A 72089-nucleotide genomic window follows, 5' to 3' on the forward strand; every position below is an offset into this window, starting at 1 on the left:
TTATAAAGGCCTTTTTTTTTACTTTTGAAATGTATGCATTACCTTTGAAATTTATTTTATGAATTTATCAATAAATTCTAAATGGCTGTTAGCAGTGAGATTACATAATTTACACTGCAAAATTAAAAGTGAGATTAATGTTTTAAATACATTTATTGATTTATAAATATGTACATTAGAAATGTTGGGTGTGGAGGCATACTTTTAAACACACTAACCTACCAGCAGGTGGCAGTAAGTCACTTCATGAGCGAGTTATTTCAGCTGATTCGATCAAAACGCTGAATTATAGCAAAACGTTGCTAGGAGAATGCTTCTGCTAATGTTGCATATTGTCTAATATGTAAGTAACTACTTGACTAACTACTTTTTTATTGAGCTAAAATTAATGTAACATTTGTAATTGTGAGAATTTTCAGCAAAAAGCTCACTTGGTAACGTTATATTACTGAACTATATCATGTTATAAATAAACTATACATTTTAAATTTTTACCTCAGTGTGTTTCTTTAGAGTGCTGTTACATTCATTTGTTTTAAAGTATGTCACAAATAGACCAGAAATACACACATATCCATTATCAATTTCTGTTTACGTTGAATGTATTAAAATATGAATCTTTCTTGCCTTTCGATGCTTCGCTAGTTGTCTTGTTCACTTCAGTTTTAATCAGGCGGTTTGTTCGGTCTGGCAAGTAAAAAAAAAAAACATTTTAAAAGTATTTCGAAGGCTGGCGGTCAGCTAGCTCGACCTATATTTCTTATTATTATTGATAACATTATATACAGAAAAAGGTCGTTTGACCTGTATTCTGCTACTGCGATTCTGAAGACGCAGTAACTTCCACAGAGGGAGAAAAAAATCTAGTTGTTAGCAACTGGCCTTAGCCAAGCCCTATATTCAGTTTTTTTCAAGCTAAGTATCGCTAAACTTGCACTTCCTCATAGCTAAAAAGTTAAATCCATTTTACTTCTGCGGTACAATCCGAGAGAGACTCGCGCCAATAACAGAAAGCTGATTGGCTATTGCATGCTGGTCTCATTTGTAGTTTAAATACAGCAAATTATATTTGGAATTGTGAAATAAAGAACTACAACACCACGGAAACAACAAAAAGAATTTAAATGAGCTTTAGAGGTAGCCTTACATGGACATCGGAAAAATAAGACCTGTGTAAAATTATTTAAGACCTAGAACAGCGAATTTAAGACTTTTTAAGGCCTAAAATTTTGATTTTTAAATTTTAGACTTTTTAAGACTTTTTAAGACCCCGCGGAAACCCTGCATATAGTCCACAAGAGAAAATAATAGTTGAATTTAAAAAAAATTACCCTGTACAGAAGTTTACACACCTTTGATTCTTAATACTGTGTTGTTACCTGAATGATCCACAGCGTTTTTTTTTTGTTTAGTGATAGTTGTTCATGAGTCCCTTGTTTGTCCTGAACAGTTAAACTGCCTGCTGTTCTTCAGAAAAGCCCTTCAGGTCCCACAAATGCTTTGTTTTTTCAGAATTTGTGTATTTGAACCCTTTCTAACAATGACTGTATGATTTTGAGATCCATCTTTTCACACTGAGGACAACTGAGGGACACATATGCAACTATTACAGAAGGTTCAAACACTCACTGATGCTTCAGAAGGAAACACGATGCAGTAAGAGCCGAGGGTGAAAACTTTTGAACAGAATGAAGATGTATACATTTTTCTTATTTCCCCTAAATATCTTCCCCAGGGTAAATTACATTTACCCTGATCTTCAAATTCAAAAAGTTTTCACCCCCGGCTCTTAATGCATTGTATTTTCTTCTGAAGAATCCGTAAGCATTTGACCCTTCTGTAATAGTTGAGTCCCTCAGTTCAAATACACAAAAATGCTGTGGGACCTAAAGGACTTTTCTGAAGATCAGCAGGTAGTTTTAACTGTCCAGGACAAACAAGGGACTCATGAACAACTACACAAAAAAAAAAAAAAAAAAAAAAACAACTGTGGATCATTCAGGTAACAACACAATATTTAGAATCAAGAACAGGGTAATTTTTTATAAATTCAACTATTATTTTTTCTTGTGGACTGTGATGTAAACATCTTTTATGTGTTAATAATATCTAATTTCTTATTGAAGTCAGTACTAACTAAAAAATAACATGCATTTTGTATGATCCCTCTTATTTTGGTAAAATAATTAACATTTTGCAGATTCTGCAAAGTGTATGTAAACTTTTGTCTTCAACGGTACATGATATTTATTAATTAATGTAGATGTTTAAAGGCATAGTTGTCTGGCATGAACACATGTACGACAGTTAGTGTAAGCTAGAGATTTCGATGATTTATAACATTTTACATATGGATATTTTTCTTACACAAATGCACTGAATCACTGCATTGGCCTTGATTAACCCGCAGAGGTGTGTGGAGTACTTTTTATGATTCATGGATGCACTTTATTGGAGCTCAAAATCTCAACAGCCATTCACTGCCATTATAAAGCTTGGAAGAGCCACATTTGTTAATATAACTCTGACTGTATTCGTCTCAAAGAATAAAGTCATATACATCTTGGATTGCTTGAGGGCGAGTAAATCATGGGGTAATTTTAGGTGAACTATGCCTTTAAGTAGGAAAAATTAAAAAGACAAGAAACACCACATAAATGCCGCAAAACTCTGTAGCAGTAACTATTGTTGATAATAGGATCTCTTACTGTGTGAGTGCCGCATGAGCGTCTATGAAGATCTGCTGAGCTAAAGCTGGGAACCCTTTAGTGGAGAACTCAGGGTCATGGTCCTTTATTTTACGAAACCTGGACAAACAGAAAATAGCAATATCACATCAGCATAAGCATAGTCCAGCTAGATTGGATGTATGAAGTGAGGCTGCGGTAGTTCTTACGCCAGTTGAGATGCTGCGCTCTGACGCAGCTGTTCTGTGCGCTGTTTCAGACCTTCTTTAGACAGTGTGGAGAGGCGCGCATCTCCTTCAGGAGGAACGTACGCATCAAAGATGCCAGCTAAAATAAAAGATCACTTATGAAATGAACCATAATGTGAAAAACCAACATCACTTGATTAACCATTTATCATCTGAACATCTAAAGAGCAATGGTTAAGACTCAAGAGGTTATAAAATAACTTTTTGATTTTAATATATTTCAAAATGTAATTTATTCCTGTGATGGAAAAGCTACATTTTCAGCATCATTACTCCAGTCTTCAGTAGGCGCGTTTCCATTACAGATTTGTGCAAAACTTTGGTGCTATTTTATAAATGTCGATTAAAAAGTATTGCGAAATGATAGCGTTTCCATTAACCCATGTTATATGACTGAAACGTAATTTTTTCCTCTCGCGATAAGTCATAGCAACGGATTTTTGTGGTATTTTGGCTATATTTAATCAAATGTGACCTGTAAATGCGGAAAAACGTTCCCATTGCTGTTTTGCGAAATATTCCTTTTTCAAATAGCCTGAAAAACCACTTCATGCGAGCGTTAAAACTTTTTTGCGATATATGGGAGTTTTTGCGCAACTGGCGCGTTTTCATTAGGGGTATTTTCAGTTCGCAATTTCAATTTGCAATTTAAAGGGTAATGGAAACGCTGCAACTAGGCACGCTTCTATTACAGATTTGCGCAAAACTTTGGCACTATTTTATAAATGTTGATTAAAAAGTGTTGCGAAATGATGGCATTTCCGATGTTATGCGACTGAAATGTAATTTTTTCCTCTCTCGATAAGTGATGGCAATGGATTTTGGCTATATATAACTGAATGTGACCTGTAATTGCAAAAAAACGTTTCCATTGCTGTTTTGTGAAATATTTATTTTTCAAATTGCCTGAAAAACCACCTCATGCAAGTGTAAAAACTTTTTTGCCATATATGGGAGTTTTTGCGCAATTAGCTGCGTTTCCATTACAGATTTGCGCAAAAGTTTGGCGCTATTTTATAAATTTTGATTAAAAAGTATTGTGAAAATGACGGTGTTTCCATTAACCGATGTTATGCGACTGAAACGTCATTTTTTCCTTTCGCAATAAGTCATGGCAATGGATTTAATCAAATGTGACCTGTAAGCGAAAAAAAAAAAAAAACTTTTCCATTGCTGTTTTGCAATATATTTTCCCTTATTTTCCAGATAAGTGATGGCAACGGATTTTGGCTATATTTAACCTGTAAATGCGAAAAAAACGTTTCCATTGCTGTTTTGCGAAATATTCCTTTTTCGAATAGCCTGAAAATATATGGGATTATGGGAGTTTTTACTCAATTAGCTGCGTTTCCATTACAGATTTGCGCAAAACTATAGCGTTATTTTATTAATGTTATTAAAAAATATTGCGAACTCACGGTGTTTCCATTAACCGATGTTATGCGACTGAAACTTATTTTTTTCCTCTTGCAATAAGTGATGGCAACAGATTTTGGCTATATTTAACATGTAAATGCGGAAAAAAACGTTGCAAGCCTAAAAACTTTTTTGCGATATATGGGAGTTTTTACTCAATTAGCTGCGTTTCCATTACAGATTTGCGCAAAACTATAGCGTTATTTTATTAATGTTATTAAAAAGTATTGCGAAATCATGGTGTTTCCATTAACCGATGTTATGCGACTGAAACTTATTTTTTTCCTCTCGCAATAAGTGATGGCAACAGATTTTGGCTATATTTAACATGTAAATGCGGAAAAAAACGTTTCCATTGCTGTTTTGCGAAATATTCCTTTTTCGAATAGCCTGAAAAATCACCTCATGTGAGCATAAAAACTTTTTTGCGATATATGGGAGTTTTTACGCAATTAGCTGCGTTTCCATTACAGATTTGCGCAAAAGTTTGGCGCCATTTTATAAATTTTGATTAAAAAGTATTGTGAAAATGACGGTGTTTCCATTAACCGATGTTATGCGACTGAAACTTATTTTTTTCCTCTTGCGATAAGTGATGGCAACGGATTTTGGCTATATTTATCCTGTAAATGCAGGGAAAAAAAACGTTGCAAGCCTAAAAACTTTTTTGCGATATATGGGAGTTTTTACGCAATTAGCTGCATTTCCATTACAGATTTGCGCAAAACTATAGCGTTATTTTATTAATGTTATTAAAAAGTATTGCGAACTCACGGTGTTTCCATTAACCGATGTTATGCGACTGAAACTTATTTTTTTCCTCTCGCGATAAGTGATGGCAACGGAATTTGGCTATATTTAACATGTAAATGCGGAAAAAAACGTTTCCATTGCTGTTTTGCGAAATATTCCTTTTTCGATTTGCCTATAAAAACACCTCATGCGAGCCTAAAAACTTTTTTGCGATATATGAGAGTTTTTACGCAATTAGCTGCGTTTCCATTACAGATTTGTGCAAAACTTTGGTGCTATTTTATAAATGTCGATTAAAAAGTATTGCGAAATGATGGCGTTTCCATTAACCCATGTTATATGACCGAAACGTAATTTTTTCCTCTCGCGATAAGTCATAGCAACGGATTTTTGTGGTATTTTGGCTATATTTAATCAAATGTGACCTGTAAATGCGGAAAAACGTTCCCATTGCTGTTTTGCGAAATATTCCTTTTTCAAATAGCCTGAAAAACCACCTCATGCGAGCGTAAAAACTTTTTTGCGATATATGGGAGTTTTTGCGCAACTGGCGCGTTTTCATTAGGGGTATTTTCAGTTCGCAATTTCAATTTGCAATTTAAAGGGTAATGGAAACGCTGCAACTAGGCACGCTTCTATTACAGATTTGCGCAAAACTTTGGCACTATTTTATAAATGTTGATTAAAAAGTGTTGCGAAATGATGGCATTTCCGATGTTATGCGACTGAAATGTAATTTTTTCCTCTCTCGATAAGTGATGGCAATGGATTTTGGCTATATATAACTGAATGTGACCTGTAATTGCAAAAAAACGTTTCCATTGCTGTTTTGTGAAATATTTATTTTTCAAATTGCCTGAAAAACCACCTCATGCAAGTGTAAAAACTTTGCCATATATGGGAGTTTTTGCGCAATTAGCTGCGTTTCCATTACAGATTTGCGCAAAAGTTTGGCGCCATTTTATAAATTTTGATTAAAAAGTATTGTGAAAATGACGGTGTTTCCATTAACCGATGTTATGCGACTGAAACGTCATTTTTTCCTTTCGCAATAAGTCATGGCAATGGATTTAATCAAATGTGACCTGTAAATGCGAAAAAAAAAAAAAAAAAAACTTTTCCATTGCTGTTTTGCAATATATTTTCCCTTATTTTCCAGATAAGTGATGGCATCGGATTTTGGCTATATTTAACCTGTAAATGCGAAAAAAACGTTTCCATTGCTGTTTTGCGAAATATTCCTTTTTCGAATAGCCTGAAAATATATGGGATTATGGGAGTTTTTACTCAATTAGCTGCGTTTCCATTACAGATTTGCGCAAAACTATAGCGTTATTTTATTAATGTTATTAAAAAGTATTGCGAACTCACGGTGTTTCCATTAACCGATGTTATGCGACTGAAACTTATTTTTTTCCTCTCGCGATAAGTGATGGCAACGGATTTTGGCTATATTTAACATGTAAATGCGGAAAAAAACGTTTCCATTGCTGTTTTGCGAAATATTCCTTTTTCGATTTGCCTATAAAAACACCTCATGCGAGCCTAAAAACTTTTTTGCGATATATGGGAGTTTTTACGCAATTAGCTGCGTTTCCATTACAGATTTGTGCAAAACTTTGGTGCTATTTTATAAATGTTGATTAAAAAGTATTGAGAAATGACGGCGTTTCCATTAACCGATGTTATGTGACTGAAAAGTAATTTTTTCCTCTCGCAATAAGTCATGGCAATGGATTTTGGCTATATTTAATCAAATGTGACGTGTAAATGCGAAAAAAAAAAACGTTTCCATTGCTGTTTTGCGAAATATTCCTTTCTCGAATAGCCTGAAAAATCACCTCATGCGAGCGTAAAAACTTTTTTGCGATATATGGGAGTTTTTAGGCAATTAGCTGCGTTTCCATTACAGATTTGCGCAAAACTATAGCGTTATTTTATTAATGTTATTAAAAAGTATTGCGAAATCACAGTGTTTCCATTAACCGATGTTATGCGACTGAAACTTATTTTTTTCCTCTCGCGATAAGTGATGGCAACGGATTTTGGCTATATTTATCCTGTAAATGTGAAAAAAAAAACGTTTCCACTGCTGTTTTGCGAAATATTCCTTTTTCGAATAGCCTGAAAAACCACCTCATGCGAGCCTAAAAACTTTTTTGCGCAATTGACGCAGCTACTGTCACATGATTCTTCAGAAAACATTCTAATATGCTGATTTGCTACTTTATATTTATGTGGAAACCGTGATACATGTTTTTCAGAATTGTTCGATGAATAGAAAAGTCAGACAGAATGAGACTTTAAGTTTGCTTATAAATGTGCGGCAATGACAGTAGTTTGCCATTGTGTACCTGTGCATGCGATGTTGATGGCTCTCTCCATGTACTGCTGCCGGACCACCACACCCGCAGCCCGGGCTTTATCCTCCTGCTCGCTTTGGCTTTTCTGTTTCACATTCACCGCTGGAGGAATAAAGTAGCGCTTCTTTGTGCGGATCGGAACCAACACCGGCTTCGGCAGCCGCACATCCAGCAACGACGCGGCACACTGCATTATACCAGAGAGAGATTTTAACAAAAAACTAGTGTAAATTAAATATATATTTGAACTTTTACAAAGAAAAAGCAGTTGCTTTTACATAGAAAACAGGCAATGAATCACTATGTAAATTATACTGAAATGCAGTTGACACTCAGTGAATCATTTTAACGTTCACAAGCATATTCACTAAAGTTATGAGAGCAGCACTGCACATTCGCATTGTATCACTGTCAAAAGACACTGTGTTAAAGCAAATGTTTTATTTCATACCTTTATATTCTGACATGTTGTCGGTTGAAGGTATTTCAACGTCCTACATATGGAGGCCGCCATGTTCTTGCCACACAGACTCCTTCGTGTAACTGAAAAATAGCGAACATGTGTGAATCTGTCTTTAGCGTCCTCCGGTGGAAAGGAGAGGTAACGTTACTACAGCATCCAACCTTGCACAATGTATGGTAGCTTATGGGTCATTCGGTGCCTTTTGTGTCCCCAGAAAAGATCATGATATTATTGCCTTAGAATTTTCAACAACATCAATTTTGAACATTTACCACATTTTGAACTTTATCCAATCGGTGTGGTGAGAAATTGACACAGGAATCGGGTCCCCATTAGGATCCCGGCGTTAATGCCTGATCAATTTTTTTTTAAATATATTTTTATAAAAAGCTACATACATATAATACATATAATAAAAATGATGTAATTATACTATAAATGTAATTCAATAACTTATGTGTAATTATCCGCAATAATTTCTTTATGGAAAAAACGTAGGCTATTTTTTATCACGTCTGATAAATAATGCACGAGTAAATCCATTTCTAAGTGGTTTTGCTGTAATATCTTGCCTCAGTATTTTCAGTTAGGAGACATGATATGAAAGATTAATAAATTCTCACTTATTTTATAATATATCCATTTTATTTATGTTAAATGTATCTTCAGAAAACGAGAGTAATTCACTTGTGTTGAGTACAAACGTTTACCCCACAGAATTAGAATGTGGACTGATAGGTAACAAAATAATTGCATTTTTAAATTTAAAATTTGCATGAAAAGTGACCGACACATAACAAAACCTTTAATGTTGAAATTTGGTTGAAATAAGGTGAAACAACATTGATATAATGTTGAATGCTAAACGGTTGAAGCCCAGTCAACACATGACTGAAATTCAACGTTGAAATATGGTTGAAGTAACGTCAGTTGAAGTTTCAGTGAAACAATACATTAAATGTAAAAAGGTTTAAACAGATTAGGAAAATCACTTATAAATCAACGCTGAAATGAGCTTGTATACCTTCAAAAACAAGTGTTTAACTTAAAGAACAATAATACTAATAATATAATAATGTATATAAAATTTTAAAAAAGTGTCGATTTAGGTAGAAAAGTTTGTTGCTACGTCGAAATTTAAGAAAATAGAATGCTCAGCATGTTATCTGTAAATTTCTAAACATTTTACAGCATTTTAAACCAAATATCACCATTTTTCCCACGTCCTCAAGCCTGTGACTGCCGTTTTGATGATGAATACAATACCTAATGTGAGTGTTTTTGTATGTTGTTTGGTATAATAGTAATAGTTTTAAGTTTTAGTCAAGTATTAAATTAATTTTTAAACAAACGAATAAAGGTTTTTAGCTTGTCCTACAAAATATTGTCCACCCTGTTAAATTCGGCTACTGGTCCTTTAAATTAAAGTCGGAAAAAGCAAATTACACCATTTCACTGAAGGGAAATCAACCAGGGAAGGTGAGTGAGAGCCTCTGATTTGTTAATTGTCTGTTTTTACTTCTGGAGGGAGCTGTAAACCATGTGAAAAATAATTCTGGTCAACTAAGGGTATATGATTTTAAGTACCCATTTACTAAATATGTCCACCCTGTTAGGTTTTCTGACTTAACAGGGTGGAAATTTTGATCTAAAATCAGCCATTACACTAAGTCTGAGCAAAACAATGCTAACACAGAAGGTCTGTCAGATAAAGAATTTTTCAAAATGCTACTTTTTGGATTTTCTATTTACGTTTTTCATATTCCCTTTAACAGGGTGGACATGTTGAAGTTGACCACATCAGATTGGAAAGATAATATAAGTAAAACAGACAATTAACAAATCACAGGCTCTCACTCATCTTCCCTATTGTTTTCCCTCCGATGAAATATTGTCAGTCACTTGATATAATATAATTTTCATTTAAAGAGCCAATAGTCAAACATAACAGGGTGGACAATATTTTGAAGAACAGGCTAAAAACGTATAATTTTTTTTAGGGTTTAATACTTGAAAAATTCTGATCTTAAGTGCTATATTCATCATCAGAATGGCAGACACAGGCCTAGGGACATAGGAAAAATGGTTTGAAATGCTGTAAAATGTATAGATTTTTTTTTATTAAAAAAGCCCTTAATATGCTTACAGTTCAAAAGGTGTTATTTATGTCAAAGACAACTTTAAAATTGATTTTGCTGAAAATTTATGACAATAATATCATGTTTGGGGACACAAAAGACACTTGATATTGAAATATGGACAGGAAAAAATATACATAATGTCAAAAGGTCTTACTTTTTCCGTGAGAGCGGGTGGGCGCCTCCATTTGTAAATTTAATGCACCTGGCTTCTGTCTCATTCACTTCCAGCTATTTTTAGCTGTACAAAACAGCTTGTTTTGCTGCTTGATATCACAAACTGGTGTGTCTTACCATTTTATTTGAATGTATTATCTTAATTATGAACACACTGGTTTGTAGTGCAAACAGCTTTACCGTTTACTGCACTTCGTTATTCTTCTCGTTATTTCCCTACAGCGGCCAATGAACCAGAAGCTTCACACATTCCCAGAATATGGATTACTTCCACACTGAAAAATAAAGTGGATAGCGGCATTGTGGTACAGTTGTCCCAAGTTCGAATCCCAGCTGGAGGACTTTTCCCAATCCCACTTTGCTTCCTGTCATCTAAAAAATGACCGTGAATTTAACGGTAAAAAACTGTAAAAATGCTACGGTAAAAACCTGTGATATGGTTAACGGTAAGTTCCCCTTCTATATACGGTGAAAAACTGTGTTGGACATTGCATGTAATTTTACGGCAGTATACCGTTTTTTGAAGTGAAAAAGAAGGTAAAATTTACAGTGAATAACCGTAAACTGACATTCCCAGAATTCCCTGTGTTTCATTTTTTTTATTCTATGTTTTTTGTGGAAATAACTTTTTCTTCTTGAATTTTTCTTGGCAGTTTTGTACATTAGGGTTATATGTTACATATAATGCTGTTAAATTAATGTTTTTTGCATTAAATCAGTTTTATGTGTGTTACCTAGGGCTGTCAATCGATTAAAATTTTTAATCGCGATTAATCGCATGGTTGTCTTGAGTTAACTCGCGATTAATCGCACATTTTTATCTGTTCTAAATGTACCTTAAATTAACACTTTTTAAAGTTTTCAATACTCTAATCAACATTGGCATGGATGCTTTAAGCAAATATGTGTTTATTATCAGTGAAACCATACTTGACTAGACTAACTTGTTTCAAATGTCATAGATGTTTTTCAAATAACTTGTTCATGTCTATTAGACACATAAAAAAAAAAAACATAGAAACACCAGGTTCCCATTACTTCTCTTTCTTTGCACTGAGCAATTTACTTACACAAGCCTGTTTACATTATTTGCAGGACAGGGCAGCTCATGCAAAATCTACATTTATTATTACATTTGTTTGCCTCTGGGTGCCCACATACTGTCATTTGATGCAGCCAAGTTCTCAACAAAACTGTTTCCATTGTTTTGATGTAATATTTCTGTTATCAGACAACCAAAGTAATATGAAATAATAACTGAAAAAAAAATCCTGAATTATGATCATGATTCAATCACTGAAAATAATCATTTACCGGCATCTGGACATAAGTCACTATTCCCTGCATTATTATCGTTGTTTTTAACTTCCTGTTTGAATGCCTTCAGGATCCTTTGACTTTTTAGGAGTTTAGCCATTTAAAGTTATGTGCTCACAAAAACCTGCTTCTTTTATGTTTTAATGTATTGTTTTGGTTATAATGTACTGATTGGAGAGCCTGGTCTCATGCAAATGCGCACTAGCACGACTTTCTGTTTCTATTTGGCGTGCTATTAACAAGCTGAAATTAACTTTGGCGTGCATATGATATGCAATTATGCATGTGTTTGACGTGCATTTAATACGCCGTTTTCGCATGCATACTCGTATGTGGCTTTACGCATCAACCCCACAGCAACAATCCTAACGTAGCCCGACTCCGCTTGGATTCATTAAATATGGCAGAAGTGCCGGTGTACGCAAGGATAAAATACAGAAGTACCTGCGTACCGGCCCACTTCAAGCACTGGAATGAACATAACCAGGGTGCGAATTACGGGGGGGTTTGGGGGTGTCTGACCCCCCTAATTAATGCTTTATCCCCCCTGAAGGACATAAACACAAGATGTAAGGGGGGTCTTCCTTGTAAATAGTGGTAAATTGTTCGCACTGATCTGTATCTTAAATATTACTCATAGTAAAAATAGTAAATTCATATAAATATAAAATTAACCTGTGACCACCCCTATAAGGGTTCATACCAATCGTCCCAGCAGCCTAAGCGGGAAAATTCAGTCTGCTGAATAGGAAGCCTACCGATAGACACGGTGAGTTTTCAAGACGCCTTTTCTTGTTATACGAACTTATATACTATATATTATAAACTTTTTAAACATTGCCTAAAAGTAAAGTAAAATTAGACCACCCATCACTCAGGTTTTATATTTAGAACCCGATCTTTCATAATCATCAATTTATCAGTCAAATAGGGATGTGACCTTCTTACCCAGCGTTTCCCATACATAGACTTTACTTTATATATTTTACTTTACATAGATTTGCGCTATTTCGTCGTCAAAAGTGGTCTGAAACAAGTGACAACTGAGCCGCTGCGCATCTCTATTCAAACACAGCGGTGCTTCGTTTATGAATGAACGTGCGTTTTTAAACGAATCTAGTGAAATGATTCAATTTCCAATTCAAGAGTCACTTGCTTTATTCCCGTATGAACCATCCGTTCGAACGAATCAAAAAGAATAATATGATTCAGTAATTAAATCAGTCTCTTGCCTCCACCTGCTGGCAGATATCTGTATTCAAAATTGTATAACATGAATTTATGTATTTGATTTTTGATTGCACTCATGGCACCTCTGAGCCTAATTAAACATACGAAAAGGTAAAAACAAAGGTAAAAAAATCTTGGACGACCAACGTAAAAACAAAACTTTTAACAAAAATTCTGCTTAATAACACTCTATTTACTAATATTGTTTAATCTTCTTTGCAACAACATTCCTTTAATAGGAGTATTCCATTTATGTAGGCTATAGTTAACTGCTGATCTGGGACCATCAACCTGGACATACTGTTGTGCATAAATTTAGTTACATCACAATTATAATTTTTTTAAATTATCAACTGTATTTAAGGAAATATACATTTATATTTGGCTTTTGACACATTATTTAAAATGTGGCTAAAAAATAACTATTAACTTTTTTTTTTTTTTTTTGGTTGGTTGAGCCAGTGAAAATTTTGGCAGGGCAAGTAAAAATCTGAACCACTGGCCCGATTGGGCCAGTAGAAAACCCTGGATAATGCTCGCTGGAAAAGCAAACTGCATGTCTAGTATTTAACATATCGCATATATATTAGTTTTGCACACAATATCTATTTTGTACACGCTTGTACAAAAACAACTATAAAAAGCTGACCCCCCCGATTGTCAAGGTATAATTCGCACACTGAACATAACATCTGTTTTAACCGAAAGCGCTGCTCCACTGCCGCTCGCTGAACAGAGCAGACGCAGATGTGAAGAGAGGGAGGTGCGCGCGCATTCATTGGGAGACCTCACGCACGTTCAGCAAAACCGAAGAGCCTCAGAAACTATATTGGGTTTGTCCAATTATGTGTTTATCAGGCCCGTAGCCAGGGGGGGTTCGGGTGGTTCGAACGAACCACCCCATATTGCCAAAGGTCCATAATTTAAATACATTTTTTTTTTAATAAACAAGTGTTCTTTTAAATAACGACATTGAATTAGTGTAAAAGCTTTAATTATTAAAGATGTCATAAATTTGGGCAAGGAAAGACAAGAATCGCATTATGGATTAAATGCGATAGTCATTTAAAGCATGCCACACGGACCGTTTATACTGTATCCGCTCAGATCACAGCAGCGGAGCGCAAATTCACTAAAGCAGACGCGTTTACTAGCGAGCACTAAACAGTGCTGTAAGATCCACAATGAAGCGCTTGAATTTAATAAAAGAACACAAATGACTTTGCGACTTAAACAGGCGAAACAGCGCTGACAAACAGGAGAAACACTGTGCGCGACGATACAGTCAGAATCATTTACCATGTTGTAGCCTTTTTATTTTACACTAACTGCACCATGGTATTGCGGTAGAAATGCGGAATATTATATTAATGTAGACATGTATTAACTGTAAAGAAGTAATGTAATATAAGTATAGTATAACATTTGTACTAAATTTATTTAGACCACTGTTCTTTATACAAATACATAGAAAATATGTGGGCTAGTTAATTTTTATACCATGGTGTTAAGGTGCTATAGGCCTATGTGTGTGTTTTTACTGGTTATCATGTATGCTACTAGCAAGGGTTCATTTTAATAACTCAAACAGTCAGAATAATTACATTTCACCATAAAAAATGAGCTTTGTTACAATTTTTACAGATGTTATTGTTTTTTATGAACATTATCTGAGCTGTAAATCATGATAGAGGTTTAATATTTTACTAGACATTGCTTTATCCCGCTCATTCAATATTAATTCTGCAGGTCTTAAAAAAGGAAACAAAAAGCCTTAATTTTGATTTAAAAAATCCTGCAGATACCATGTAGGCCTATATAGTTAAACAAAATTTCTTTCTTGATATTTGTGTTTTGAAAAGGAGGACACTGCATAGGGCCCAGAGGTTGAAAGGGGCCCAGAAAACTCAGTGCAGGGGTGTAGCATGGGTCAAGGAAGAACACGGTACTTTCTGACTAGAGGCAGTTCTGGACCCTTTTTAGATTTGTCATCAACTTTTTTATTTTTCTTGTTCAATTTGCACAGTGAACATAGTTGTAGCTCTTATTTTTGAACTCTCAAAATGCACCAAATTAATGGATTTACCTTTAAAATGTATAAAATTTTCTCCAGGGGGGCATGCCCCCGGACCCCCCTAGAGGGATGCACATTCACCCACCATTGTCTCTCAAAATCTTACATGACCATGCTGTGGGCCCTCAACCAACACCATTACCCCCTGATGTTTTGGCTTGGCTCAAGCCAAGTTTTTTATTTAAATCCTACAAACACAAACTCAATTAGAAGTGTGTCAGTATAAAGGATCTGTGCATTTATTGCATTAACAATGTCAGTTGTGGCTCTTTATTAATTGCTTTAGGTATTTGTGTATATTTACTGAATAAGGTAGTACATGATCTTGGTAAGTTTGACCTCATTGTAGTAAATATGTTTGGTGCATCAAAAATCATGCTTATTAACTAAGATACCAACAGACATGCTAATCCAGCACAAACGTGCATGAGAAGTCACCAAAATGAAGTACGCGATTTGAACCTCATAATTAAATACAAAATGGGTGGGAACTGAAAAAGGTCCACTTTTTGAAAAAAAGAACCCCCCCTTCTGCTAGGCTGGCTACGGGCCTGTTTATGTATTGTTGCTAGACACTTTTCGCTAGGTTGGCAGCACTGCATCCATTTCTTTAACTATGGGCTAGGTAGTGGGTCAAACAGAAATGCGCGTTAATCGCGCGTTAATAAAATTAGTGCCGTTAAAATGAATTTGCGTTAACGCGCGATTAACGCGTTAATTTTGACAGCCCTAGTGTTACCATGATGGTGTTTAGTGTTTGTGTGAATGACACTGTGCACCTTCTATATACGCTATTATTTAAAATCTCCTTGTAATGGGCTTTGGTTGATCATGTGATGTTGTCATCACCACCTGCTTTTGGTGGTTATCAGTGTATTGCAAAGGTACAAACAGATTTCAGTACTTCAAAAGGTTGGTACATCACCATTATATCAATAAAAAAAAAAAAATCAGAAATTACAGTATTTACCTGTATATTTAAGTGAAAACCGTACTACCGTACTTTTTACAGTAAAACTCTGGTAACCACAGCTGCCAGGGTTTTCCCGTAAATTTTACGGCTTTTTTTTTTTTACAGTGTGTCCTATCATAACAAATGCAGAAATAATTGGAAAAAAGATTTAATTCTGAAACCGAGCCTTTAAATACATTTAATATTCTCAAACTACAATTTATAGAGTTTTTACGACGCATCATCAATTTTGCCATATTAGCAGCACTGAGTGTAAACAATGCCACTGAAATTAACGAAACATATTTAGCTAATTATTGCTGTTGAAAATGGTAATTTATTGTCATTTATTGGCCCGTGCTAATCGGTCGGACTGGGAAAAACACTCGGAGTACTACAGACCGCCAAAAGGTATAACAAATCAAAGAGAAGAGTGCGAAAGACTGTCTGAGGAACAAAGCGTTTGTGGTTGGCCAAACTGAACCAGGATTTCAAGGGCAAGAGTCTTTACAACATTCGTGTTTGTTATTATAATTTCTGGTCAGGTTAGTGAAATATTAGGCTAACGTTTTAATATTAATATGGCCGCGCATGCGAGTAACTGACCAGACCGCGACGTAAGTGCAGGAATTTACCATTTTACACAATTTTATTTTCCATGACAATTTAAAAATATCCCATTTTTAAAGTAATTTTCCACAAGACCGCGTTTGATAACCTACCAGCGATCGTATTTAAAGCTGGAATACAGACGAACCACGTGTCTTTTTAATAGGTTTATAAACGCAAGCAATCCATCGCACATAATTTCTCTCCTGCATCAGATGTGAAATCAGACTCGGTGACACTATCGTTGATGTTTAAAGTCTGCTGTTCAGATCAGATTCAGGCATAGTATGCAAACCAAAGGCAGGACGCACGTTACATCATAGCATAACATCTGTGCGCACACACACAGGTAAACCTTCATTATATCTGTGCTTCAGTGTCCCAAAACTGAGCTAAGAAAGTCCTCGTCTTTCCTCCCGTTGTACCTGCTGCACATGATTTAAATCATTATTTACAGATATATGCATAAGTGATATGTTTCTGAAACACTCTGTGTGAACCTCTACAGCGTAGTCTGCATTTAAGGGATACATGTTCATCTGTATATACTGTAGTTTACAAAATGCACACAAATATAAATATGGCAAGCATTTTTAGCCTAAAATATACTAAGTGTCACTCGTTGTAATTGCATTTTTACTAGTAACAATTCAATTAGAGAGCTCTATAATTCAATTCCTACTAGTAACAATTCCAATTAGAAAGCTCTACAAATGAATTTTTACTAGTCATGTCTCCACTGACTTTCATTCATTTTTAATTATAGAGCTCTACAACAGAATTTGTACTAGTAAGAATTTCAATTAGAGAGCTTTACAATTGAATTATTACTAGTGACAATTCCAATTAGAGCACTCTCTAATTCAATTGTTACTAGTAAGAACTGAATTAGAGAGCTCTTTAATTCAATTACAGAGCTCTGCAATTAACATATCTTTAATGTGTTTTTTTTATTAGTAAAAATTGGATTGTAGAGCTCTGTAACTGCATTTTTACTAGTAATTAAATGAGAGACCTCTCTTATCAGAATCGTTACTAGTAAAAATTGATTTAGAGAGCTCTCTAATTGGAATTGTTACTATAGTAATGATTGAATTGTAGAGCTCTGTAATTAAAAATGAATGGAAGTCAATGGAGACATATGACTAGTAATAATTGAATTATAGAGCTCTCTAATTGAATTGTTACTAGTAAAAATGCAATAACAATGAGTAACGCTTAGTATATTTTAGGCTAAAACAGCTTGCCATATATAAGAGCATAGAGACAGAGCCCATTTAGGCCATGCCCACACCGGGGGAAAAACAATCCAACGCTCTCCATTGACTTTGTATTGCGGGAAGCTGCCTCCCTGCCATTTCTGACCGATAACAAAAACAGAACAATGTCTAAAAGCTGCTATGAGACAAGGTATACAGTAAACAAGCTAAAAAGAAAAAAAATAACTACATTTTTATAAGCTGTTGACCCAAAAAGAGGAGTGTTTAAGGACACAAATAGCTGTAGATGTCAGGTTATTTCACGTTGGGCCATTCAATTGGATCAACGAAAGTTAGGTAAGGAAAAGGAACACTGACATAGACAAATAAAATTTAGTTTCTCAATATATCCCCTCCGTTCAGGGTGGTGAAATAATCCTTTGACATGGTTAAAGGAACACTCCACTTTTTTTGGAAATAGGCTCAATCCCCCCCACATTAGACCAATAGCATAACGTTCAAAGATGACCAACGAGTTTCGATATTTGTCCTATATCTGTTGCGTGATATTCCTGCGCCTGCTTCGGCCATATTACGGCAGCAAACTTCCTTGACTATTACGCCGGAATGGAAGTGTAGTTCCTAATCTTATCAGCCTAGAAAATCGCAGCTTTACATTTTCCGCCGGTCTTAGTACACAATAAAACTACAGAAGAGTCAAGTTTTAATTAGGACAAATATCGAAACTCGTTGGTCATTTTTGAACAGGATGCTATTGGTCTAATAGGATTCAATGATCTATGCTAAGCTATGCTAAAAGTGATATCTCCAGAACAGGAGAACTTATTAACTCGAGGGGAGTTGGAGAATGAGCCTATTTCCAAAAAATTTCCCTCCAGCGGGCGTAGTTCTCAGAGTAATAAGACGTTGCGCTCTACTTTTGTGTCCTTAAACGCTTGTTTTTTTGTTTAGCTCGACAGCTTATAAAAACGTAGTTCTGTATTTTTTAGTTTGTTTACTGTACACTTTGTCACATAGCAGCTTTTAGACATGGTTCTGATTTTTGTTATAAGTCAGAAATGACAAGGAGTCCGCTTCCCGCAATACAAAGTCAATAGAGAGTGTTGGATTGTTTTCTCCGCGGAGGGCGTGGTTTTCAGATTATGATGCGTGTCTCTATGAAGAGTTCAAAACAGCATTCCCACAATACAGTTGTGCCCATCGTTTATAATTTTTCTCATCTTCTTTAATGAACATCAATCGTATTTTTAAACAAAAGCACATTTCAGGGAAAGATTTTGACAGAATTTGATGACCACGAACCCTGTGTTGGGCGCCACATCTGTGATTAAATTCTCTGTTGGTTTGCTGTTCAACAATGCTAACATCATTTATAGTTTGAAACCAATTTGAATCTTGATTTACGCTATTTCTGATTCCAACGACAGTAAAATAATCATTAAATACATCTTATAAAATGTTTCGTTAACAGCTGATGCCATTCTGTGTACTTCATCATCCATTGTGTTCATTTCTTTCGCAGTTTCTGGAGGTATAAACCACTGGAAGTGTTACAGAAAAGGTGATAGTGACGTACAGGAGATCAGAGATCATATGTATGTATATATAATCACATTTCAGATTAATTGAAGGTCTCGCAGTTTACAATATACACACAGTACCATGCTTATGCGTCTTCAGTCCTAACCATTACTTACGATGGGATTCAGAGCCGTTACCATAGAGTCTATTCAGTCGCCAGTGCGTCCCAACCTTTAAACCCCCATTCTGCCCAGTCACGCCTCCGAGGATTATGGGTAAAATGCATATATAGCCATTACTAATAAAACAGGAGATTTGTACAGAACAAAAGAGAACACAAATTTAAAATTGAGCATATCAACATCATGCTTGTTTTTTTGTTTTGTTTAATCTATCTGTGAATGTAGGAAAGAGAGATGATTGCGTAATAATAATAATAATAATACCACTGTAAGAGAGGAGCGCCATACTGAGGGAACCACGTGTGTTACATGCATTACCAGCTGGTAAAATAACATGGAGAAGAATCTCTTGCGTTTCAGTCACAGCTCTGCTCGAGTGCACTTGCGCCTCCCGCTGGCAGAATGGGGAACTACGTCGCACTCAAGAGTGAATAACGGTCTGGTTTCCTAGCGTCGCTTTCTCTTTATTGACTCTTGGGTAATTCTTAAGATGGAGTTGCAGTTTGTAATCGTTTCTGTTTTTCGCTGAAGATAGCCAGATGACGCTCATTTTGGAGTGAGTGAGCAGGTTAGGGAGGGGTCAGAGTTCAGAGGTCAGACGGGGGGTGCTTTCCGCTGCAGCAGGTACTGGTGGATGTCTTCCGCGTCTCTCTTGAGCCAGGAGGCGTTCAGGAGAATGTTCTCGCAGCACTGCTGTACCGTGCGCTCGGCCGCCGGCGCGTGATGACTTTCAAAGAAACTCTGGGAACAGAGAAACCAAAACGTTTCTGTTAAGAACCGCAACCTGTGGTCGCTTACATTTGTATCACAATACATTTGTTTCTTGAATTTGAAACGGTGTATTTTGTGTTTCATCATTTAAGGCGAGACACTGCAGGTGAATAGTGTAAAAAAAATTAACTACTAGTTATCACCTTACCCAGTATGGCAAGCCGTTTTAGCCTAAAATATACTAGGCGTTACTCGTCGTAAATGCATTTTTACTACAAATTATTCAATTAGAGAGCTCTATAATCCAATTCCTACTAGTAACAATGCCAATCAGAGAGCTCTTTAAATACATTTTTACTAGTTACAATAACAATTACAGAGCTCTCTAATTGGAATTGTTACTAGTAAGAATTGAATTAGAGAGCTCTACAATTGAATTTTTACTAGTCATATGTCTATGGCAAGCCGTTTTAGCCTAAAATCTAAGCGTTACTCAACGTAATTGCATTTTTACTAGTAACAATTCAATTAGAGAGCTCTACAAATTTATTTTTATTAGTCATATGTCTTCATTGACTTACATTCATTTTTAATTACAGAGCTCTCTAATTGGAATTGTTACTAGTAAGAATTGAATTAGAGAGCTCTACAATTGAATTTTTACTAGTCATATGTCTATGGCAAGCCGTTTTAGCCTAAAATCTAAGCGTTACTCAACGTAATTGCATTTTTACTAGTAACAATTCAATTAGAGAGCTCTACAAATTTATTTTTATTAGTCATATGTCTTCATTGAGTTACATTCATTTTTAATTACAGAGCTCTACAATTGAATTCTTACTAGTAACAATTACAATTAGAGAGCTCTCTAAATCAATTTTTACTGGTAATAATAACATAATTACAGAACTGTCTTATTCAGTTTTTACTAGTAACAATTCCGACTGAGAGCAGTCTAAATTTAATTATTACTAGGAAAAATGCAGTTACAGAGCGCTACAATTCAATTTTTACTAGTAAAAAACCACATTAAAGATATTTTTAATTGATTTAAAGGGCACTCTAATTCAGTTCTTACTAGTAAGAATTGAATTAGAGAGCTCTTTAATTTGAATTATTACTAGTAAAAAATTCTGTTGTAGAGCTCTGTAATTAATTGGAATTATTACTAGTAAGATTTCCATTTAGAGAGCTCTCTAATTCAATTGTTACTAGTAAGAACTGAATTAGAGAGCTCTTTAATTCAATTACATAGCTCTGCAATTAAACATCTTTAATGTGTTTTTTTACTAGTAAAAATTAAAAGTTGAATTGTAGAGCTCTGTAATTGCATTTTTACTAGTAATAATTAAATTAGAAAGTTCTCTAATCGGAATTATTACTAGTAAAAATTGATTTAGAGAGGTCTCTAATTGTAATTCTTACTAGTAATTCAATTGCAGAGCTCTGAAATTAAAAATAAATGGAAGTCAATGGAGACATATGACTAGTAAAAATTAATTTGTAAAGCTCTGTAATCGGCATTGTTACTAGTAAAAAATTAAATTATAGAGCTCTCTAATTGAATTGTTACTAGTAAGAATGCAATTGCGAAGCTCAGTATATTTTAGGCTAAAAAGGCTTGCCGTAACCCAGTTGATCAATTACTTTGATAACTACAAACATTTTTTTTTGACATATTAGAGTCAAAAATGTTTACGGAGGGAATTTTGGGGATCTCATTTCGTCACGACATATATATATATATATTTTTTTTTTTACCATTTTTTGGGGGATAAAATGTATAAAATCAAGCAAATTATATATGAACAAATCCCTCTGTAAAAACCTTCAGGATATAGACAAATAAAAATGTAAAGTTTGGTGTGTGTAAGTGCTACTGAAGTGGAGATTTATGGCTCAGTGTAGGAGAAAAAAATCATTTTGAGAAAACGGCCTTTAAAAATATGTATAGTAATTGAAATCTATTGACGCAAATAGATAAACTGCTATAAAAGAAACATATAGTATATATATATGCAATATATAGTATTTTAGAGCAGAACATAACTAGAAAATGTACATTATATTCACTCTAGACCAGTGTTGGGGAAAGTGACTTTTAAAAGTAATGCATTACAATATTGCGCTACTCTTTAAGAAGTAACTAAATGCATTATTTCGTTACTTTTTCTGGAAACTAATGCATTATGTTACTTTGTTTCATATTTTCGGCAAATGTAAAAGCCCTTTCACACTAAAAAGTGACAACACGGGGGAAAGGAGAGCTGTCAGTCAATAAATGGGGAAAAAGTAACTAAGATATTTTCTTTTAAATTAAAAAGTAATGAGTTACTGTACTAGTTACAAAAAGTAATCTGGTTTTGTAACTTGTGTTACTTGTAATGATGCTCACCTTAACTTCAGCAGCCATTTTATCTATTGCAAACCCATCCACTGTCAGCTGCAGTGAAGAAACAAAATGAACAACACATCAAAACCGCATACATATATTCATGATACATAATCAATAAATAAGGACTGCTACTGCATTTCCCATCTTAATTTACTTAGTGTTGCATATTCTGCGTCTCTATTCGTGTATTGCACTTGTTTCACCTTGATGAGTCTTGATATGAGGAAGCCGCCCTGGTAACGGTTATGGAGTTCTTCCCAGTTGTCCTTTACGAATTTCCATGCAGCTTTGCGCCCCTGTTTGCTGCTTCCAGCTACGCCCCCGATTACAGACACGGTGTCCTGGGGACGAACCTCATCCTAAAAATACCACAGCCACACTCAGCGTCACTGTTCACACTTGTGGAGATTTTTAATTCCCACAGACTCAGATTAGAGCTCAGAGAATGAGCGTGACAGATCAGATTGGATTTCTTCTGAGAATGGCAATTCAAAGATGAGAGAGATGAAAACGCTGCTTTATTGATCTCCTGAGGAAAATTAATGCAGTGCAGCTTTAAACATTAATCACAGGGACAGAAATAATACTGCTCCTTTAATACATGAAATATCAAGAACCCAAAATATATATAAAATTATCTTGCAAAAAAAAAAAGACTTCATTGTGTCCTGCTGTTTTCTTTTTCGCTTCAAACATTTCACACTTTTAGAAAGCGTGCTTTAAAATTTTCCAGTCTGACCTATTTTCTACGGTAAGTGTGTGTGTGTGTATTTGCGTACCGACAGGGCAAAGTTAAGCACTCTCTGGATGAGGTCAGGGGCGGGAATGGCTCCCAGCACTCTCTCGATGCGGTTCTTCTCCTCCTGCATGTCTGCCTGCTTGTGAAGCTGAACACAGAACATGAGAGATGCATATTATCTGTCTGCAGCTTTAAGGCTGTCGCTGTGTAATGTTCAGACACGTGCTAATTGTCACCTTGAGCATGGTGTCAAGCGTTGTGCTGTCTCCGTGCTTCAGAACTGTTAGGTACACCTAAAGGGAATGCAAAAACACCTACGTTTACAGGGATGTGTTGATCTAGTACTGATAAAAACAATGCAGGAACACCATTTACAAAATCAGCTCATAGCCTTGTCTCAATAAAACCACTAAGGTATACAGTTGAAGTCAAAAGTTTACATACACCTTGCAGAATCTGCAAAATGTTAATTATTTTACCAAAATAAAAGGGATCATACAAAATGCATGTTATTTTTTGATTTAGTACTGACCCGAATAAGGTATTTCACATACATGCACTCAATTCTTAATACTGTGTTGTTACCTGAATGACTCATAGCTGTGATAGTTGTTTATGAGTCCCTTGTTTGTCCTGAACAGTTAAACTGCCCACTGTTCTTTACAAATGTCCTTCAGGTCCCACAGATTCTTTGGTTTTTGGCATTTTTGTGTATTTGAACCCTTTCCAACAATGACTGTATGATTTTGGAGATTCATCTTTTCACACTGAGGATAAATGAGAGACTCATATGCAACTACTACAAAAGGTTCAGACAGTCGCTGATGCTCCAGAAGGAAACTATGCATTAAACAGCAGACAATTTAAGGCCCCGATCACACTGAACGTGTTTTTCAGGTCTGAAAACGCCTGTCCTGTCAGTCAAATCAAAGGATTATAGCGCAAGCGCTCTAAAATCTTTTGTTTTTGTTGTTAGATAAACTGTCATATTTGCAGAAACCTTAAAAAATACAGCTCCAGGTTACCCGCGACGGACACCAAATGTTTCTCCTCCGTTATTGCAGTCTCCAGACTTTCTAAGCAATGGTAAACTTTCGTCACCACAACGGAAGGCCCGCCTCTCCATTCATTCGATTGGACAATGGAAAAACATGAATGACGTCGGGCATTTTTCCACTCAGAGTTACTTTAGGTGCTCAAGGCGCAGCAGGCAGTTGAAACGCGAAGCGCACGCTCACTGCCAACAGAAAACTATTTAAAAAAAGGCGCCTCTCACTGCAAAAAACGCGTTCTGTCTAATCAGGGCCTAACTGTTCAGGACGAACAAGGGACTCATGAACAACTATCACTAAACAAAAATAAAAAATAAAAAAAATAAAACACAGCTGTGGATCATTCAGGTAACAACACAGTATTAAAGGGGTCATCCAATGCCCATTTTCCACAAGTTAATATGATGCTTTAGGGTCCTAATGAAACGTTTGTAATATACTTTGATTAAAAATTCTCTATGGTAGTGTAAAAAAAAAACACTCATTTGACCTGGTAAAAATGCCTCTGTTCTCAGCAAGCGATATCAGTACCTGGCCCTTTAAATTTTATGAACCTCTGCTCACCCCGCCCCTCAATTCTGTGGCGCATTGTCATTACATAGCACACGGAGTGTTGCCTAGACAACAGTTAGGGGTATAGTTGTATAGTTTGGGGGAAAATGGCACTTGGGGGCTTTGAAGACACTGTACAACCCCATCCATTTGGAACCGAAACAAGATGACACCCGCAAAGAAGTTCGGCAATTACGGCTTATACTGGACGTGTCTGAATGGTTAGTAAACTTAATGTCACTTTGATTTATCTTTATATGTACTGGCAGGGTAGAGTACTGAGAGAGATCCGAATGCGGTGTGTTTACTGTGATAAATAGACGAACGCGGTGTGTTTACTGTGGTAAATAGACGAACGCGGTGTGTTTACTGTGGTAAATAGACGAACGCGGTGTGTTTACTGTGATAAATAGACGAACGCGGTGTGTTTACTGTGATAAATAGACGAACGCGGTGTGTTTACTGTGGTAAATAGACGAACGCGGTGTGTTTACTGTGATAAATAGACGGACGCGGTGTGTTTACTGTGGTAAATAGACGAACGCGGTGTGTTTACTGTGATAAATAGACGAACGCGGTGTGTTTACTGTGGTAAATAGACGAACGCGGTGTGTTTACTGTGATAAATAGACGGACGCGGTGTGTTTACTGTGGTAAATAGACGAACGCGGTGTGTTTACTGTGATAAATAGACGGACGCGGTGTGTTTACTGTGGTAAATAGACGAACGCGGTGTGTTTACTGTGATAAATAGACGGACGCGGTGTGTTTACTGTGGTAAATAGACGAACGCGGTGTGTTTACTGTGGTAAATAGACGAACGCGGTGTGTTTACTGTGATAAATAGACGAACGCGGTGTGTTTACTGTGATAAATAGACGAACGCGGTGTGTTTACTGTGATAAATAGACGGACGCGGTGTGTTTACTGTGGTAAATAGACGGACGCGGTGTGTTTACTGTGGTAAATAGACGAACGCGGTGTGTTTACTGTGATAAATAGACGAACGCGGTGTGTTTACTGTGATAAATAGACGGACGCGGTGTGTTTACTGTGGTAAATAGACGGACGCGGTGTGTTTACTGTGGTAAATAGACGGACGCGGTGTGTTTACTGTGGTAAATAGACGGACGCGGTGTGTTTACTGTGGTAAATAGACGGACGCGGTGTGTTTACTGTGGTAAATAGACGGACGCGGTGTGTTTACTGTGGTAAATAGACGGACGCGGTGTGTTTACTGTGGTAAATAGACGGACGCGGTGTGTTTACTGTGGTAAATAGACGGACGCGGTGTGTTTACTGTGGTAAATAGACGAACGCGGTGTGTTTACTGTGATAAATAGACGAACGCGGTGTGTTTACTGTGATAAATAGACGAACGCGGTGTGTTTACTGTGATAAATAGACGGACGCGGTGTGTTTACTGTGATAAATAGACGGACGCGGTGTGTTTACTGTGGTAAATAGACGGACGCGGTGTGTTTACTGTGGTAAATAGACGGACGCGGTGTGTTTACTGTGGTAAATAGACGGACGCGGTGTGTTTACTGTGGTAAATAGACGGACGCGGTGTGTTTACTGTGGTAAATAGACGAACGCGGTGTGTTTACTGTGATAAATAGACGAACGCGGTGTGTTTACTGTGATAAATAGACGAACGCGGTGTGTTTACTGTGGTAAATAGACGAACGCGGTGTGTTTACTGTGGTAAATAGACGAACGCGGTGTGTTTACTGTGGTAAATAGACGAACGCGGTGTGTTTACTGTGGTAAATAGACGAACGCGGTGTGTTTACTGTGGTAAATAGACGAACGCGGTGTGTTTACTGTGGTAAATAGACGAACGCGGTGTGTTTACTGTGGTAAATAGACGGACGCGGTGTGTCTACTGTGGTAAATAGACGGACGCGGTGTGTTTACTGTGGTAAATAGACGGACGCGGTGTGTTTACTGTGGTAAATAGACGGACGCGGTGTGTTTACTGTGGTAAATAGACGAACGCGGTGTGTTTACTGTGGTAAATAGACGAACGCGGTGTGTTTACTGTGGTAAATAGACGAACGCGGTGTGTTTACTGTGATAAATAGACGAACGCGGTGTGTTTACTGTGATAAATAGACGAACGCGGTGTGTTTACTGTGATAAATAGACGAACGCGGTGTGTTTACTGTGATAAATAGACGAACGCGGTGTGTTTACCGTGGTAAATAGACGAACGCGGTGTGTTTACTGTGGTAAATAGACGAACACTGCTGTCTATCAACTATCGCAGGAGCGGCCTCTGTCAGTGTTACAGCACACCGACAGGCATGTGAGAACGGCTCGATATGAGAAGGGGCAAATTATTTTACTAAATTAAAAGAAAACTACTGGGCGGATCTTTGTCATTCTAGGGTGGTTGTGTACACACACTCCTAACACACATTTCAGTTCAAACAGCTTGTAAAAGTGCATGTGGCACCAGATGACCCCTTTAATGCCTCGTTTCCACTGAGCGGTACGGTACGGTACGGAACGGAACGGTACGCATTTATTTGCGTTTCCACTATCAAAAGTTGTGAATGGTACCAAAATGCCGAACTGTACCGTACCACTTTTTGGGTACCCTTCCGTTGTGGTACCTAGCACAGTGGAACGGTACTAAAGGGTGGAGCTAGACTCACTGCAGAGCGTTGATTGGTTGACAGAGAATCGTCACTTGCGCGTGCTACAGAACGACAACGCAACACAAGAGGCGCCATTTTTAAAACACACACAACACCTTGCAAAACAATGCCACCGCGAAACATAACTCGCGAATGTCCTCCATTGATGTTTGCGGTCTTAGCTTTCTTCTTTGCGCGAGAATGACGTCAAACTACTTTCCGTCATACACCACGCCTATCAAGTGACGTTATCACTACTTTCCGGCATACACCACGCCTATCAAGTGACGTTATCACTACTTTCCGGCATACACCACGCCTATCAAGTAAGGGTACTGTCGGCAGTGGAAACGCTAGCCAATTCATGGTTTTCCGACCCGACCCGTACCGTACTGTACCGTACCACTCAGTGGAAACGAGGCATAAGAATCAAGTCTATGTCAACTTTTGAACAGGGTCGTTTTTATAAAGTCCGCTATTATTTTATGAGAAATATCTTATTCAGGTCAGTACCAAATAAAAAATAAAAAATAATTCACATTTTGCAGATTTCCTACAACTGTAGGTAATAGTGATTAGGGCTGGGCGATATGGCAAAAATGTAATCTCGATAATTTTTTTCCCATATTGAACGATGACGATATATATTTCGATGTAAGCTGTTGATGTTGCCAGCTTTAAAAAAGTATCCCAACAATGACTAAAGCCACAAAAATCAAAGGATTCATTAAATGACACTTTTAAGTATAGTTTATTAACACAAGCAGATTACAGATTTGGCCTTAAAAATTAAAATAACTTACTAAAATAAATGAAAAAAAAAAAAAAAAGTTGTGACAGAGTATGGTAAATGAGAGTAAATGTAAAAAATGTAAACATAAAATTACTGTAAAAACATAATTTGTAACATATTTTTTTATTTATTATTTATTATTATAAACACAATTGTTTATTTTCTCTATTATAGGTTGAGCTATTTAAATTAGAGGCAACCACTGCATTTTGAAACAATCTACAGTATAAATATCAAAAAATTACGACACAGCTCTTTCTTAATCGTATTAAGTGCTGACAATTCAGCCATAATCAAAGTAGGCTACTCTCTCATTATTCAAAGTGCAAATAGAGACGGAATATTTCAAGCATGATACAGAGCTATAGACATAGTCTACATTCTGATAACAGCCTAGATATGTCATTTAGCCTAATTTGCGCGCATTGCGGAGTCACTCTCTAAACAAGGGGGATTAAAATTTCTTTTGAATGCACGTGTGTTTTTTGCTTTCGGTTTCAGTTTTAACAATCGCGCCAAACTCTCAGCTGAGCTGAGAGTCACTTTTCAGATAGTCAAACCACTAACGGAATTCGTGCTACCTTTTTTGTCGACAACTTCAACATCTTTGGATAATAACTCGAGGTTAGTTTCTCTTTCGTCGCTGCTTTCACTCTCTTTTTTTGTCGTCCTGGTGTAAGGTTGCTTCGCAAAGTGCTGTAGGAAATGAACTTTGTACTTTGACGTGCACACGCACGCTGCACGCTGATTGGCTGTTGTCGCATAGTTTTTGCTGTGTGATTGGCTCTTAGAATAATCCATATCGAGCAAAAAATGTCTAGAGCTTATCATCGTTATTAACATAAATTTTATCGCGATTCGATATGATATCGTTTATCGGCCCAGCCCTAATAGTGATGCACCAAAATGAATTTTCAATTGACAAAATTTTGGTTCATCAACAGTACACTGATACAAATATGTCTGTACTACAAGCAGAAATGTGAGGCGACTCACTGGACTCCTGAGGTCTGCAGGCAGGATCTGTTTACCCTCCACATGCTCTTTGAATCTCCGTCGGGCCTCCTCCAGAGTGGCCTTATGCCCCGCTTTACCCAGCTTCCCCAGCACCAGACCCCGCAGGAGGGCATCCAAATGCCCTGAATAAGAGACAGGGGAGAAGGGGAACCAACAAAAGAGCACTTCATTTAGTGGCTCGTGACAAACAAATGACATCTAATTAAGCACAATCCATAGTTTGTGTAAGAAACAGTCTAGGTTTTAAGCTATTTGGGTGAACTATTTCCTTAAGAGCCAAAGTGTAAATGCAGCTTAATAGACCTGTCATAGTCTATTATGCTTTAACAATGAAACAACTACACAGACAAAAAAGCCAAAAAAAAAAACCTTTATTGCTGTTGACTCAAATGTTGCGTCAAATTAGGGATGCCATGGTGAGGAAATTTTCCTACTGATTAATACTTGTGACAACATCGTTATTACTGATTACAAAACACATTTTGCAAGATAAGATATTTGTCAATTATGCTCAGGATCTCTAGTGCTTACTTTGATGAAAATGATTTTGCTAGAAAATGATGGATTCACTATCATTCTTAATGAAATACCCTCATTTTGATCAAAAGAGTTAGTTCACCCAAAAATGGAAATTCTGTCATTAATTACTCACTCTCATGTCGTTCCAAACCTGTAAGACCTTTGTTCATCTTCAGATGAACACAAGATATTTTTGATGAAATCCAAGTGCTTTCTGGCCCTCCACAGACATGTTAAACATGTTCAAGGCTCAGAAAAGTAATAAGGACATTGATAAAATAGTCCATGGGACATCAGTGGTTCAACCGTAATGTTATAGAGCTGTGAGAGTACTGTTTGTGTGCAAAGAAAACAAAATAACGGCTTTATTCAACAATTTCTTCTCTTCCATGTCAGTTTTAAACATCTCACATGGACTACTTTAAAGTCCTTTCTGGGCCTTGAACGTGTCAGTTGCATTGCTGTCTATGAAGGTTAGAAAGCTCTCAGATTTCATCAAAAATATCTTCATTTGTGTTCCGAAGATGAATGAAGGTCTTACGGGTTTGAAACAACATGAGGGTAGAGGTGTGTGATAACAAAAAAAAACCAAACATATTCTGTGTTATCAGTTCACAGCAGTGATAGAAATTAATCTTTTCAAATAAGTTTAAATTGACTTTTAGATTTTATGGGCATTTTTACCTTTATAAAGCCATTTTTTCTAAAAGTGTGCATCATTTTTTGAGTCAAATTCTTACATTTGGGCTGCTACCAAGCAAATGAAATCAGTATAAAAAAAATACATCTTTGCAATGCAGTGGAAAGACAGAAGCTGCATCTGAAGTGGCAGTTTGATGTATTGACACTGTTTAATGAAGGTCAGAGGGACATGAAATGCTTTAACCTGCAGTTACAAATATTTATATATTTGAAAACGTTAAATACTGATATTTGAAATGATTTAAAATGAAAAGATACTTTAAATGTGAAATTAAAACCGCCAGTGGGTGGCAGTAAGTCACTGTTTATAAGTGAGTCATTGTAATTGAACCGAATCATTTAAACTGTTGATTTATTCAGGAACGAAACACAGTCATGTTGCTTAGAGACACAAAACAGTGCTGTGGCTGTGTTTGGAATGATTTTTGTTGGCGAAATTGTTGGGGAGAGTTACTTTTAAAAGTAATGCATTACAATATTGAGTTACTCCCTAAAAAAGTAACTAATTACGTTACTTAGTTACTTTTTTTCGGTTAATAAAATGGAATTAAAATACATAAAGAATATTTGTATCATTTAACATTTAATTATTGCAGGTTTGTGTTGAATTTCACAGTTTTTATTCATTTTGAGCAATACTGTATCTGTTTCTTAAGTGAATGAGATGAATTAATGCATGTTCACATTTATTCTAGAACTAAAGTAACATCTTCCTGACAATTTCTCTTTGGGAGAGCTTTTAATCAATAAAGGGGGAAAAAGTAACTGGTGTTACTTATTTGAAGAAGTAACTCAGATATTTTCTTGTCAATTAATAAGTAATGCATTACTTTACTAGTTACTTGGAAAAAGTAATATTATTACGTAACTTGCGTTACTTGTAATGCGTTACCCCCAACACTGAATATTAATTTTTCTTAATATTAATTTCTTGTTTATTGAACTGTTGTCTAAAATCAATATCACATTTGTAATCACGCTGACTTTTGGAGAAAAAAAAAATTGCACTCTTCATGTGATATCAAGTATATAAAAATGATATGTGACCCTGAACCACAAAACCAATCATAAGGGTCATCTGAAAGTGAAATAAATAAGCTTTCCATTGGTTTATGGTTTGCTAGAATATGAGAATATTTGGGTAAGATACAACTATTTGAATGAAGATGTGATGGTGCAAAAAAAAAAAAAAAAAAAGTTGCCCAAATCAAGTTCTTAGCAATGCATATTACTAATCAAAAAATAAGTTGATATATTTACAGTATGAAATTTACAAAATATCTTCCTGGAACACGATCTTTACTTAATATTCTAATGATTTTTGGCACAAAAGAAAAATCTATAATTTTGACCCATTCAATGCATTGTTGGCTATTGCTACAAATATTTCCATGCTACTTAAGATTGGTTTTGTTGTCCAGGGTCACATATAAATATACATATACATTTTAAATATAAACTACATGAAATGATATAAATATTTCTGTCCCCATATCTTGAATAGTGTGATCATTCTAAATGCATTTAAAAGACTGAATTTTTGTTTTTGGGTGAACTATCACTTTAACCAAAATTAGGGAATAAATTCTTTCATATAAATGAAAGCTCATTAAATTTTCTTTTTACTTTAAAACAAATGCTTAGTTTGTGGTTCATTATTATTTTTAATGAAAAACACAACAACAAAACAAAAACAAACCCACTTCTATTAAACATGGAAACGATGCCAAAAAAGCACTTGCTTTTCACTTTAACACCAACTCCTCCATTTTCTTGTTAGTCATCTCTACTTACTCTATTCACACAAGTGAAATCTGACTCCTGGAGCAAATGGAACAGATGCTTTCCATTTATAATTGTAGTATCAGTTGTCCAACTAAACTAAATGGTTTTGATTTCTATTAAAAAAAAAAGCAAAACGACAGCGAGTGAGCAAGTAATGTGATCTGTGATTATATCAACTAAAGAGGCAATCTTACTTCAAATTTGTAGTATTATCCACAAAACCAGTCATAACAGTTAATTGTTTGAAATTGAGATTTATACATCATATGAAAGTTGAATAAATAAGCTTTCCATTGATGTATGGTTTAAAAAACACTTGAATCTGAGGGTGCAAAAAAAGTAAATACTATGACAATTGACTTTAAAGTTGTGCAATTGAAGTTCTTAGCAATGCATGTTACTAAAAAAACACCAAAAATGAAGTTGTGATGGTAGAAAATTTACAAAATATCTTCATGAAACATGATCTTTACTTAATGGCATAAAAGAAAAATCATTCATTTTGACCCAATGTATTTTTGGCCATTGCTACAAATATATCCATGCTACTTAAGACTGGTTTTGTGGTCCAGAGTCACTTTTATACATTTTATATTTAAATAAGAAATACTTGCAGGCTACATGCCATTTTTATGCTTATTTCAAGAAAATAACATTTGCTTTTGACTCATCTAAATTGGTTATGAAAATGCAAAGTATCACTGTTCCTGTTACCTACTACAGAAACATTTGTATTGTGGAAATTGCGAAATCACCACGGTTATGACATCTCTTTTACATATCAACTCACTTTCAGATTTTAACAAATTGACAGGAGAAAACTAAAACTAAGATGAAAACGATTGATCAGAAAACATTTTGGTAAACTGAAATAAAAATGTCAAAATAAATGAAAAACTAACATTTTATTGAAAAACTAACTAAAATAATAATTATCAAAAATAAATAATAGTTTTCGTAATCATTACGTGCTCACCCCAATGGCGGAAAAATAATAAAGACTGCGACCTGAACAGCACAATCAATTTCTGTAGTATTGTTAGACTACTTTAGACTTGTATAAAAGTATTCAGTATTTTTTAAACAGTTTTTTTGATTTGTATCTTTTTTTTTTTTTTTTTGCTGTATTGCTATCTTTAAATTAATTACTAATATAAAGTTTTGGACCCAATCATAATCGTGTTAAATAATCCTGATTACAATATTGACCAAAATAATCATGATTATGATTTTTGCCAAAATCGAGCAGCTCTAATTCAAACCACTTTTTCATTAATTTAATATAAAAAATTAGTGTATTAAATATGTTGTATTTTAAAAACATATATTATGTATTAAATATTTAATAATTCATTCAAATGAATGAAATACCTTTAAATAGACTGCAGCAATTTATATTTTGTCTCGCATTATTTAGCTTAGTTTAGAATTGCGGGAAAATAGTGATCTCTATTTGATCTCTAAAAAACTGAAACTATATAAAACTAAATAGAAATGTGTTCACAAAATAAAAACGAAACTAAAACTAACCAAGTTGTTCATGATAACTAATAAAAGTGAAACCAAATTTTATTGCAAATTTGAAAATTATATTAAAATAAAACTAATTTAAAAAAAAACTATAAAAACCTTGCTCAGCCAATCATAACCACAGTCATTTACATAGTTTCAAATTGAAGAGAGTGAGAAATTGGTACTATTTTAGTGAAGTGAAGTGCAGAGAAAAGTGCAGAATATGACACCTTTAAAGTGATAGTTCACCCAAAAATCATTTTCTCACCCCTGTGATATATATATCTATGCTTTTCTTTCTTCAGTGGAACATGAAAGTCTCAGTGTGTTTTTTCATACAATACAACCTTTTATGTTCCACAGATGAAGTTAAAACAAGTTTGGAATGACATGAGGGTGAATATTTATGACAGAATGTTCATATGTTTTGAATTGTGAGTTCTGGCACTCACCCTCTCCGGTTTTGCTGTCCCAGCCCAGCTTCATGCCGATCGGGGTGAAGAGATCTCGGATGAACTCCTGGATGTCCTCGTGGAAGTCAGTGTGTGAGAGCAGAGAGGACAGAACACCCAGATTACAGCTCAGGTCACTCCACACCGTGTAGTTTGGCTCATTCACAAATGCTTCCATCACCTTCAACACCTCCACAGTACTGATCATACCTGCTCGAGCCTGAGGGCATGACAGACAGAGAGACACAGCACAGCGCTATTAAAAACAGACGGAGAGGAGGAACAGAAGCGGATAATGATTTTGTTGAAATCGCTTTTCTCAAGTAACATTTCAGCAACACTGAACACAAAGATAGTAAAACACCAATAGTGAACCACTAATACACTCTAAAAGATAAGCACAAAATAAAAAAAAGGATACATTTCCAGTCAAAAGTTTGAACAGTAAGATTTGTATGTTCTTTAAAGAAGTCTCTTCTGCTCACCAAGCCTGCATTTATTTGATTTAAAGTACAGCAAAAATAATAACATTCTGAAATAGTTTTACTATTTAAAATAACTGCTTTCTATTTAAAAAAATTTTTAAATGTAATTTATTCCTGTGATTTCAACGCTGAATTTTTAGCACTCACATGATCCTTTACAAAACATTCTAATATTCTGATTTGACGCTCAAAAACATTATTTTGAAAACAGCCGAGTAGAAATTTTCAGGTTTCTTGATGAATAGAAAGTTCAGAAGAAGAGCATTTATCTGAAACAGAAATCTTCTGTAACATTATAAAGGTATTAATCACCACTTTAGATCAATTTAAAGCACCCTTGCTAAAAAGTATTCATTTTTATAATTTCTTTCCCAACAAAAAAATTAAAAAATATACTGACTCCAAGCTTTTGAATGGTATCCTGTATGTTACAAAAGCTTTTTATTTCAGATAAATGCTGATCTTTGGATCTTTCTATTCATCAAAGAATCCTGAAAAAACGTACTCAACTGTTAGAAATATTTATAATAATAATAAATGTTTCCTGAACAGCAAATGAGCATATTAGAATGATTTCTGAAGGATCATGTGACACTAAAGATATGTGGGTAACCAAAAAGTATAGAAAAAAATACTATGGAACTCCATCTATCAATCAACAAATGTGACCCAATCGATATTAAAAATAACAACATCCTCCATACATTTATTGTTTCAGCAAAATGGCAACTTAACATTTCTCAGTATCCATACAGGTTTGCAAACAAAGATTTTTTTTTTGTTGGAGCTGACTTTCAAAACCCACATGATTTGATTCACAGTTTATTATGTATTTGTCAGGCCTGGAAGCTTAAAAGAACCCGACTTCGATGAAACTCTGTAACTTGACACTTCACTCAAGTCTCAAGGTGGAGATTTGAGCCTCTACTCTGACTTGCAAAACACTGATTCTGACTCACCAGAGAGAAGAGGTCGTTTTGCAGGCCCAGGCGGTCCACAGGCAACAGTGTGAGGTCTCGGATACCAGGAAGCAAACTTTCCAGCATGACTGAGCTGTACTGGATCCTGTAGAATCCCACGGTACCTGGATTAATCTGCACATTTGAAGAAGACAAAGATCATGACGTCATTCATCTTAAAAATTCATTGATGTTTTATTGATATTTAAATTATAAATAGCCTTTTCTGACCTTGATCCAATGGTCAGGTGCAACGTTGGTGACGTTAACTGTGGTTTCAGGCTGGTCCAACAGAACCTTCATCTTGGTGCAGCTCGGGTCCTCACTGGTGCAGATGCTGATGGGAACCATCCAATTGGGGCAGTTCTCATCTAGCACATAAAAAAACATTAGGGTATAACAGAGGCAGAAAAAGACAAATACAGTTGAGGTCAAAAGTTTCCATACACCTTGCAATCTGTAAAAATCTGTTAAATGTTAAATATTTGACCAAAATAAGAGGGATCGTACAGAATGCATGTTATTTTTTATTTTGTACAGACCTGAATAAGATATTTCAGATAAAAGATGCTTACATATAGTCCACAAGAGAAAATAATAGTTGAATTTATAAAAATGACCCTGTTTACATACACTTGATTCTTAATACTGTGTTGTTACCTGAATGATCCACAGCTGCTTTTTTGTTTAGTGATAGTTGTTCATGAGTCCCTTGTTTGTCCTGAACAGTTAAACTGCCTGCTGTTTCTCAGAAAAATCATTCAGGTCCTACAAATTCTTTGGTTTTTCAGCATTTTGTGTATTTCAACCCTTTCCAACTACTTTCACACTGAGGACTCATATTCAACTATTACAGAAGGTTCAAACACTCACTGATGCTCCAGAAGGAAAGGAGATGCATTAAGAGCATTGAGATGCATTGGAGATCAGGGTAAATTTCACTTATTTTATCTTCTGGGAAACATGCAAGTATCTTCTGTAGCTTCTAAACGGCAGTACTAACTGAACAAATAAATATAATCAGGCAAAATAAGAAAAATATACACATCTTCATTCTGTTCAAAAGTTTTCACCCCTCTTAACGCATTGTTTTTCCTTCTGGAGCATCAGTGAGTGTTTGAACCTCAACTGAGGGACCTTGAGTCCCTCAATTGTCCTCAGTGTGAAAAGATGGATCTCAAAATCATACAATCATTGTTGGAAAGGATTCAAATATACAAAAATGCTGAAAAACCAAAGGATTTTTCTGAAAAATAGACAGCAGTTTACCTGTTCAGGACAAACAAGGGACTTATGAGCAACAATCAAGTGTATGTAAACTTTTGAACAGGGTAATTTTTATAAATTTAACTATCATTTCTCTTGTGGACTATGTGTAAACATCTTTTATGTGAAATATCTTATTCAGGTCAGTACTAAATAAAAAATAACGTTCATTTTGTATGATCCCTCTTATTTTGGTAAAATAATTAACATCTTGCAGTTAACTTTTGACCTCAACTAGAGGGTTCAGTAGTTCAAAGAGACAGTTCACCCAAAAATGAGAATTCTGTAATCAATTACTCACCCTCATGTCGTTCCAAATACGTAAGACCTTTGTACATCTTCAACATTCAACAATTAAGATATTTCTGATGAAATCCAAGAGCTTTCTGACCCTGCATACACAGCAACACAACAAACACATTCAAGGCCCAGAAAGGTATTAAGTACATCATGTGACATCAGTGGTTTAACCTTAATTTTATGAAGCTACGAGAATACCTTTGGTGAGCAAAGAAAACAAAAATAGGAAATTCATTTAACAATTTCGTCTGACGTAGAACATCCATTTCTTTTAGTTCATTATCTGTATATCCTTAGAATAAAGTTGTTATTTTTGTTTTCTTCATGTACAAAAAGTATTCTCATAGCTTCATTAAATTAAGGTTGAAACACTGATGTCACATGGACTATTTTATCTATGTCCTTACTACCTTTCTAGGCCTTGAACGTGACAGTTGCGTTGCTGTAAATGCAGGGTCAGAAAGCTCTCAGATTTCATCAAAAATATCCTAATTTGTCTTTCAAAGATGAACGAAGGTCTTACAGGCTTGGAACGACATAAGAGTAAGCAATTAATGACCTTTAACTGCTTTTGTTTGCATGTACCATTACGTGGTCCGCTAGCACAGAACTTCTTCTGAGAGATTTTCAGCACACGGTCACTGCCATGCTGGAGAAAAAACAAACAAAAAAACATAACCCAAACCAATTATTTCAGCTCTTGTATTGCCAAGACAACAGTTGTTATTACCAGATGCTCCCTGAGAAGCTCATAGACCATCTCAGCAAGACTTTTCAATACCCCGAGGGGCATTTAAATTGTATTTGAAACTTTATGGAAAAAATAAAAACAAGGCCAAAGCGCTGGATTGGATCAAAAACCTTTATGAGAATGGGTTTGTAAATGTTACCTGCTCTTGATCCACTACTATAATAGGGAAGCCCATTTGTTTGGTCCAGGAATTCATCACTGCGGCAATCGGCTTCCCACTCGCTTGCTCCAAACACTCCCATAGGTCCTCTGGGACAGAGAATGCGAGAACGTCACACCCTTTATTTCCGACTACACAACAATTAACAAAGCATAATAACAACACTGGTGCCTGATCACACACACGCCCACAATACTCCTGCCAAATACTATGTTGTGTCAGAATTACAATGTAACACACTATGTAATTACTACAGCTGTAATCCCTGTTGTTTGGACCAGATCGCAGGCCACAAGCAATGCTGAATCATTTCCTTATGGAGGCACTTTCCCACATACACAGAGCACAAGTGAAAATGAATGTTTTGTTGTTGAATGTTTTATAAACTCTTGAGTGTGTAGATTCATAAAAATTAGAATAAAATTGTCCAGCCTGCTTTTCTTTTATTCTCTCTTTTTTATTTTTACATCATGCAACAGAGCACATACAAAACAGACACTTCAGCTTTTTGCCCTCTAAAATTATTAACTGGAGATGTCTGTTCTGCATGTGATAAAAAAGCAAAAAAATAATAATTTTGGAGCAGTTTTAGACTGAATGTTATAATTTATAAAGTATGCTTTCTAATGCTGTATTACATTTTAAGTATGAAAATAACAAAACGCAGATGAAAAATCAAGCTAAACGCTAAATATTAGAAACATCATCCTACATTTATCCAGAGAAATTGATACATAGGTAACTCTGTCTAAAACACGCTGCAAACTTTCCACAGTTCAAGGTAACTGCTAGGACTGGTAGAATTATCAATTTAGACTGATGAGTAACTGTCATAAAAATAATTGTGATTTATGACCTAATTGAGTTTCAAAAACAGTCTACGCCTATAATGCGCAGACTTCAAGAACTCTTTCATTCATATTTAATGTCATGATGTAATGGAAGTCGTGACAGATGTTTTCTTCCGTAATGTAATGTACATCCGAGTGTAACAGATTAATGAAATATCAAATGATTGAAAAACAAAAATGTAGGATGGTGAATGTAGGTGTGTTACATCAAACAACTTAGATTTGTAAATGCCGCCTTTGGCTATTTTCATCCTGAAAACCCTATTAAATTTTAAAACAGAAAATATAAAAGCTTAAAATAACTGTGAAGAGACGGAGTCTTAACAAGCCTAAACGGTGCAATAAAGAATCTTGGGTTTACAAGGTCATTAGGCTGTTTAGTCATCAAGATAAAAAATTATTAAAGGGGTCAAAGCTTAATCTACGCAAAGATTGGGGCGGGTCGACTTACCAGTAGATGCATTTTTGTGCTGAAACTTCAAAAGGTAAGCATTCATTCCCTTTCTAAAATCCTAGAAAAGAGATCATTCAATCAGAAATAGTTCAAAACCAAAACTGTAAAGAAATGTAAATGAATCTCCAGTGGAGATCAAAATTAGAGAACAACCTAGAATTTCCTAAATTTCAAGGTCAGCGCTTAATCCTATTTGAAGTTATCCTAACATAATAAGAAAGGCAGGTTAAGCGTATTTCATAAGTTATTTGTATTCTGAAGCACAGTATAAAAAAAGAACTATTAGAGAACACTTTCAGATGCCTCAAAGTTGTAGGTGTTAATCTGACCCCTGTGCTAATTTAAAAGGCAGCATTCTTCCAATTTTCACTGAGATTGCATGATTGCAACTGGTCTAGATGAAGGCCAAAGGGATTACACTTTCAGCTACTGCAAAAGAAGTTTGTCATTTCAAATCTGTGATTTCTTGAATACTGCAGGTTTACAATGACATTAATTCATTCAAGTTCCCAAAAAAGCGTCCCATAATGCAGACACTCTCAATGGGGAATGGGTTCAACACTGCAGCTGGAATTGCTTGCCAGTTTAGCGATGAACAGGGTACGGATCTGTCTCAGCACGTTTAATGGTGCGTTCACACCAGACGTGAATGGCGCGTTAAGCGCGAGTGATTTACAAGTTAAGTCAATGCAAAGACGCGTTAGCCCTCCCTGCGGCGCGAAAGACACGATTGGCGCGAATTGAGCATTTCGGGCGTTTGACACAGGTAACGCGTGATTCGCGCAAGTTCAAAAATCTGAACTTTTCCGAAAATTTGCGCCGCGTTAACCAATCAGGAGCTTGCTCTAATAGTGACGGAGGCACAAAAACGAAACAACAATGGAGGACAAAAATCATCTCTGCTGTATGTGGATACTCAGAGCTGTATGATACATCTTAGTTCTTTTATAGAAACAGTAATAAAAAGGATCTTGCTTGGAAGAAAGTGAGTGAGGAGGTCGGAAAATCTGGTAAGTTGTAAAAAACGCTCTTTACTCAATTTGAGCTATGTATATACATATTGAGACTACAAGCTTGTTAAAGCCAGCAAATTGAGCTATTTCGCCGTATTTTACAACTACTTTCCTGCTGACAAGTGGCAGAAGCCCTTCCCATGACGCGAATTCGCGTCTGTTGTGAAGTGAATTTCACGTGCGAATGAAGCAAATTTCACGCGCGAATGAAGCGAGTAAACTCAAAATGTTCAAGCGCCCAACTATGCGCGAATAGCGTGATTTATTCGTGCAAGTCGCGTCTGGTGTGAACGAACCATAAGAGAAGTCAGACTGAAAGCGTAAGCCTCTCATCAGTAGGGTTGGGTATCGATTCCGGTTCTGCTTATCAAATCTGATTCTTATCGATTCCAATAAAAACTAAAAAAACATTAAAAAGTTTTAAAGTCAAACATTTAGATGTCAAACATATTTATTCTGTCTTTTGCCAATAGTTTTACCAAAAAATACCACAGAAAAAACAACAACAACTAGACTGATATAAATATCAAACATTAAATTGTTAAAGACAAGTAATAAAATAGGAACAAACCAATCAATTAGCAATAGCATAAATAAGTAAAACCGAACAAATGTCAGGTACAGAAATTGAAATCAAAAGTTTAAAAACACTGCATAGCTGTATTTTCATAAATAAAATATTGATTAATCCTCATTAAATTTATAAAAGATATGCAGTCAGTCAGTTAATGATTTTCTTTTGTTCTTTGATTAACATTAATGACAGACAGCACGTTTATTAGACGGCTGTCTCTTTAACACTGAACAAAGATGTAAAAATACTGTTACACATGCGTTCTCTTTCGCATCTGTTTACGTTCACTCAAGACAAAAAAAAAGCTGTGTTTATGAGGAAATGCTGACGTATTTCGTGCATATGAGTCAATAAATGTGAAAGAGAAGTCAGTTCCAGGCTGAAACAACCTTTTCTGCAGTAGAAATGCACGGAACTGTTCGAAAACGGACACAAGTCGGGAACCCGCATCGATTTGTACTCGTGCATCAGATGTGTGCAAGTTCTTTTCCTTCCATTAAAAAAAAAAAAGTTTAAAAGTCACATTAAAATGTGAACGCGGGAATCATTAAGCGGAATCGAAATGCACGTGTCTTATCGAATACCCGTTATTGGAAATTTGGAACCAGTTCTAAAATGAAACCGGTTCTCGATACCCAACCCTACTTATCAGCAGAAAGAAGCAAAAGGCTTAGCTCACCTTTGCTGAGGAGCATGTTGTGTGGAGAGAGGAAAACTAGTCCAAAGTTCACTTTAGTGATGAGATAAGTTTAATTTATTTGGGTCTGATGGGAAACATTTTGTTTGGCGTCAAACTGAAGAAAGACTGAAGCCCAAGTGCGTAAAGAAGTTAGTGAAAGGTGGAGAAAGAAGTCTCATGGTTGGGGAAATATTTTCTCCAGCTGGAGTTGGGCTTCTTATACAGATACATGGCAAAGTGAACGCAAATGTTGATCAGAACCTCCTTCAGCAACATGCAGCTCGTTTCCTGCAAGCATGTCCCAATCAGTCTGCAATTTTTATGCAAGACATTGCCCTCAGCTTTGTCACACTGCTAAACGGGTAAAGCAGTTCCTTGAAGCCAAGAACACTGAAATAATGAAATGGCCGTGCCAGAGTCCTAATCTAAACCTGATTGAAAATCTCTGGAGACAAAGTTTTGGCTATGAAACCCACTACAGTTACCGGAAGAGAGTGGAAGAAGAGTGTACCAAGATCACACCAGCGCAGTGTGAGAAACTCATAAGCGATGTTCTGTGGCCACAGATATGCAGAAGTCATTCAAAACAAGGGCCTCTACACTTCCTACTAATTTCTGACAGCTGTAACCCTCCAAGATTTTAGTTGTAATCTTCTTTTGGTCCTACAGTGGTTACTGTTCTCCAATTCTGATCCACAAAATAAAGGTTTTGTTGAAATGCTTTGAATATTTTGTCAAAAACGTTAGTAGAACAGTGGTATACCTACAGCTACAACAATATTTCAGAGTGTTTATAGGTTGTTCTCTAATTTTGATCTCCACTGTGTGAGTCAGTATTAACAAAGGCTGGTTGCAACAATTAAAGGGTTAGTTTACACAAAAATGACAATTAGCTCATGATTAACTCACCCTTCAGGCATCCTAGGTGTATATGACTTCCTTCTTTCAGACAAATCCAATCAGATTATCCTGCATTCCAGGCAGGTTTTTGAGCCCATAAGTCACAACTTCAAATCATGACTCACAATTTTGTAGTGTTCCAGGTAAGTCAACGCCAAACTGAGCACAAGGAATTGTGGTAGCTAGATGTAAACAAACCAGCATGGCGGACCGTACAGGGCTTATGCTCATTTACAATCATTTCTATCGCCAAAGGTGCTTACTCCTTGCTTATTTGAGGGATACGTTATTTGTATATTTGGAAACGTATTTGGTATTATACACTGTGTACCACTTGCATAAACACAGCATCTGAAAAAACAGGCTGCCATTGTTTTTTCGCGGGCTATGTGACGTCAGAGCGTGGAACTGGGAGTACATTGATCTAGTACGAGTTCACGGGTAGGAAGTCACAGGTTTGACTGCCGTTCCAGTGCACTTTCATGGGTAGAAGGTAAAAAACAAAAAAAACATGGGTAATGGGTTGCCTGGAATGCGGCATTATATTAAAAGTTATCCTGGCACTTACAAGCTTTACAATAGCATAGGTGGGTATTTCTCTTCATCAGTCCAAAACTAGTCCAATAAAGCAGTGGTTTTCAAACCCTTGAAAAATGAGGTCGCCAGAAGATTAATGGAAAATGTATATATGTATGTAATAAAATTCAAGACTAAGGGAAGAAGGAATCGGGAACCGGCAAACTTAATTTAAATAACTAAATAAACATTTTTGTTGATTTGTGCAATATTTGTTGATTTGTGGAACTGTAATATATATATATTTTACAGGTTGCGCTAGACTTTAACATAGTTCTGTCATATATATATATTTTTTTTTTTTTTTTTTTTCTTACAGGTTGCGTTAGAGTTTAACATAGTTCTGTCATAATCTATTATTACCCGTCATTTTAATTTTCATACTTTAATTATGATGACACATTTTATTGCATTTATGTGTTAAATTTAATATTCTCATTTTTAGAACCAATATCGATTCTTAAATCCCAATCCAATTTTTAGTCTATGCTGTTTTCCGTTGATGAATGAACAGAATGAATATTGCACCTCCTATCCAATAAATCGCAATAGGCTAAGTTCTGTACTACTTCTGATATGAAACAAAGTCTCAGATTTCAAATTTTGTTCATTTAATGTGGCTTGATAGATCGCGGTAGCTTACACTGGGTACTCGCCTGTGCGTAATCAAACGCATTGCAAATGATTCGTGATAGTTTCGTTTTTGTTTTGGATCCCATGCTCTGCTGCAACACTGGAGCGACCTCGCCACAAACTAGACAGGGGTGGGAATTACAGTTAAATTACAACAGATCACCCTCAACGTAATCTGTCAAATTGACGGAGAGCCTCCAGATTTTTCCATCACCGATAAAAAACATTCCGTCCATATATATGCGGGTCGCATCAATTTGAAAAGGAAAAAATAGGGTCGCTCTTTAAAAAGTTTGAAAACCACTGCAATAAAGTGCCTCAATCTATAATAAAAAGAGCCTCACACAGCTCTGGAGGGAGCTCAATGCGTTTTTGTAAGAAAAATATCCATATTTAAAACGTTAGAATCACTTTAATCAAGCTTCCGCCAACTTGTCAGACCCAGAAGCAACTCCAGGCGGATGATGTCTGCGCTGCGAATGCGGCTTTGTTTACAGGAGCAAAGGAAGCAAAGTTTTCTTACTTTAGCAAAGGAAAACCAGTCTCCTCTTGGTTTATATTGAAATCCTTTACAAATCCTTGTTTTGAACTTCTAATTCGTGACCTTTGTTCTGATCTCTTCACGGCGCATTCGTGTTTGTCACTTCTGTGCGACGCATGCGCAACACCGACGTATTACGTCATCGGCCTGGAGCTGCTTCCTGGTACGATCAGTTGGCGGAAGCTAGATTAAAGTGATTACTGCGTTTTAAAGATGGATATTTTTCTTACAAAAACACATTGATTCGCTAAACTTTACTGGACTTGTTTTGGACTCATGAAGTGAATCAACCACCTACGCCATTGTAAAGCTTGAAAGTGGCAGAATAATTTTTAATGTAAGTCAGATTGGATTCGTCTGAAAGAAGGAAGCCGTATACACCTAGGATGCCTGAAGGGTGAGTGAATCATGGGCTAATTTTCATTTTTGGGTGAACTAACCCTTTAACAGTAGTCATCTGTCAAATTACCAGTGCCAGAACATCATAGACTCTAGGGATGCACCAAAATGAAAATTCTTGGTCGAAGCCAAAGCCGAACAAAATTACACACTGTGCCGAAGGCCGATTACCAAACACAGTTTTTCGTGATTTTCCCCCATGTATTTTGCCAATTTTGTTCACCATTGCATAAATTAAATAGCCAATATTCGCTTTTTACAGTTTTGTCTTGCTTTTCAAAGAAAAAAATCGATTACAAAACAACTATTTAAAAATATTTACTTACCAGTTTTCAACATTCTAGTAGACATTTTAGCCTACCAACAAAGCACAATTTAACTTAAAATTAATAAGTTTTAACTTAAATAATATTCCCTCCTTCTTGAATTTTTAAATGTACAAATTAATGCAGCCTTGCTGAGCAAAAGAGAATGTTATAATAAATGTATTAATAGAGCTGTTGTAATGTATGCTTTCATTATTTTTGTATTACTTTTTTTTTTTTTTTTCAGAACAACAGTAAAATTACAATACTAACATTTATGAATGTGTTTCAGCGCAGATTTTCCTCACGCTTTGGACTTTGGAACCTGGCTACAAGCTCGTGCAGCGCTGTCAGATTAAATAAATTTGTGCATGTATTAGACAGCATTTTGCATCTTTCTTTGATCGTGTCACATCATTGTTCTGTAGAATTTATTCTGCCTTTTTGCTTATTTTAGATTTTTTTTGCAATTTTCAGCTGAATAATATCAGATGCCAAACATTCGGTGCATCCCTAATAGACTCCAGCACAATAGAGAGATGAGCAACATGTTTTTCCATACATACTCCCCACATCGACCACCTGACAAATTTACACTGTGAACATCTCTGTGCAGCAGGCTGATTGTGACCTCTCACCTCATCGCCAATATAGTTATGCAGCATGCGAATGACAGAGGCCCCTTTGCTATATGATATGGCATCGAATATTTCATCCACTTCTGAAGGGTGTCCGACATCAACCTACGATTTAAAACACACACGCTGTGAAACATGACTCAGAGATCAATATTTCATCAGGCTAAATCTGGGTCTGGAATTTAAATGCTGTAAATTGATATGGCTGAGTAGACAAACAGACAAACAAAGTGCGAATCAAAACTTCCTGCTATCTGCACAAACACTTAAAAGCAACAAACATTAGAGACACACACTGGGAGATACCTCAATAGGGTGGCTGTTATCTAACGCATCCAGGTCCAGAGCCCTAGTGTAGTCGGCAGATACAAACTGGGTCCATATGTCGTATTCAGGGAAGCAGTGGTCTACACAAAGGTACTCGATCCAAGACGCGAAGCCTTCGTTGAGCCACAAATGTGTCCACCATTCCTGCAGCAACAGACATTTTCTCAGCATCCCCGAGTTATAATACTGCTGTGACCTACAAAAACTATATGTGGCGTACCTACCATGGTAACCAGGTTCCCAAACCACTGATGTGCCAACTCGTGGCCGACTACCAGGGCGACCCACTGCCGGGACGACGCACACGAGTTCTTTGGGTCAATCAGCAGAGCTGTCTCCCTGTGAGGAGATGAGTGCAAAATTTTAAACAAGGAAATGAAAAATGCATAAGAATAGAACGCAGAACATAATGTGATTCGTATTGTTTAGGTATGGCTGGGGATTAACATGCTACCAAGACAGCTGAAATATTAATGAAGTTCTCCTGAATAGCTGATTTGAAAAAGCACAAGGTTCTGAGTTTCCGTGTTGATTTTAAAAGTCTCAGGTTTGATAATCATTCATTTAATTTAAAAGTCACCTGTAAGTAACAAGGCCCCAGTTTTCCATGGCACCTACAGGATGCAAAAGCACCAAAGGTTAAAACTAAATACAACAATGCGGGAGATGTTTAATATTTAATGGAAATGATACCAACCAGCAGCAAAATCAGCAATAGCAATTAGATCAATTTTAGGCAACGGGTAAGGAACACTGAAATAATCTTTGTAGAACGGAAGGGTCTTTGTAGCAACCTAAAAAAAAAAAAAAGACAAATTAAACATTATTACTTTACATTATAATGTTGTGATATTTAAATCCACTTGTAGCACTGAAAACATTTTATTTTAGTGCTTTCTTTTTAATACCTAAACAATTTGTAATAAATCTAAACAAGTGTGTGCATGTTATTTGTTTTTTTTATTTAGACCTGAATAAGATATTTCACATAAAAGACATACAGTCCAGAAGAAAAAAAGAAAAATAGTTGGATTTATAAAATTGACCTCGTTCAAAAGTTTACATACAATTCTTGTTACCTGAATGATCCACAGCTGTGTTTTTTTGTTTAGTTATGGTTGTTCATGAGTCCCTTGTTTGTCCTGAACAGTTAAACTGCCTGCTGTTCTTCAGAAAAATCCTTCAGGTCACACAAATCTTTTGTTTTTTTTCAGCATTTTTGTGTATTTAAACTCTTTCCAGCAACTTTCCATATGCAACTATTACAGAAGGTTCAAAGAAGGAAACACATTGCATTAAGAGGTAGGGGTGAAAACTTTTTGAACTTGAAGATCAGGGTAAATTGTACTTATTTTGTCTTCAAGGAAACATGCAAGTATCTTCTGTTGCTCTTAAAGGGCAGTACAAAATGAAAAAAATATATGATATTTAGGCAAAAATGTTCAAAAGTGTTCACCCCCGGCTCTTAATGCATTGTGTTTCCTGCTGGAGCATCAGTGAGTGTTTGAACCTTCTGTAATAGTTGCATATGAGTCCCCCAGTTGTTCTCAGTGTGAAAAGATGGATCTCAAAATCATACAGTCATTGTTGGAAAGGGTTAAAATACACAAAAATGCTGAAAAACCAAAGAATTTGTGGGACCTGAAGGATTTTTCTAAAGAACAGCAGGCAGTTTAACTGTTCCGGGACTCATGAACAACTATCACTAGACGAAAAAAAAAAAAAACACAGCTGTGGATCATTCAGGTAACAACACAGTATTAAGAATCAAGTGTATGTAAACTTTTGAACAGGCTCATTTGTGGACTATATGTAAACATCTTATGTGAAATATCTTATTCAGGTCAGTACTAAAAACAAATAACATGCATTTTGTATAATCCCTTATGTTTTGGCAAAATAATTAAAATATTGCAGAGTGTATGTAAACTTTTGACTCCAACTGTGTGTATTTATATCTACAAATATCTAGACCAATTTGAGTTTGATATGCCAAAAAATGCAAGCAGATACAAAGAGAGCAGTTCTCATACCTCCAGTGCAAATTTCCCTTGCTCCGCCTTTCCGACAGGAGTGTACACACGGACCGTCACGCCATCTGATGACTGACTCTCCACAAAGTCATACTCGCCAATGACAAATGCCACCAGGTAGGTGGACATGATGGGTGTAGTGGCAAACTTGACCTCCACCAGACTGTGATCCTCTGGATATGGCTTTCGATCAACAACATTCTGCGCAGAAAAACGAAAAGTCAAGTTCAATTTGCAGCTAATTCTTGCCAGGGCATGGAAGGAGCGGTTTGACTCGCATGTAAATAAACTGTGGTTGGTCACTTTACATTTAAATTACTGAAACCACAAAAGCAAATAACTTCCTAAGAATGACTAGTACAGGTTATTAGATTAATATAGTGTTACAAAATTCATTTTCAAAAGAGAAGGAATGCGACCGGCACACGTCACAGGTAAAAACTTGTGTTGCCGCATGCGGATGACTCAGACAATGTACATCGGCTAGGGGAGGCACAACGCCTCTGGGCCTGTGTTAGATAATGCACACGTCCGACAGTAATGTGAAGTCATTTAGGGACATTTGTTTCCAGAGGGAAAGATTTTTTAAAAAATGACACGTACCATATTCGACAAGGCTACTCTGTCCTTTGGGACGATAAGGGTGATGTCAAAAGTGGCTTTGATAGCGGGTTCGTCCCAGCAAGGGAAAGCTCGACGTGCGTCCGTGGCCTGGAGGGGGTGAGAGACATCGAGAGAGATGAAGACAGCGAGTCAGGAAGAGACTTGCAGTGATTCAAACACGTGAAGAGATATTTACATGGCATCAAAATCCCACAGATGCACAAAAGCACTCTATTCTGATTTTTTCTTTTGGCCCAGTCAGGTCAATGGTTTGGATTTAGATTTGCCCTGCCAACATTTTCACTGGCCCACTGACAAAAGAATTTGTTTAATTTTTATGTAATTTTTCATTCAATTCACTAAATGTTTTGATTCCGCAAGAAGCTGGAAAACACACAGCTGTTACAGAACTCCATAAACAAAACACACTTTTGCTAGAAAACATACAATTTTAAACATTGCCCTGCTAACATTTTTACTGGCCCAATGTCAAAAGAAGAAGAATCTTCATTTATAACAATGTATATTATTGCTTGATTTTTTTTTTTTTTTTTTTTACATTATTTTTACATTTTTTGTTAAACTCACAAAACATATGGTTACTTTTTTCTTAAATAAAACAGCTTTGCTAGAAAACAGTGGCAAAACATGATTGATTACTTGCCCTGACAACATTTTTACTGGCCCAGTGACAAAAAATGTTATTTTATTATTATTTTTTAAATATATTATTGTTTTATTTATACACATATTGTCAAATCGATTAATCGTGATTAATCACATTCAAAATGAGAGTTTGTGTTGACATAAAATATGTATGTGTACCATGTATATTTATTATATCTATATCTATATATACACACACACACACACACACACACACATATATATATATACAGTAGTCAACATTCGAAGTGGATCAAAAAAGTTAATCAAAAGTTGTCCTACGATAAGAACGGGTATTCTTTTTGGTTTTAGGACAAATTTGATGAAAGGTTTTGATCCACTTCGAATGTTGACTACTGTATATATATAGTATGTAAACACAGATTTCTTGTGATTTTTTCACAGATTTTTTGTGATTAATCGTATCCAAAATAAAGGTTTGTGTTTATATGTGTGTGTACTGTGTATATTTACTATGTATATACAAATACACACACATAAATGTAATCTGCTGCTCAAAAATGTAGGATCAGTAAGACTTAATGTAATGTTTTTTAAAGAAGTCTCTTATGCTCATCAAGGCTGCATTAATTTGATCTAAAATACAGAAAAAAACTGTAATATTGCAAAATGTTATTACAATATAAAATAATGTTTTTTATTTTTAATATGCTTTAAAATATAATTTATTCCTGTGATGCAAAGCTGAATTTTCATCAGCTGTTACTCCAGTCTTAAGTGTCACATGATCCTATAGGAACCTGTGATTGTTTTTTTTTTTCAGGATTTTTTGATGAATAACAAGTTATTAAGAAAAGCATTTATTCAATATATAAATCTTTTCTAACAATGTAAATCCTTGCTATCACTTTATTAATTTAACACATCCTTGTTGAATAAAAGTATTAATATCTTACAAAAAAAGAAAGAATAAAAATTTACTGACCCCAAACTTTTGAACAGTAGTGTATATTGTTAGAAAATCTTTTTATTTTTTAAATAAATGCTATTATTTTTTACCTTTTAATGATAAAATCCTTAAAAAAGTATCACAGGTTCCAAAAAAATATTAAGCAGCACAGCTGTTTTCAACATTGATAACAAATCAGCATATTAAAATGATTTCTGAAGGATCATGTGACACTGAAGACTGGAGCAATGATGCTGAAAATTTTGCTTTGTATCAGAGGAATGAATTACATTTTAAAATATATTCACATAGAAAACAGTTATTTTAAACTGAAATATTATTACACAATATTACAGTTTTTTCAGGATTTTTGATCAAATAAATGCAGCCTTGATTAGCATATAATGTCTTTAAAAAACATTCCACAATCTTACTGATTGTTTTGAAAGTTTTGAGCAGTATATATTTTTAAAAAATTATATATATATATCAGAGTATGTGAGCGGAGCGGTCTGATTTTGAAAGGAGGGAGGAGCGGATTTTTGAAAAGTCGGAGCGTCGAGGTTTTCACTTGCTCCAAGAGCGCTCCACCACCGCTCCATCATGAGTACAATTCATGCCAACGGTCCGTAATATAACTGCATATTAAGCAAGAATTTACATGTTAAACATGTTTAGCTAGCTTGATAGAGATGGATCACTCAAATCAGAAAGAATGAGAAGGCTATGATGATGGCAATGGACATGAGCGGTAAATTATAGTTCATTAGTCAATTAGTTTGTTCATTCTAGATACTGAATATTTTCAGGTGAAAGCATCATTTAAACAGGTACAGCACTTATTAACATGCAATCACTCTGTCAATAATGCATTAAAACAAATGCAATGGTATCCGATTTCGAATGAGCAGAAATCTGTAAGAAATGCAGAGACCCGTAGGTAAAATAACTTGACGAAAATGTATTTTTATTTTCATTACAAACTTGCCCTGCATAAAGCAGCAATTATACTCTTTTAACGCTGACAATGTTATTAGCTTGGTATGTGGTAGGAACAAAGTTTGCACACTAGTGTTCCAAACTCTCCTGTTATTTTATTTTAGTATTTTTTATTTTAATATGTGTTATGAACAGGACCATTATATTTCAAACATTATTTCTGATTTTTTTTTTGACGCGGAGCGAAGGCGGAGCGGTGTTTCTGATATCAGTGAGCGAGGAGTGGAGCGGGAGCGGGAAATTGTGAACCCGGAGCGGAGCTGGAGCGGAGCGATTATTAAATGCACAGAGCGCGGAGGGGAAATTGTTGCCGCTCCACTCCGCTCACATACTCTGATATATGTGACCCTGGACCACAAAACCAGTCATAAGGTTAAATTTGTATAGATGTATATATGAAATATGTATATATGTACATATGAAAGCTCAATAAATAAGCTTTCTATTGATGTATGGTTTGTTAGGATAGGACAATATTTGCCCGAGATACATCTATTTGAAATCTGGAATCTAAGGGTGCAAAAATAATGAGAAAATCACCTTTAAAATTCTCCAAATTAAGTTCTTAACAATGCATATTACTAATCAAAAAGTACATTTTGATATATTTAGAGTAGGAATTTTACAAAAAAATCTTCATGGAACATGATCTTTACTTAATTTCCTAATGATTTTTGGCATAAAAGAAAAATCAATAATTTTGACCCATACTATGTTTTTTTGGCTATTGCTACAAATATACCCCAGCGACTTAAGACCGGTTTTGTGGTCCAGGGTCACATATAGGGCTGGGCGATAAAACAATAACGATATATATCGCGATAGACAAGAGATCGATATCAATAAAAAAAATGTGTTCGATAAAACGTTCGATATTTTGTATTCTTTGTCGGCCCGCCCAGCCCCCCTTTAACGTCCAGTTCATAGCGCCAGATCACAATAGAAGTTAAGGTTATCTTTCCTACAGAACGGGTCCATGTTGTATTAAACAAACTAAATAGCCTTATGTTATTAATCTTATTTACACGACGGCATTTGATTTCTGTCTCTATATGATCGCGCGTTTACAATGTCTCCTCACAGACGGGATCGCGGACTCCATTCATAAAAACGGACTTTACTATAGGGCGGAATGCCGCGGAATTCGTCGATTTTTGGACCAATAAATCAAAATTTGGTCTGTTAATTAATTCAGATTAATGTCTGTGAAAACTGAAACGCAAAAAGACCAAATAAGAATCCTGCATGTTCCGTTTGCCTCTATATGTATGAATGGAGGAGGCGCGTTTTATTTTCACTACACGCATACTGCACACGTGACGCTCCCGCTAATTTTTGGCCTTTGCATCTCACATGAACAGACAAACTCCAATAAATACATCTCCAAAGCTGCTGTGAGTGTCACTTTTTGTCAATTTTACCGTTTCATTAGTGAAACTACCATCATTCATACTGTATTACACACTGAAACTTCACGGCAACCTGTCAAAATAAAAGTGCGGTTTAACATGTAACAGAACAATATTAGTCTTGTATTACTTGTACAGTATAATGTAGGTGTTTATATGTTCACATTTAAATAATTTACATAAAACAATATATATGTTAAAAAATTTAAATAAAGAGTCACCACTTAATTGTTGAAAAAATACTATTATTATTAAACCTTTTTTTAACTGAATATAAATTTTCTTCTATGTATTAACTTTAACAGTAAAGCTCCGTTTATTTTTATTTTTAAAAATAAATCAGTGATTTTGCTTTCATTTGATTTTCAGAAAAATTAAAACAAGAATTTCTGAAAAAAAAAAAGATTGTAAGGCCCTATTGTTCAAAATGTTGAAAGTTTTGGACTTATTTTTTCACTTAAATAAATGTTTTCGTTATTACACAAAGTATAGGCTAAAGAACCGGGAAAGAAGTAATGTTGGCTACTGGCAACCAGCAATCTGTGCAGAAATAAATATTATCAGCCAAGTACTTTGCAACAACCTCTGACCTGTGGTCCAGCTGTACTTCTGGGCCATACATTAGCTTGACCATTCACTTCATCGACAATGAATGGGGTTTGATTTGAGGATTAAGAGATAATTAAGTGTATATTGTGACTTTAGACTTATGTTTACATTTTAATTATTTGTGTTTTCCATGGTTGTTGACATTTCTGTCTTAATAACTGAGGGGATTATGATCAGAGGCAGGTTAAGTTTAAAATAAAAATGCTTGAGTGTAATATATTTTTCTCCTGGTCCTTATTTTAAATGGGTCCTTAAAATATCAATAATTATCGATATCGACCGATATGAAACACTGATATCGTGATATAGTTTTCAGCCATATCGCCCAGCCCTAGTCACATATATATATTCATACATACACTAACACACACAATTTATATTATAAAAATTACATTTATATAATATAATTTTTTCTTAATTATATACATGCATGTGTGTGTATTTATTATACATACACATAATAACCATACACTGTACACATGCATATTATGTAAACAAACAACCCTTATTTTGGATGTGATTAATCGTGATTTCTCATCTGTCAGCCCTACACATATATATACAAAATGTTTCTGCTATAATCTTTTGGTAAATTTGCAACAGGCTAAAAATTCCACATCTGTAATACAACACCATAAAAAACTTTTCCTGGAAAATGATGGCATGTAATGCAAAACATTACTGATTACTTAACACACACCTAGCAAGACTCACTATCACAAGTCTTTTTTTTGTTGCAATTTCTATGTTAGTCAGCTAGATAAACTTAATATTGCAGACAAATCAGCGAAACGTACAACAACAATGTAGATTACATCACCAAAAACCAAGCATTTAAGCTTAGCAAAGCATAAACATGGATGTACAAGATCAATGCGTGTAAATTTTTCAGTGGCGATGCAGCAGTAAACCTAAGGAGCAAATTACTTTTCCATCAACTCTCTCACACTGGCCCCGAGCCAGCATGAACATCCTTATCATCGAGCCCTGATTAACTTAACTTCAACCAAAGCTCGAGTTAACAGGCTAAACTTTCAGTTAATTGTCTCTCCCACAATAAAAACTATCAAGTAAACAATGTTTGTAATGTAAGCATCATAGTGAAACTTACAAATACACGAAGGCCCAAAGGCCAAACAACACATTATGCAATTTTACTCCAATTTATTGGCTCCCGCATAATAAATAGCTTGTTTTTCCTCATTCGCAAGAATAAAAGCGTATGCTGAATGACTATGCGAATTCGTCTTTGTCGACAGAAGCGGTCAAGATCTCAGAGGAACGTGAATGATTGAGCAGGAAGAGCGAGAGGGGGACATGACTAATGACAAGGGCTAAAGCAAACAGTGGCAGAGAAAGCGAGCGAGCAAACAAATGAATGAACCGAGTACCCTGATATGATTTTACCTCAAACTGTGTGACGGCAGCGTAGCGGATTTCTCCCGAAGGAGTTGCGTATTTACTTCTATAGAAGCCTTTCATTTTGTCGTTCAGCTCTCCTACAAAGTCTATTTTCAATGATCCCGACCCTGAAAAACAAGAAGCCTGTGATTAAAAAAACAAAAGACATAAAACAAGGAAGGCCCATTCATCTTTTAACAGGAAGCTGTTCAAGCCGCTTTCAAGCGACAATAAAGTGACTATAGCAACTAATTACACCGAGATTGTTGACATGACAGCATTAGGAGCTCTTTACCTTTTTGCAGAGTGCTGGGGAAACATAGGGTCACCTTCTCATCCTCGTTCTGATAGTTAAATCCTGTAGCGTTAATTTCTAAATGGACAGGGAGAAAATGAGCACAGTTAATCCTTAAAATAAAAAATATAAAGCATTTAATGCAGGTCGAACCAGCAATCAACCAAAAGTCAAGCAAACACATCAACTAAATGTGGATTACGCTTGGTTTTCAGACTTTCGCACTCACCTTCCCCCCCTTCAGGCACAAAAGAAGCAGTAATTATGTCTATATCAGCACAGTTCATCACAATCTGGTTTGTCCCTTGTGTAACCTGTCAAGAACAATGACATACAGTTCAGTTTTAACATCTATACAGGTCCGGCGGTTTCATGATCCACGGTTTTCAGTGTTAGGTGTGTGGTTGCTTTTCTAGCAACACTTCATTGCCTTTTGCAAGCTTTGGAAACCTTCCTTTGTTTCATGTTGTATCAGATAGCAGCCATAAAAAGGAACAATCCCACGTCACCTACATACAATAGAGTCAATCACTGCAGGAAAATTCTTCCTGGTTTTTTAGTAAATACTGAACCAGCTGCTTTCTCTGACACAAAAAGAGAAACTAACCTCAATGTTTAAAATTTGATGTTTATCTGCTTACCCCCAGGGAATCCAAGATGTAGGTGAATTTGTTTCTTCAGTATAACACATGCACGGAAGCGATCTGTTAAGTGACGTATATGCGCAACAGATCGCTGCCAGAGCAGGCTGTTGTGAACGCGCTCAGGACAGTTGGACATTGTGGAAGATCAGAGGTAAAAAATGATAGAAATACTGTTCAGTTTCTTGCACAGAACAATTGTTTCGTGTCTTAAGACCTCAATGTATCGTCACGAGACTGCAACGGTTTGAGTTAAAAATCTTTGTTTGTGTTCTACTGAAGAAACAAAGTCACCTACATCTTGGATGCCCTGGGGGTAAGCAGATAAACATCAAATTTTCATTTTTGGGTGAACTACCCCTTTAAGACTTTTTATAAGCAAATTAGCTTATTCGAATGATTTCTGAATGATCATGTGACATTTGCATCACAGGAAAGTTACTGCATTTTAAAATATTCTAAAATCAAAAATGTCTCACTTAAAGGATTACTACACTTCCAAAATAAAAAATTCCTGATAATTTACTCACCCCATGTCATCCAAGATGTTCATGTCTGTCTTTCTTCAGTCGCAAAGAAATTCAGTTTTTTTGAGGAAAGCATTGCAGGATTTTTCTCCATATAATGGACTTGTATGGTGCCCGCGAGTTTGAACTTCCAAAATTCCGTTTCAATGCATCTTAAAAGGGCTCTAGACGATCCCACCTGAGGAATAAGGGTCTTATCTAGTGAAACGAACAGTTATTTAAAAAAAAAAAAAAGTACAATGAATATACTTTTTAAATACAAATGCTTGTCTTGTCTAGCTCATACTCTATGCACTCCGGTTCAAGACAGTTAGGTTATGTCGTAAAGCTCCCATCTCATTTTCTCCTCCAACTTTAAAAAAAAAAAAAGGTCAAATAGAGATGTCAGGCGATTTTAAAGTTGGTGGTGAAAATTAGATGGGGTGTTTTTCGACCTACCCTAACTGTCTTGAACTGGAGCGCATCGCAAAGCTAGCCAAGATGAGCATTTCTGGTTAAAAAGTCTATAAATACTAACTTTTTTTTTTTTTACAAAAATGATCGTTTCACTAGATAAGACCCTTATTCCTCGGCTGGGATTGTTTAGAGCCCTTTGAAGCTGCACTGAAACTGCATTTCTAACCTTTTAAACCATTGAGCACCATTGAAGTCCACTATATGGAGAAAAATCTTGGAAAGTTTATAAAAAAAAACTTAATTTCTTGACGACTGAAGAAAGAAAGACATGAACCATGAATCTTGGACATTTATTGTTGAAGTGGAGTAATCCTTTAAATTGTAATAATTGAAACATCTCTTTAAACTTTGACAGGACCCATACTGGGATCATCTCCTTGAGCTGTTTTTATCTTTGCTCATATCACAGCACGTAGAATTTCCCTCTTCCTGTTTTGTTGTAGAAATCTCCAGGAGTACGAGCAAATACGACGCACATGGAAAAAGAAGCGCCTGAATCCTCACGGCTTTGCTGAGGCTCAAGGGCCATCTCCTGCTGCTGCTGCTATGAAATTCTGACGTGTGCATATATAATCAGATTATGAATAAAAAGAACAACAGTTTGCATGGCCTCTTATGTTGCAACAGGCCGTTTAAGACTGCATTTATTGCATAACGCCAGAGCGAAACTTTCCCGGGACGATCAATAGCTTTCAGGCTCTCCTAGAAGCTAGTTTCCACAGACAAAGTCAGTAAATGCACTGTTTTAATTATTCCTCGAACTGAACTACTATCACACGTGATTTCATTTACAGTGAATTGGATCCTGAATAATGATACTCATTGTGTTCAGAGGCTTGAAACTGCCAAGGTGAAGCTTTAGAGAGCACATGTGGCTTGTTGAAGCTGGATGTGATTTGGATGCACTCTCTGGCCATGGGACAACAAGCAGTACACTATTTTAATGGTGTTCATAAATGACGGTCATAATGCGTATGGCATTGTGGGGGATGTAGTTAATCTCACGCTCCAATAAGTCTTGGCATCAAGACAACATCGACTGCAAGGCGACTTTCACAACAGGGCTGCTTTAGAGTGGGGTACAACATGACTTAACATGTAAAGCTGTTGGTCTATAAAAAGGCTCCACAAACAATCTTACGCAGAGGGATATGAAGGAGGCCGGACCTCAGTTTCGTCACATCTGGCCCGCATTGACCTCTACCGTCTTCTATCTGTTTACAGGATCAACCACAGAAATTGACCCAGTAGTAAATGCTGTGACTGTACTGATAAGACACACAATGACAAAAATGTCATACACATATCTTAAACACACATATGTGTGTGTGTGTGTGTGTGTGTGTGTATTCATATATGTAGATATGTTGCATTTAATCAGTATTGAAGACTTTTAATGAACCTGAAATTTTCAGTTCATATTTATCAAGTGTATTATTTTATCCCAAGTCACAAAGTCCACCTTAGTGTTTCCTCAGGCACTACACTGTGATTATAGTAAGCTATAAAGTATCATGTAAACTGTCAGACAGGCTCAGAGTGACTCAGGAGCTTGTAGACGGGACTGATTCGCCGTCTCGGCCACGTACGTGAAAACTATAACCTGGAAGGCGCTTAAATTACGACATACATGTGTGTATTTACGTGCTTTATGACAGCAGTTCTGCAGGCTAACGTGGTTAGCAGTGTGGCGCCAGTTAGCGCTTTAGCTTGCGGGGCAAGAAACTAACTGCTTAGTTCTGTTTATTCCGAGAGGTAGTCCTTAGAGGACACTAGGTTTAAGTATTTAACCATAAATAATGTAATTGAAACTCGCTGGAACTCGTAAATGTGAAAGACGTGGTGTGTAAAGCCGCTGTGTGGTTCACTAGCAGGTAGCTCGTTAGATTAGCAGCATCAAGAGTATCAGCATTAATAAAAATGCAAAGTGAAAAACCAGGCTTAACATGAACAAGGCATGACATTGGGGCCCAGACCAGAGGGGGCAGAGGGTCTGCACGGCATCGGGTTCAACATTACCTCCACGGCTGCCTCCAGTTTGCCCTCGAAGGTGAAGTCGATGAGGTCGGGCTTGAGGCGCAGCCCGTAGTTGACGGGGTAGACGTCAGTGGGCAACCGCACGAAGGGCCTCCGCTCGGGCATGCTGAATAATGTCGATACGCTGGAGACCGAATGAAAACGGACTAGGAGTCTGCTTGCTCGAAGAGTCGGAGACACGGGCTTCGCTACTAGAGTCGGATTGCGGGGTAGGGCTAGCCGTATGACTGACAGAGACACCCGACAACTCATGAAAAACAACATACAAACCGTTGGAGATGGTCCTCGTTGTGCCCCGCCCCCTCTTCGGTTAGCGATCGTTCGAATCTCTCTTTGGAGTCGGAGCTTTTCAATGAATCGGTTGAACTGAATCACAAAACTCGTCTGAATGGTTAGTTCAGTAATCGAACTGAAAGAGTCGTTCACGAGTCGGACTGAAAGGAGTAGGCTAGTTTAGTTTCAAAACAAAAATGTACAGATAATGTACTCACCCCTTTGTCATCCAAGATGTTCATGTCTTTCTTTCTTCGGTCGTAAAGAATTTATGTTTTTTGAGGAAAACATTTCAGGATTTCTCCCCATATAATGGACTTCTATAGTGCCCCCGAGTTTGAACTTCCAAAATGCAGTTTAAATGCAGCTTCAAAGGGCTCTAAATGATCCCAGCCGAGGAAAAAGGGTCTTATCTAGCGAAGCGATCGGTTATTTTCTAAAAACATTTACAACTTATAATCTTTACACAGAGAGAGCTAGACAAGATGAGCATTTGAGGTTAAAAGTAAATAAATTGTAATTTTTCTTTAGAAAATAACCAATTGTTTTGCTAGATTAGACCCTTCTTTCCTCGGCCGGGATCATTTAGAGCCATTTGAAGCTGCATTTTGTAAGTTCAAACTCGGGGGACCATAGAAATCCATTATATGGAGAGAAATCCTGAAATGTTTGATCAAAAAACATAATTTCCTTGCGACTGAAGAAAGAAGGACATGAACATCTTGGTTGACAAGGGGGTGAGTACATTCTCTGTAAATTTTTGTTCTAAAAGTGAACTACTCCTTGAAGCAGAGCGACAAAAAATGTACGTAAAATTTCTGATGGTCAGATTTTTTATTGTTTTTTTAAAAGAAGTCTCTTCACCAAGCCTGCGTTTATTTGATACGTCAAAAAAATACAGCAAAAGCAGTAGGGGGAGAGTGGGGACGGTTGCAACATGTTTTGCATTTCCGTTAGTTTCTCAGAAACCGTTTGTATTAGAAAGCCGAAATTTTAAAGCAGTAGTTCACTTTTCAGAACAAAAATTTGCAGATAATGTACTCACCCCCTTGTCATCCAAGATGTTTATGTCTTTCTTTCTTCAGTCGTAAGGAAATTGTGTTTTTTGAAGAAAACATTTCAGGATTTCTCTCCATATAATGGACTTCTATGGTGCAAATCTAGCATCTAGCAAAACGATGGGTTATTTTCTTAAAAAAAAAGACAATTTATATACTTTTTAACCTCAAATGCTCGTCTTGTCTTGCTCGGCAAGACTAGCATTCAAGATTAAAAGTATATAAGTATATAGGTTGTAAATATTTTTAGAAAATAACCCATCATTTCGCTAGATCTGGGATCATTTAGAGCCTTTTTAAGCTGCATTTAAACTGCATTTTGGAAATTCAAACTTAGGGGCACCATAGAAGTCCATTATATGGAGAGAAATCCTGAAATATTTTCCTCAAAAAACACTCATCCATAACATCCATGTGTACATATGATGATATACGTACAATTTACACTTAAATATAGACAAAGTGAAATGTTACAACTGTCCCCACAACAGGGTTGCAACATTCAATAAAATGTTATTAAATCTTCTTAAATATCATTTTGCAATTTCTTTATTTTATTTGTGCACAGTCTTTAATAAGGTAATTTGGCTGTATAAAAGCAAAGAATAGTAAATGAAAAACATTCTTAAGTAACAAGTAGATTTCTAACCTATTCACTTAAAAAAAGGAGAGATACCTAACTATTAAAGGGGTTCATTATTATTATCATTACAAAATTACAATTGTGTAATATTATGGCAAGCTTTTAAATCAATGTTGTGGTAAGGGACAGCATGTTGGAAAGGTTGCAACAATGTGTTGCAACTGTCCCTACAGTGATAGCCATGATAAAATTGGTATATTAGCTTAACAATATCGTTGACACACACTAGCTATGCCTACTAGAAGCTCAGAAAGCACTGATTAAAGTGTTATGTTTTTACAACGCGTCACACAAACAACTTAGACACTATGACCAAAAATCTCATTTTTAAAAATTAAAATTATTTTTTTGTAGAAGGAATAGTCACATGTGTCTGATTTGTTTCCAGGAAGTATGAGGGGCCAATAAAGCATGTGCAGTATGAATATCATCACCGTATCTTATTCCTGCTTGAAAAAATAAGCCATGTTGCAACTGCTCCTTGTTGCAACCATCCCCACTCTTCCCCTGATATTGTGAAATATGTTTACTATTTAAAATGACTGCTTTCTATTTGAAAATATTTTAAAATGTAATTTATTCCTGTGATCAAAGCTACATTTTCAGCATCATTACTATCATTACAGCATCATTACAGAAATTCATTTTAATATGCTGCTCTGCTGTCCAAGATTATTATTATCAATATTTAAAACAATCGAGCAAATTATAGCATTCTTTGATGAATAGAAAGATCCAAAGATCAACATTTATCTGAAATAAAAAGCTTTTGTAACATTATACACTATACCCTTCAAAAGCCTGGAGTCTGCATATTTTTTGATGATGAAGACATGTTACAAAAGATTTTTATTTCAGATAAATGCTGTTCTTTTGAATTTCTATTCATCCAAGAACCCTAAAAACATTCTGCTCAGCTGTTTTAAACATAATAATAAAAATAAAAGTTTTTGAGCAGCAAATCAGAATATTAAAATGATTTCTGAAGGATCATGTGACTGGATAAATAGTAAAAAGAAGTTTTGCTTGATGACCAGAAGAGACTTATTAAAAAACATTAAAAATCTTACTGTTTAAAATATTTTGACTGGTAGTGTATATAAAACATAGACTATTCATAAATGTTTTGCTAAATAATAAGCAGTTTATTACAAGTTGCCAAACTTTTTCAGCCCATAGTCAATTTTTGTATTGTAGTAAATGCAAATTAAGAATAGAATTGAAGCTGCAAGAAATTATAAATAAATAAATTAATAAAACAGTACAAAACGTAATAGCAGCAATGTGTGCCAAAATATTGCTTTATTTATGAGTTTTGACTCTATAAAGCATGTAATATGCTACGTCATGACGCAAATTTAGCCTACTCCGCTTTCTTTTAAATGAACTGTTCAAAGGAACCGATTCGTCGAAATGAATCGGACTTCTCTCACAGACGGACTGAACAGAGCGAGAGAACAGAAATAAACACATCCTTGATGGGAAAAGACTTCAGCTATTTATGCAATATTTTAGTTAAATCTATAGAGGGCGCGCCACGGCCCATATTATATGAGTTTTGATTAGAATTTTACGATGTATGTCATTATTTACTCACACTTTTGATATTTGTAATGAAAAAAGTAAAAGGAGGCATCTTTAACAGCTGCTTTCCATACAACATCAGCTCAAAAAGACGTCAGTCAAGGTGCACAACTTTAAAAATAGGGCTATAGTCATGAAATTATACTAATATTCTACTGTATATATAGGTTATCCTTAGGATGATATAACTGAAATAGATCTGAGAACTAATTCTTAGATTAACTGATGGGAATCATTTTGTGCGCCTGACACATAACAGTGAAGATTTGGTGTGCAGCTATTTGGTCTACCCAGACAAGGTAAATACATGTTAAAACAATTATTTATTATGCATCTCAGTATAAATAAGACTATATTTCAGAGCACGGTTCTTGGGAAAAGTCAGACTGGCCTCATTTTGGGGAAGGGTATTATTAAAGAGTAAAACAGCGCCTCCTTCTGGTCATGGAAAGCAGACACTGAATATGAACAGAAATATCACATATCTTCCAGAGAGAGGCGATATAGTACCAGTCATAGTGTCACTTATGATGACAAACAAGCACTTGAACAAACCCACTACTAAAACATACAAAGTTTTAAAAAGGTTACAGATTTGAAAGTGAGACAATGTTTTTATCTGGTGTTGCTATGTAAAAGAGAAACGATTTCATTATCACTTAATTCTTAATCATATATTTCACTATTAGTCCACAAACACAAAAGTCTGAGTCTCGCTGTATCGCTCAGGCTGCACTGCAGTGTCTATTCACAGGCGCGATCCCACTACTGATCGACACGGGGGCTTTGACCTGCTCCGTCTCCGACCTGGGCCGGTTCACCCCTCCTTAGACGACCTGGTGGTCCCGAGCTCCCCCAGGAGCACCATATCGATACCGAACTTAGTGCGGACACCCGATCGACATAGTCCACTGCAGCCCAGAACCCCTGAGCTCAAGCGATCCGCCAGCCTCAGCCTCCCAGTAGCTTGGATTACAGGCGCGCGCCACTGCACCCGACGAGAACTGAGACTATCAGCACTGATACTGAATCTAGTGCTCACTGCGCCCTCTAGTGTAGCAAAGCAGAATACTAGACTGCAGAGTGAACTTCATAGTATTTAATCATCTCCAAACAGACCAGCAAAAATCTAGTTTTGCACTTTTAATTTGAAACATTCTACTGCTTTTATTTTATTATTTTACTTTAACCTATCTGGGTATAATTTGATCCTACTTAATGGATAGCTTTGCATTTTTAGCTTGTTTATGAACTGTTTTGTTTATCATATGTATGTATATTCATAAGGACGCATTAAGTAGGTTTTCTTTTACAGGTAAAATGTGCCAAAAAAGAGAATTATTAAATGTCTAAAATATTCTAAACTAATGCAATACAGAAACTGCTAAATTAAATCATGACCACTGGACAGCGGAATGCTCATTGGGTCAGCAGGGTCAGAAAAAAAAAACAGGCCAAGAAGAAAAACACATTAACAGTAAAAGAATTAAGAATTAAGGAAAATAATTAGATATGAAACCTCCAGGAACCATCTTCAGTGCCACCATTTTTCAGAACTGCTACCTACTCTGGAGTCTACAGCAGTACAAGGTGTCAGGTTCTCAGAGAATTTGCAAAAATATAGAAAACTCCTACAACATGACCCCCAGAATCACATGCTGAAGTGTTTTGAAATACAGGCTAAAATAAAAGAATTAAGGGACTGTGGTCTGAGATGTCAGCCCTGACAGGAACCTCTGGAGCAGCTGTGACTGGAACCAGTGCATGTTCTGGTGATACAACATCTGGAAACTATGAAGCAGCTGTTACAGAAAACTCTTTTTCAGCTGGAAGCTCCATGAATTGGGCCGTGGCAGAAACCCACTAAGGGGCCTCAGCAAACAACCAGGAGGGCTCCTGTTTTGTACCACTTCTTACTGTTTGATTAAATATTTTGTAGTAGATATATATAAAAAAAAATAATAATAAAAAAAAATCAAACGTAAGTTCATGTCCTAGTCACATTGTCTTGGTTAAATAAACATTACTTACACTATTAGAAAAATATTACACATAGTATGTTTTTATAAAATATAAAAAATGTAAAACATACATTTTACATACAAAAATATTACATATAAAATTACATATTATATACAAAAAGAAGGAAAGAATATAAGAAAACAATGAAATCAATATTCTGTTTTTTTTTAGAGCCAAGTATGAATCTCATAATTTTAGTCTTTTTAAGCATTTTACATTCATTCCAAAATAATAACTCAAGGCTATTTAGCTCTTCTTTTTAATAGTTTTTAACTGTTTTTGAATATCATTATTTTTGATATGTATGTATGTATATAATTTTCAAGTCATAAAATTTGTACATCATCCCATTTTCTCCATGATGTATGTGGTCACTAAATACACAAGTAATATCATTATAGGAAAGGAAAAGGAAAAGCAAGTATTACTGTTTCAAGCCAAAGCTGCAGACACTTTTTCCATTTTGTCCAATTTCCATTTTATTTGCAGTTGGCTGTGGTTTATCACACCTGAGTTCAGTTTCTCTAGCCACAGCCAGGCCTGATTGCTGCCACACCTGTTCGCAATCAAGATATCACTTTAAATAAGACCTGCCTGACAAAGTGAAGTACACCAAAAGATCCTCAAAAGCTACACATCATGTTGAGATCCAAAGAAATTCAGGAACAAATAAGAAAGAAAGTAATTGAGATCTATCAGTCTGAAACAGGTTATAAAGCAGTGAACCACAGTGAGAGCCATTATCCACAAATGGCGAAAACATTAAACAGTGGTGTACCTTCCCAGGAGTGGCCGGCTGACCAAAATTACCCTAAGAGCGCAGCGACGACTCATCCAAGAGCTCACAAAAGACCCCACAACAACATCTGAAGAACTGCAGGCCTCTCTCACCTCAGTTAAGGTCAGTGTTCATGACTCCACCATAAGAAAGAGACTGGGCAAAAATGGCCTGCATGGCAGAGTTCCGAGACGAAAACCGCTGCTGAGCAAAAAGAACATAAAGGCTCGTCTCAGTTTTGCCAGAACACATCTTGATGATCCCCATGACTTTTGGGAAAATACTCTGTGGACTGACGAGACAAAAGTTGAACTTTTGGAAGATGTGTGTCCCATTACATCTGGCGTTAAAATAACAGCATTTCAGAAAAAGAACATCATACCAACAGTAAAATATGGTGGTGGTTGTGTGATGGTCTGGGGCTGTTTTGCTGCTTCTGGACCTGGAAGACTTGCTGTGATAAATGGAACCATGAATTCTGCTGTCTACCAAAAAATCCTGAAGGACAATGTCTGGCCATCTGTTCGTGACCTCAAGCTGAAGCGAACTTGGGTTCTGCAGCAAGACAATGATCCAAAACACACCAGCAAATCCACCTCTGAATGGCTGAAGAAAAACAAAATGAAGACTTTGGAGTGGCCTAGTCAAAGTCCTGACCTGAATCCTATTGAGATGCTGTGGCATGATCTTAAAAAGGCGGTTCAAGCTCAAAAACCCTCCAATGTGGCTGAATTACAACAATTCTGCCAAGATGAGTGGGCCAAAATTCCTGCACAGTGCTGTAACAGACTCATTGCAAGTTATGGCAAACGCTTGATTGCAGTTGTTGCTGCTAAGGGTGGCCCAACCAGTTATTAAGTTTAGGGGGCAAACAAACACTTTTTCACACAGGGCCATGTGGGTTTGGATTTTGTTTTCCCTTCATAATAAAAAAAACTTCATTCAAAAACTGCATGTTGTGTTTACTTGTGTTAACTTTGATTAATATTTAAATTTGTTTGATGATCTGAAACATTACTGTGTGACAAACACACACACAAAAAAAAAAATCTCAGGAAGGGGGCCAACACTTTTTCACACCACTGTATATACTATCTTTAGGGTGCTATAACTGAAGTAGATCTAAGAACTTACTTCTTAGAGTAACCAATAGAAATTTTTATTTTTTTATGTGCCCTTATGCTGTAACACATATTTGTAGTATATGATATGTACCCAGAAACAGTGTCCAGATTTGGCAAGTCTTTTGCAGGGTATTTTAAAAGTAACTTTAGAACTAATTGCAATAGATTGGTCTTTTATTTCTAATTCTGTAATAAGTTAATCATTTTAAAAGGTCAGTGAAATCTGAATATATTGACCGCAATATGAACTGAAATATCACATAACGTCCAGAGGGAGGCGATATAGTACCAATGTTTTGATACGACAGTAATGTTTTTAATGTTAAACAAGTGCAACGCCAAAAATACCGCTTCTGTTTTAAACTTTATATCTTAAAGGTTAAAAAAGGTGCGAAAGTGCAGACAATGTCATTATCTGGAGTCGACAAGTAAGAGTGAAGAGTAATTCTAAATCTTTCTTTTACTATAAATCCACATACAGGCAAAAACGCAAAAGTCTGAGTCTCGCTGTATAGCTCAGGCTGCACTGCAGTGTCTATTCACAGGCGCGATCCCACTACTGATCGACACGGGGGCTTTGACCTGCTCCGTCTCCGACCTGGGCCGGTTCACCCCTCCTTAGACGACCTGGTGGTCCCGAGCTCCCCCAGGAGCACCATATCGATACCGAACTTAGTGCGGACAACCGATCGACATAGTCCACTGCAGCCCAGAACCCCTGAGCTCAAGCGATCCGCCAGCCTCAGCCTCCCAGTAGCTTGGATTACAGGCGCGCGCCACTGCACCCGACGAGAACTGCGAGGATCAGCACTGATCCTGAATCTAGTGCTCACTGCGCCCTCTAGTGTAGCAAAGCAGAACACTAGACTGCTATTAGAATAGCTGTTATGGCAAACATCCCAAGAACTTAATCACAGACAGGTCTCAGTTAACAGGTTAAATTATAAAATTCATGACAGTACAATTTGAAAAATATGGGACAAGTCTGGCATGTTTGGAAGGCTTGCCAGAAGAGAGCCTCTTCCGTCTAAAAAAGCATGGCAGCACGGCATGGTTTATGTTTGCAAAGTTGCATCTGAACAAACCATAAGACTTCTAGAACAATGTGCTTTGAACAGACGAGACCAAGGTGGAGATGTTTGGCCATAAAGCATATCAGCACAAACACCTCATGCCAAAAGTCACACATGCTGGTGGAGAGCTGATGATTTTGGGCTTGTTTTGTAGCAACAGGACCTGGGCACCTCACAGTCATTGAGTCAACCATGAACTCCTCTGTATACCAAAGTATTCTAGAGTCAAATGTGAGGCCATCCGTCTGACAGCTAAAGCTGAACCAAAATTAGGCCGTGCAACAGGACAATGATACTAAGTACACCAGCAAAGTATAGTCAGAAAATATAGTCATAACATTTTCTCCATGACATATGTGGTCACCAAAAAAGCAAGTAATATCACCATATGCAGGTATTAGCTACTGCCTCAAGCCAAAGCTATAGATGATACTAGGGTTGGGGAGCCTTGCAGGATACATAGTTGAGACAGAGAGACAGACAGTGACAGGAATCTCCGGGCCAAAAAATTACTATTTTATTTGCATTTGGTTTTAATAAATGAGAAGGTGCTTCATTATGCTATCTATATACTATTATTAGGATGATAGAAATAAAGTAGATCTGAAAACTTATACTTCTTAGAGAAACAAGTAGGAATTATTTTATGAGCCTCTGTTTTATGCTTTAATACATACTTGTGGCCCAGAAACAGTGTCCAAGTCTAGGATATTTTTTACACTAACTTTAAACCTAATTGCAATAGTTTTATTATTCGTTCTTATTTCTGTAATGTTTATTTTTTTAAAGGTTAGTAAAGGCTGAATATATTACACATGACTTCAGTGTGCAGACATTGGGTCCAGTCAAGAGATTTAAACTGTAAAAACGTCTAAGATTTAAAGTGGGAAACAGCGACTCCATCTGGTCATTGAATGCAGACACTGAATATGAACTGAAATATCACATATCGTCCAGAGAGAGGCGATATAGTACCAAACATTTGACATGACATACACTAGCGTTCCTTATTGTCAGAAACAGGTGCAACACCACAAATGGTTTATGGCGATTGAATTGAATTAAATGAATTGAATTCTTAATCATATAATGAATCTCTAAATCTTTCTTTCAATGTTGGTCCACATTCAGGTAGAAACGCAAAAGTCTGAGTCTCGCTGTATCGCTCAGGCTGCACTGCAGTGTCTATTCACAGGCGCGATCCCACTACTGATCGACACGGGGGCTTTGACCTGCTCCGTCTCACCCCAAGAACTTCATCACAGACAGGTCTCAGTCAGCATGTTAAATTAGGAAGTTCATGACAGTACAATTAGAAAAGTATGGAATACAGACACTGAATATGAACAGAAATGTACATATCTTACAGAAAGAGGCGATATAGTACCAATCAATAGACCCTTTTACTGTTTGTACACAATGATGACGTAGCAACGTATGCGCGCGCATATTGGCAACGGAAGTATGGCGAGAATCAGCAGTGTGTCAAGCTACGCGAGCGGATTAAGCAACACAGACAGAGAAAGTTATTTGGAAAAGTTGACTTTATCAAATGGTATCCGGCTACCAGATCCGTGTACTATAGTGGAGTGGATAGAAGACGTTAGCAGATGGCCAAATATACAGTGGCCAGATATATATACGTATTTAGTTGAGAAACCGAGCGTGTACACCCGAGAGAAATTACGAGCATATAAATCACTGGATGCTTATGAATACGTTGTCTGTGGTCATGTACAGAACGTCAAATACCATGACATAGACTCAGAGTTTTGTGTTGAAATCAACACGTTTAAAGGGATAGTTCACCCAAAAATGAAAATTTGATGTTCCCCAATGCATCCAAGATGTAAGTTACTTTGTTTCCTCAGAAAAACACAAACGAAGATTTTTAACGAAAACCGGTGCAGTCTGCCAGCCTTATCATGGACATGGATGGGCACCAAACCTTTAAAAGTAAACAAAAACATGCACAGACAAATCCAAATTACACCCTGCGGCTCTATTAGTGCAACCGTAAACACAACAACCAGACATTTTGATGCTGGGAAACCGTTTTGATAAACTTTCGTTGCTAACACGTTAGAGCCAGTGGGGAACAACACCACTTCCGTTGCCAAAATGCGCACGCAACTATTTGATCACGTGGGCTGTAAAAGGGTCTATTGACGCGACATACAGTATAGCGTCCCATGTGTTTACAAACAAGTGCAACGCCACAAATGCCACTACTGAAAAGATACAACGTTTAAAAAAGGTTTAACATTTGAAAGTGAGACAATGTATGACATTATCTGGAATTGACAAGTAGTAAGAGTAAATTATTTGATTAAAATTCATTTCTAAATCTTTCCTTCAATGTTAGCCTACATACAAACGCAAAAGTCTGAGTCTCGCTGTATCGCTCAGGCTGCACTGCAGTGTTTATTCACAGGCGCGATCCCACTACTGACACGGGGGCTTTGACCTGCTCCGTCTCCGACCTGGGCCGGTTCACCCCTCCTTAGACGACCTGGTGATCCCGAGCTCCCCCAGAAACACCATATCGATACCGAACTTAGTGCGGACACCCGATCGACATAGTCCACTGCAGCCCAGAACCCCTGAGCTCAAGCGATCCGCCAGCCTCAGCCTCCCAGTAGCTTGGATTACAGGCGCGCGCCACTGCACCCGACGAGAACTGAGACTATCAGCACTGATACTGAATCTAGTGCTCACTGCGCCCTCTAGTGTAGCAAAGCAGAATACAAGACTGCAGAGTGAAGTTGATAGTATTTAATCATCTCCAAACAGATCAGCAAAAATCTAGTTTTGCACTTTTAATTTGAAACATTCTACTGCTTTTATTTTATTATTTTACTTTAACCCATCTGGGTATCATTTCATCCTACTTAATGGATAGCTTTGCATTTTTAGCTTGTTTATGAACTGTTTTGTTTATCATATGTATGTATATTCATAAGGACGCATTAAGTAGGTTTTCTTTTACAGGTAAAATGTGCCAAAAAAGAGAATTAACTCACACTGAAAAAGTGAAAAATTATTAAATGTCTAAAATATTCTAAACTAATGCAATACAGAAACTGCTAAATTAAATCATGACCACTGGACAGCAGAATGCTCATTGGGTCAGCAGGGTCAGAAAAAAAAACAGGCCAAGAAGAAAAACACATTAACTGTAAAAGAATTAAGGAAAATAATTAGGTATGAAACCTCCAGGAACCGTCTTCAGTGCCACCATTTTTCAGAACTGCTACCTACTCTGGAGTCTACAGCAGTACAAGGTGTCAGGTTCTCAGATAATTTGCAAAAATATAGAAAACTCCTAAAATATGACCCCCAGAATCACATGCTGAAGTGTTTTGAAATACAGGCTAAAATAAAAGAATTAAGGGACTGTGGTCTGAGATGCCAGCCCTGACAGGAACCTCTGGAGCAGCTGTGACTGGAACCAGTGCATGTTCTGGTGATACAACATCTGGAAACTATGAAGCAGCTGTTACAGAAAACTCTTTTTCAGCTGGAAGCTCCATGAATTGGGCCGTGGCAGAAACCCACTAAGGGGCCTCAGCAAACAACCAGGAGGGCTGCTGTTTTGTACCACTTCTTACTGTTTGATTAAATATTTTGTAGTAGATATATATAAAAAAAAAATAATAATAAAAAAAAATCAAACGTAAGTTCATGTCCTAGTCACATTGTCTTGGTTAAATAAGCATTACTTACACTATTAGAAAAAATATTACACATAGTATGTTTTTATAAAATATAAAAAATGTAAAACATACATTTTACATACAAAAATATAAGAATATAAGAAAACAATGAAATCAATATTCTGGTTTTTTTAAAGCCAAGTATGAATCTCATCATTTAAGTCTTTTTAAGCATTTTACATTCATTCCAAAATAATAACTCAAGGCTATTTAGCTCTTCTTTTTAATAGTTTTTAACTGTTTTTGAATATCATTATTTTTGATATGTATGTATATAATTTTCAAGTCATAAAATTTGTACATCATCCCATTTTCTCCATGATGTATGTGGTCACTAAATACACAAGTAATATCATTATAGGAAAGGAAAAGGAAAGGCAAGTATTACTGTTTCAAGCCAAAGCTGCAGACACTTTTTCCATTTTGTCCAATTTCCATTTTATTTGCAGTTAGCTGTGGTTTATCACACCTGAGTTCAGTTTCTCTAGCCACAGCCAGGCCTGATTACTGCCACAACTGCAGGCCTCTCTCACCTCAGTTAAGGTCAGTGTTCATGACTCCACCATAAGAAAGAGACTGGGCAAAAATGGCCTGCATTGATGAGGTCCAAGGCGAAAACCGCTGCTGAGCAAAAAGAACATAAAGGCTCGTCTCAGTTTTGCCAGAACACATCTTGATGATCCCCAAGACTTTTGGGAAAATACTCTGTGGACTGACCAGACAAAAGTTGAACTTTTGGAAGATGTGTGTCCCATTACATCTGGCGTTAAAGTAACAGCATTTCAGAAAAAGAACATCATACCAACAGTAAAATATGGTGGTGGTTGTGTGATGGTCTGGGGCTGTTTTGCTGCTTCTGGACCTGGAAGACTTGCTGTGATAAATGGAACCATGAATTCTGCTGTCTACCAAAAAATCCTGAAGGACAATGTCTGGCCATCTGTTCGTGACCTCAAGCTGAAGCGAACTTGGGTTCTGCAGCAAGACAATGATCCAAAACACACCAGCAAATCCACCTCTGAATGGCTGAAGAAAAACAAAATGAAGACTTTGGAGTGGCCTAGTCAAAGTCCTGACCTGAATCCTATTGAGATGCTGTGGCATGATCTTAAAAAGGCGGTTCAAGCTCAAAAACCCTCCAATGTGGCTGAATTACAACAATTCTGCCAAGATGAGTGGGCCAAAATTCCTGCACAG

The 72089-nt window shown here is 36.3% G+C and overlaps 2 protein-coding genes across 2 annotated transcripts in view; both read right to left on the reverse strand.

The window, feature by feature from the left end:
* mrpl45 (mitochondrial ribosomal protein L45) overlaps positions 1-8005 on the reverse strand; it is a 10004-nt gene extending 1999 nt beyond the window's left edge. Inside the window, exons 1-4 of the mRNA XM_073826267.1 lie at positions 7919-8005; positions 7459-7654; positions 2897-3014; positions 2709-2807 (exon numbers count right to left, since the gene is read on the reverse strand). Of these exons, the coding sequence (XP_073682368.1) occupies positions 2709-2807; positions 2897-3014; positions 7459-7654; positions 7919-7981 (476 nt within the window). The 5' untranslated portion in view covers positions 7982-8005. The remainder of the gene's footprint in view (positions 1-2708; positions 2808-2896; positions 3015-7458; positions 7655-7918) is intronic.
* A 10845-nt stretch (positions 8006-18850) lies between these two features.
* npepps (aminopeptidase puromycin sensitive) lies at positions 18851-58916 on the reverse strand. Its single transcript, XM_073825428.1, has 23 exons — positions 58604-58916; positions 55190-55274; positions 54961-55038; positions 54672-54793; positions 48672-48779; positions 48069-48269; positions 46733-46829; positions 46616-46649; positions 46260-46374; positions 46015-46179; positions 45709-45813; positions 39448-39508; positions 38125-38234; positions 37820-37883; positions 35900-36039; positions 35669-35803; positions 34225-34444; positions 29234-29376; positions 23432-23488; positions 23236-23343; positions 22660-22815; positions 22457-22504; positions 18851-20091 (listed from the first exon to the last, which is right to left on the reverse strand). Exons 1-23 carry the CDS (start codon positions 58883-58885, stop codon positions 19945-19947), a joined length of 2781 nt encoding a protein of 926 aa, XP_073681529.1. The 5' UTR covers positions 58886-58916; the 3' UTR covers positions 18851-19944.
* Between the last annotated feature and the right edge of the window lie 13173 nt (positions 58917-72089).

Source organism: Garra rufa, chromosome 20, assembly GCF_049309525.1.
Source record: "Garra rufa chromosome 20, GarRuf1.0, whole genome shotgun sequence".
NCBI classification, from domain to species: Eukaryota; Metazoa; Chordata; class Actinopteri; order Cypriniformes; family Cyprinidae; genus Garra; species Garra rufa.

Bases quoted from the DNA above. Each gene is read 5' to 3' on its own strand.
- npepps (XM_073825428.1), bottom strand. From the start codon at position 58,885: ATGTTGTTTTTCATGAGTTGTCGGGTGTCTCTGTCAGTCATACGGCTA. The intron at 48,270-48,671 runs GTACGTGTCATT...TTTTCTGCGCAG, and splicing joins GAGTAGCCTTGTCGAATATG to AATGTTGTTGATCGAAAGCC. The intron at 46,650-46,732 runs GTTGGTATCATT...TGCATCCTGTAG, and splicing joins TATTGCTGATTTTGCTGCTG to GTGCCATGGAAAACTGGGGC.